Source organism: Mycetomoellerius zeteki, unplaced genomic scaffold (assembly GCF_001594055.1).
Source record: "Mycetomoellerius zeteki isolate Tzet28-1 unplaced genomic scaffold, Tzet1.0 scaffold73, whole genome shotgun sequence".
In the NCBI taxonomy this organism is placed as follows: Eukaryota; Metazoa; Arthropoda; class Insecta; order Hymenoptera; family Formicidae; genus Mycetomoellerius; species Mycetomoellerius zeteki.
The window spans coordinates 640,614-712,702 of NW_017257753.1; the positions used below are offsets into that span (position 1 = coordinate 640,614).

The 72,089-nt window shown below is 31.9% G+C and overlaps 1 protein-coding gene and 2 pseudogenes across 1 annotated transcript; all 3 read right to left on the reverse strand.

Annotated features, from left to right (window-relative positions):
• Window positions 1-1,674: 1,674 nt before the first annotated feature.
• On the reverse strand, window positions 1,675-12,573 carry LOC108729321 (linear gramicidin synthase subunit D). The gene is made up of 15 exons (XM_018458381.1): window positions 12,435-12,573; window positions 11,171-11,317; window positions 10,849-11,056; window positions 9,737-10,230; window positions 9,466-9,643; window positions 8,776-8,997; window positions 7,784-8,013; window positions 7,524-7,664; window positions 4,828-4,965; window positions 4,530-4,737; window positions 3,377-3,864; window positions 3,086-3,263; window positions 2,575-2,796; window positions 2,237-2,466; window positions 1,675-2,114 (listed from the first exon to the last, which is right to left on the reverse strand). The coding sequence occupies exons 1-15, from the start codon at window positions 12,468-12,470 to the stop codon at window positions 1,965-1,967; spliced, it is 3,270 nt and encodes a 1,089-aa protein (XP_018313883.1). The 5' UTR covers window positions 12,471-12,573; the 3' UTR covers window positions 1,675-1,964.
• A 3,330-nt stretch (window positions 12,574-15,903) lies between these two features.
• LOC108729322 (4-coumarate--CoA ligase-like 7) lies at window positions 15,904-17,932 on the reverse strand (annotated as a pseudogene).
• Window positions 17,933-25,468: 7,536 nt separating this feature from the next.
• Window positions 25,469-29,405, reverse strand: LOC108729323 (luciferin 4-monooxygenase-like; annotated as a pseudogene).
• Between the last annotated feature and the right edge of the window lie 42,684 nt (window positions 29,406-72,089).

The following is a 72,089-nucleotide window of genomic DNA, read 5'->3' on the forward strand; positions in this document are numbered from 1 at the left end:
TAACTATTGTAACTTAATTTTCAGTTAAATTATTCATTACTTTTAATTTCGTTCATAACCACGAGCTTCATTTACATGTAAAAGAAGCTCGTGGTCACATTTCTAATAGTGTAGGGTATCCCCCCTAGAAATATAAGTGATATTCTTGATATATTGAAATTGTCGAATATCATAATTTTGTGCGAATAAACAAAACAAGATGTGATAAAAAGCATAATCTTATGAAAATATATCATAGCGTTAATCCCATTGAATAATATGGATAATCCGTCTAGTTATGCTGTGGAAGAGAATGGAAGGAACGAATAAACGAAATGAGAAAAGGTCGAAAGAAAAATAAGAGAGGGAGATTTATAGGACAGACAAAAAGAAAGGAAAATTTGTTTAAACGACATGTATGGATTATAGCTCTTTATGAGGTATATAATGATCATTATCGATCTCGAAATATATGTAGGTATATGATCTCGAAAATTAAATATTATATTTAATAATACTATGTAATATTCGTTGCGTAGTGAAGATAAAAGACTTATGAGAAAGATATATATAGGTACTCGTATCAAGTATAAGATTCTTCTAATTTTATTAATTTTATTAAACGAATAGATAATATTTGACAAGAACATTATAAAATATTATTTAATTGCTTAACACTCTTCACGCGAGTAAGTTATTATTAGAAAAATTTGTAAAAGTAAATTATTATAAAAAATATGAAATTATACAGAATTAAATTATAATATAAGTATTAAATTATTGAAAATAGTAGGTATTTCTTCGTTTATAAAAAATTGTGACTGATCTATATAATTTTATTGAAAAAGTTTTTATTAATTTATTTAACATGTTCTGAAATTATATGTTTATTGTGCTTCTATAATCAGGAAATAGATTAAATAATGATATCGTAAGATGATTTGCGTAACATTTAAATATCCCAATTTTACGTTATCTAATAAATAAACAACGGAAATTTTTTATACGAATGATAAACATATTGACATGTTATCAGCAATAATATAACAGATAAGCATAAAATCTTGTTTTATTGCTAAGTATACAAAACGACTTGTTAGATCAGTAGATATATTGAATATATCAAGCACATTCTTGATGTCTTGAATTGTTTCTCTAAAAATACACAGAGAGAAAAATGTTTGGTATTTGTAACTATAATTATATATTACTATAATTATATACCATATTTTTTATGGTTGTCCCAAAATATAACTAAAAAATTATAGTCACTTGAATCATTTTTATGGTAATTTCAACTATTTTATGGTTATAACAACTATAATTATAGTCATTTTAGGTTGCCAATTATAACATTTGTTGCTGGAACTATATATATAATTACTGTTATTATTATTATAGCAGTAATAATCATAATTATAGTAATATATAATTATAGTTACAAATACCAAACATTTTTCTCTCTGTGTATGAAATGAAATCGCGACAGTTAAACAAAATCTAGGCCAATGCGTCAAATGTTAATAAATATATATTTTAATAAAATGATATGTTAAATATCTATAAACGGAGAAAATTTTAGGCAATAATATCTTATAATATCTTTTTTGTATTCTAAACCGTAGTTTTAGAATTAAAAAATTATGGTGAATTATATTATATCTATATATGTATTGTCTATACATGTATTAATGAATCTTAGAATATATGTTGGTAATAGTTATCTAAGGAGTTTCATTATAGTGTTTTGAAAAGATTTTATTAATTGTCAACTATAAGAATATTGAAGAAAAAGTAAGAGTTCCATTAAAATTTTAAAGTCGACTTTGAAAATTTCTTCACACTTGGGCTCAAGATCAAATATTGTCGTTTGATGCATTTGTTGCTCTATAACTTTTGTATGAATCACTTTTCCAATAAACCAATACTTTCTGAGATAATTAGCCGTTCCGGAACTTTTGATACGCATTGTATAATTCAATAATTTAATTCATGAACATACTTTGCAACTGTCTCTTCGGAATTTTTCCGGTAATTGTACGCGGAAATTCATTTACGAACTTAACACCAGCCCGAATTCTGCAGTGATCCGGCAGATTCGTTTCCACTAAACTGATTAGCTCTTGCTCTGTTACCTGTAAACCGAACATTTGATAAATAAACACAGTATTTATTGCTTAAATCTCGTATAATCTTAAAAGCAGTTATTGTTTTATTGGCTTTATATTTAATATTATCGAAAATGAGCGGTACTTACCGTTTTACCTGGCCTGATTGAGACAACAGCCATTGGATGCTGCTCATCGATTTCATGAGGCATTCCTATTACCACCACTTCGAATACCGCAGGATGAGTCTGTAAAACAGTTTCAATTTCCATGGGCACGACATTGATTGCTCTGAAAAGAATGAAATCCGATATTCTGCCGATGATGAAGATTTCTCCGTCATCGTCATAATATCCTAAATCGCCAGTGCGTAACCAACCTGAAATATTGTGCGTTTTGGCCATTTATTATTTTTTTATTACAGTTCTTAGTTATCTAAACTTTAGTATTGTTAATTGAAAATTTTGATTGAGTATCCAAGACATACCATCAGAATCGAAAGCTTTTTTGGTAGCTTCGGGATTCTTGTAGTAACCGTTCATTACAGAGGGAACTTTAATATGTAGTTCTCCAACTTTATTAGTCCCCAAGACCTCTTTGGTTTGTGTATCCGTCACCTTTATTTGAACATTAGGTAAAGGAAAACCAACAGATCCCGGTTTACTGTGCTTATTTTGGACGGAAAGTATACCTCCTGAATCGGTAGATCCTGGCACGAAACATTAATGCATTCATAATATTAACAAAATAATGGAGATAATTATATTCAACGTATTGTTTATTTATCAGTTTTAAATATAAATAATTAATTTCTAACATTTAGTGTTAATTAATGTCGCAATTAATTAAAAAAATGTATAAATGTTGTAGGTATCCGTAATAGACACTTCTAGAAAACCGATTACACAGACTTTAATGTGATTAATTAAAAAATAAACTGAGAGATTCGAGGAAAAAGGATAATTTCGTAATTTTTAAAATTAAATTTAGTAACTTACCATAACAGTTCTTAATTAAAGCATTTGGTAATTTTTTAATCAATGTTTCTTGATTTTGTCTTGAGAAAGTAGAACCAGAAGTAACAATAACCTTTAATGTTGTCAATCGATATTTCTCTAATATATCCGTCTTAACCATTTGGATTAGAATGAATGGATCAGTAGCTAACCACGTTACCTAAAATTTACAGTCAAATATTAAAATTATTTCTTCAATTCTATTTCCATCTCTAAAATTATATATTTAATTGGGCATCAAAAATTTGTTTAGGAATTATTCTTTTTACTTACTCGATATTTCTCGATGAACTTGTACGTATTACTCGTATTGTCGTCTACCATACAGTCTGGTACAACAATTCTGGTTGAATATGCTAAAATGATCTTAAATATAAGCATAATGCCGTATTGCCAACGTATTGTCGGTGTAAATATGCAAACGTGACCTTTCATTTCGATATTTCCAGGAAGCAAACAATTGTGCAAAGAAGAATGCGAAATTTCAGTACATTTTGGCATACCCGTAGTACCTGAAGAAGGAACAATAATACCAACTTCGTCCGGGTTACTGATCGGAGTACATTTGAATTCGAAAATCTCGCGACTATCATGACCCTTTAAAATATCGTCTATTGATTCATATCCATCTAGCTTGCCAAAAACCACTATTTTTACGTTCATTTTCAACTCCTTTGCTGCTTCTGTTAAATTCGCGGCCGATAACGGGATCGTAAAAATTATTGTTGGTGACATCATTGAGAGAAAGTTTCGTGCCGTCACTGAAATATGAATAAATGATTAAATGATTGAATAATATTAAAAGTTTTACTATATCTTTTTCTTATTTATTTTTTATAAATTTTGTGCTTTTAACCCATAATTGTCTAAAATATAAATTTCTAAATATAAATTTTAGTACTACCTATATATTTAAATCTTAGACCGGTATATTCTCTCTCTTATTTCAAGATTTTGTACTTGAAACGGTTTTGAACTGTGTGATTGGTTTATCTTACGACTATATTTATTGACTGTTTTAAGTATAAAAACAAATTACCAAATAATGTAAAAAAAAACGCTTAGGTAATACAAATTATCATCTGAACAAACAAATACAGTAGATATAATACATATTTTTATATAGTACAGTATGCGCTAAAAAAAAATGCGACTCTCACAACTAACACTTCAGTTGTCAGTTTAGTTAAATAAAATGAGTGGACGGGGGCAAATTTGATTATAACACAAATATTTTGTCCTTCTACTAACTATTTATTCGATATGAATTTCTTTAATTGCATCACTGCGTTGCTGTGTCACACTCAGCAAACATAATAGTGATTGAAAGAGAGTCGCATTTTTTTTGGCACATACTGTATATAGCATATGATTTTTTTAGCATATGGTAGTAATAGAAGTAGCATTAATATGTAAGATTACACACTTAAGGAGAGTTCATGATCCCATGTGCTGCATTTGCCTTTCAAATACATGATGCCCAACAATACTATAATCGCGTCTAGATTATTATCGCTGCAAACACCAATTATATCGCCTGATTTCACACCCTGTTTTTTCAACCAAAGTGCACATTTAATACTGCGTTCACTCATTTCGGCATAAGTGGTTTGTTTATCCGTAAGAGCGTCTATCTATAAATTGACATATTAACCATTTGTACCGAGAAATTAATGCAACTGAAAAATATGGAGTTATACAGTAAATACTGTTCGTTAGTCTACCTGGCCGATACAATCAGGTTTGCTTTTTAAGGTCCGTAGAATCGTTTCAGCTATATTGATTGATTCTTTATGTATTGGATATTCGGGACCCAGTAAGATGTTATCTTTGATTCTAACCTTGAATTTTGATTCTTCTACCTTTTTAATAATAAATATTAATATTTATAATAATGTATAATAATAACCACTTAAATAATTTGATGCACTAGTGGTTTTTATATAATTACAATATATAATATGCATGTATGAATAAAATGTAAGCATTAAAAATATTTACGAATATAAGTATATGTAATGAATATTGAGACAATAGAAATAATAATTTGAAAAAAAAATTTATTATACATATTAAATTAATTTTTTGAGAAGATCTTTTTAAATACAAGATGAAAATATAAATTATTATAGGTACCTCATTTTTATCACTTGCTATGTTCCGTTCACACATTTTTATAAATTATACAATGATCATATAATTATTGGTTGTACTTTCCACGACGGTTGAATTGTTACTGTTAGATCCCCGATTCTTGCCTTAATTTTTATCTTCTCATCAAATGGAACAATATAAACAGTGGGTTTTTTAGATTAGATTTCTATGAATTTTACAGATAAAAAAAGGAAAAGATACAATTGGATTTGTTATCTGAGTTTTATAGAGAGCAGAGTCGGAAAAAAGAGATAGGATAACTCTGGCAAATACGCCGCGCTGGGGTAATTTTCCCATAACTATTCTATTACATGCCTTTATGTTATATTAGTATTGTGTTATGATTTCAGCTTCTTACTCTTAATATTAATGAAATTATTGTGAGTTGAATCGATTTGTCACTGTAATAATTAGCGCAATCATAAATTATAATCTACATAAAACGATTACTGTAGGACGTGTAAAAGACTTAGTGGTTATTTCGTGATACATACGTGTAGAGGAATAGTAAAGCATGTTGTATAGCAAAATACAAGTGTTTTACTTTCGTATTCTTTGTTTAGTTTGTTGTCTTGTATGTATATTCTACCTGTTTGGGATATACGACATTTTTAGCGGGCGGGATTTATGCCCATAGCATACAAAATGCGCAAATTGAATTCAATGCACTAAATGCAATAAACGCATTACATGAAACATGTACCTCATGTCATAACGCTTGTAATATATGTAGGAAGATTGTAATTATTCTCTATTACTTCATATACATCAGTATCAGGCTGCTCCTCGCCCTGATGAAGTGAACTGCAAGGTTCACGAAACGTTGTCATTCCAAGAATGGATCTGAACACGGAGAAAACCCGCGAAACGCAAGATTGTCACATAGGTAACACCCGTGAAAGCCTCAAGAATAATACATATTTATCATTCTTATTCCTTAATAAAACTTTATAAACGCATTTTATAAGTTATTGTGTCATTTTACGTCTTATTTGTGTGCATTGTTTGTAAATTTTTCATGAGTCGTACATACCCCCCTCCCTCTCCCCCTATGAGTAGCTGTATATCCCATCCCTATGGGATATACGGCAAAAATGCAAGGGTTTCAAAAAGTTTATTTTTTAATACGAAAAATAAATACATATTTCGAATTTCTAATGTTTTTTTCGTAGTAGTAGACAATACAAAATTTTTACTGATATAGTTCATTTATTTTAAACATGGTAAATAATACTTAATAAATCAAGTTTTTGATAGGTGCGGCGTTTATACCGGAGTTACCCTATATTATATACACATTTCTTTTGTAGAAAGATTATCGTTGAGCTCGTGGAGAGGGGATATCTCTTTTGAAGAAAATAATACCTGGAAAGAGAGTGCATTCCAAGTGCTTTGGACTGCATTTTACAATAATTGAAATATAGAGAGGAGAATCACGTTATCCTATTTTATTATTTATTTTTACTAATCTTAAATAAACATTTTTAGAAATATTTTTCATTGAGATTTATCTACAGTAAAAATTCTCTATGTATTGGAAATTTTGGTAGATATTTTTTTTTGCCATAATTATTTAACAATATATATCTCTAATAAAAAAGCTTCAGAGAAATAAATCGAAATAAGGAAAAAATGCAAGCCAATGTAAGCCAACATTGGGCGGTAGTGTGTAAAATATGTGTGTACTATTAACAATAATTGACGGTTACAAACATTTCGATCATAATTTTCGTTATCTTCAATGTATCGATAAAATAATAACGTATTCAAATATTGGGCATTACATTAAATTTCTGTATAAATGAGACGCTTTTTAAAACCGAAGATATGTCAGTAGTGTATAAAATCAGAAGTAATCGTCCGTGGATAAAATTTTCTACCGTCTATTGTATCTAGTAGAATACATTTTTCGAACGTCTGTGAAGATTTTTCGATAGTCCTTAATTTTCTTTAATTTTTACTGTAGTAGGAAACTTTTAATTTTCTGTTTATATTTTCACACGTAATGATATTTTTATTTATTTTTCGATAATACGTTTAATTTGCATATATTGAGTTTTTTAATTTTTATTTTTAAAAAATTTTATATGTTATATTCAATATATAAGAAAAACTTCTACATTTTCGTTTATTTAACATATCTCGCTATGAAAATTTCTATCTAATCAATATTGTTACTATTAAACAGTCTGAACATTTTCTATAAATGATTTCGTAACAATCTATTGTATGTAATTTGTACATGTGTAGTAGTATTTTAATTCACAAACATATCTCGCAGTTGCTTCTTTGCGACTTTGCCTGTAGCTGTACGCGGGAGTTTGTCGAGAAACTTCACTCCACCGCGAAGCTTACAATGATCCGGTAGGTTCTTCGCTATCAAGTCGTGGAGTTCCTCTTCCGTTACCTATAATTGAAACATTTTTTTATGATTACAATGAAATTATATGAATATGAATTTTGAATAATACGATAGTCGTTCTTTTCATGTTGCCTGGGAGGATATGACCGTTTTACGATTTTTACCGTTTTATTCAGCATTCGAGAAACGATAGCCATTGGATGCTGACCCGCAATTTCGTGTGGCATTCCTATTACGGCTACTTGAGATACAGCGGGATGTGACTTTAAAACGTGCTCGATTTCTGCGGTAGAAATATTAATACCAAAGAAAAGGATAAATTCGGATATTCTATCGATGAAGAAAACATTTCCATCATCATCGTAATATCCTATGTCGCCACTTAGTAACCAACCTGAAATATTGTGTTTAAAGAGTTTAATAATTTATATTTTTATCTGTATTTAAAAAAGCATCTTTACAAAGAGAGAGTCATTTTAATTGTGCATTATTATTATTTCTTTTATTTGCAAATCTGTTTTCAACATTTTTATATTTATAAACATTTTCAAATTTTAATATTTGCATTTTATTCATACATTCTATATTTTATAATTATATAAAAAATTCTGGTGTATCTATCTAAGGAAAACAAAAGTAAAAAATAATCTTATTTTGATTCTTAATGTCAATAAACAGTTAAATTTTCTAACAAAGTCATCATTTTGACTTTTATGACATTAAAATAAAGTCATTTTCTCTTGACTCTTGATGTGTTCTTTGGTTATATGTAGTTATTATTATATTATTATTAATAATATTTACAATACTTCTTATTATTATTATTAGATATTAATATTTTATTTCTGTATTCATTTATATAGTTCTCCATCACAATATCATTGTAATTATATTAAAATCAAAATTGCTAAATGATTTCCTCAATTTTATGGCATTCCGATTAGTTACACATCGTCAGGATGTCATATGGCTCTGTGGAGGAGCGACGGATTTGTAACCGACAGGTCGCAAGTTCAATCTCCGCATCCCGTATATAAGGATTTCATAATCCGTACTGACTTAACGGGAGTCGCAGAAGAACTCTTTAGATCTAGATGACTCTTTGACTAAGTTCAGACATATAGGGACTGATGTGATCCCATCCATTCCTACGTACCGTCAGAATCGAAAGCTCGTTTAGTCTCTTCAGGTCTCTTATAATAACCATTCATTACGCAAGGCAGTTTCAAACGTAGTTCTCCATTTTGATTAGCTCCCAAAGCTTTCCCAGTTTCTACATCCGTCACTTTTATTCGAACGTTGGGTGCGACAAAACCAATAGATCCTGGTTTGCAACCTTTGATCATAACTGTTACATCAGCTGCTGAGTCTGTAGATCCTAAAAATGATGTTTATCAGGAGACGCGGTAGCGTCAAGTATATTTTTGTTGTACATTATTATGAATAAAGGAGATAATACCATGTCATGATAATGACTACGTAATGTGACAATATCATCGAGAATCATCATATGAAAATACTATTATAAATATTATCTTAAATAGGTGTAAAAAATTAATTAAAGATTTTTTGTTGATCTCTTCATTTTTATTTTATTTTTCTTATTTGAGTAAAGAGTGTTTTTTACCTATTAAAATTTAGTATTAATATTTTTGATAATTTTAAAACTTATTTTGAATTGTTGCTTTGAAATAATAGAAGGTAATATTAATACATTAGGTTGATATTAATACTTCCAACGATAATATTATTATAATAGTAATAATTCCAAGAGAAATGAAGAATGAGATATGAAATATAATAGTATTTAATGTCATATGACACTTTTAAATTAAATTGCTTATACCATAGCCAGTCGTAATGAAGGCATGAGGTAATTTCTTTGCCAATTCTAGACAATGCTCCTTTCCTAAATTAGCACCGGTACTCATCACCTCTTTCAAAGTCAGCAATTTATATTTCTTCAATAAATCACTCTTATAAAATTGAATTAGCATGCCTGGCTCGGTGGAAAACCATGTTACCTTAAAGTTAAAGTACAAGATTAATCTCCATTTAATTATTATCTGCAAAGTTAGAGTTTATAGCAGATTACGGAATCACGAGTTAGAGCTTACTCGATATTTTTCGATAAACCGGCATATTGCCTCATTGTCGTCGCTAAATATTATGCTACAGGGTGCAAGAATTTTTGTCGAATACGCTAAGATGGCATGAAATGCCAACTGGACCCCGTAGTGCCAGCGCAATGTGTGTGTCCACAGACAAGTATGACCTTCTAGTTCCGTGACTTTCTCGGGAAGTAGGCAATTATATAAAGATGAATGCGATATCTCGGTACCCTTCGGCATGCCTGTAGTACCTGATGAGAGAGAGATGAGAGCAACATCGTTGGGGCTGCTGATCTTGGCACATTTAAATTCGGTGATCTCGTTAATATCGTGACCATTTAAAATATCCTCTACGGATGTATATCCATTTAATTTAGGGGAAACTACTATTTTTGTATTCATCTGTAATTCTTTCGCTGCTTCTTCGAAAATCGGAACCAATGACGGCATCGCAAAAACTATTTTTGGTGATGTTAACGAGAGAAAATATCGTGCTGTCACTAAACAAATGTAAATGAATAGAATTAAATGGGCGAATAATGTGTGTAAGGTTTACTTATATTGTAATTGGCTCGTAGCCCTTCTTTTATTTATTGATTTATTCTGATTGAGCCATATTAATAATTTTATACTTTAGCTTTTTCTTAACATATTTTTAAATTATTATTATCACATAAATAAGTGAATTTAGGAAAATAGTTATATTCAGTATAATTAAGATTACATTTACTGAATAAAAATGTTTATTTTATTTACGATCTATAGGTAGTAAATATTTTGATATTTACTATGTCAATATTTGAAATTATTATAATTCATAGATAATTTATACTACAATTTTTTCAAGTTTGAGAACTATATATGTATACTTCAGTTATTATTACTAACATTATAACAGTAACAACCATAAAAATGAAGTTCTTAATTATAATTATTTTACATGCAATTATATAATCACAAATATAATGTCAAACTCTTTGCTCTCTCAGTGTTAGTCTTTTATATATTGCACTTCTATTTAAGTAAATACATAATCTTTACATTATATTATTTTTACATATGATTTTATAACATGATTATACCTTTAACGAAATAGAATACATACAGGAAATACATACTTGGAGACAAATCGTTGTCCCAAGGATTAGATATAGCACCTATATACATAGTGCCCAACATAATTATGATTGCATTCATGTCATTATCACAGCAAAGACCGATTATATCGCCGGGCTTAACGTCTTGCTTCTGTAGCCAAAGAGCGCATTTAATGCTGCGCTCACTTATATCAGCATAAGTGTCCTGTTCGCCAGTAACTGCATCCACCTATAGAGCAAAAGGTTTTGAATTGCATGTTTAAATCCTTGTTGCGCAAAGTTTTATATATTCTAGAAATTAGCAGTGATACAATTGTTTTAGATTTAGTGGAAATTAAAATACCTGGCCGATGCAGTTTGGTTTGCTCTTCAACGTCTTAAGTAGCACTTCGGATATATTAACAGGTTCTCTATTTATTGGTATTTCTTTTCCTATTAGAATATTGTCTTCTATTTTGAATTCACGAACAGCATCGTGATAATGGAGTTTCTGGAGTTTTTGACAAAAATTATATTACGATAATATATTAATATCCGTGCAACACTTAAACAGAATTTTAAAAAGGAATGCAAAAATTAAAACTAAAAATAACGAATTTTTATTTTAGAAAATCTTCCATTCTCTTAATAGTTTTGATATAGATGTTTGTTGTTAAGTTTATATAATCTTTAAATTAAAATCTTAAAAAATACTACTAATTGCTTATTTGGATGTTTATTCAAGATATATAAATAAAAAGAATGTCTTAATTTTTTTTGTATATAATTGTATTTAAAATAAGAACATTGGTGACATGTTAAAAGCTTAATAAAAATATAAATAAGCACATTAATTTTTTATTTAATAAACAACGAGAAATCGTTGAATTATTAGGATTAAAATGGAGACTTAATGCAAACGATAAATAATTTTAATGATAATACAATTATTATTTAAAATTATAAATAATATAAATATAATTAAATAAATTGGATTATTATCTATGATATTATAAAAGTTGAGTTTTTGGTTATAATATCCATATATGTATAAATATAAAAATGTATATTTTATACATAGATGTAGTACACTGTTAAATCTGTAGTGTCAAATTTAACCTAACGTGAGTTGCCGCTGCTCCTACTCAATCATATCGTTATTTTATACTAAAACAATGGTTATATTTGACACTATACAGTGTCAATTTGATACTATATAGTGTCAAATTGACACAATATAGTGTCAAATTTAATTTATCGTTTTGGTAAAAAATAATGATATATTTAGTAGGAGCAGTGGCGACTCACGTTAGGTTAAATTTGACATTATAGATTTAACAGTGTAGGTATTCTTTATATTTAGACGAGTGTATCTAGGTAGATATCATGATATTTCCATTATGCGATAAAGTACATTGATATGAATTATTTTAAGAATTATTGAATTGTAAGAATTTCGAAAGAATGTTTAATAGTTCGAAATAATGTGAGTTATGTGAAAACAAGAGATTTGTAAATATTCTAGCAATCAAAAATATTAGCAATTTTTAATTATAAAGTCTTAATAAATGCAACAAAAATGTATTTTTTATGAACAAATTAAATATTTTCTTTAAATATCTTCTTACCTTGCTGTTATCAGTTGCTATTATTCGTTCACACATCTTTATAAATTCTTTAATAATTTTTGTTTGTTCTTTTTTGCGTTTACTTTTAGTAGTCGGATAGTTGGATTACGTTCGTAATCCATTATATGAATCAAATCGGAGATATCAGGCTTTTTATTATGTTATATTATCTCTCCCACTCATCTACGAGAAGCATGTGACATCCGAGAGAGATGGAATTAGAAATGCGACGGCACTTTTTCATTATTCTCTAAATCTGAATCAGTGGATAATCACTGATATCAGTGCCAAGTATACTACTGGTAATCAGTGAATTAAATGTGAGATCCCTAACCTATAGCTAATCTTTATTATGTGATTTGTTTATTATCTAACTAACCTTGTTTTAGTGCTTAAATTCAATGAATATGGTATTGGAAAATTAAAATTAACGTACAAATATCAGTATTTTAGTTATATAATGCTCTCTCAAACATTTTTTCTTTTTTAGTTGAACTTCACTGATTATCAGTGTCAAGTATGCCACTGGGTAATTAGTGACTATTCACTGATTCAGATTTAGAGAATATACTGAGGATTCATAGCACTCTTGAAAATGAATTATTATATAATAAATATTTTTTAAGTAAAAACAGATTTTATTATATATCTCTGAACAACTCGTACATGTGTGTGCAATTTCCGGAACTGAGCGCCGCACGTTCGAATACAATTGAGGGAATCGGCGGAATAAAGGTACAATTCTACTTAGGCTCTTTTTCCGGAGATTATAGTGCAAATAAACAAGGAATTGATTGCTTGAACACTACGCGTTTTAAATCCAAACACGTAGTATTTTGTCCATTGAAAAGTTTAAAACTAAAACATTCTTTAATGTTTAAAAAATGGAGACAAAAATCAAACATTTTAATATCTTAAAATTAAACACAACTTTTTTCAGTGTATATGTATAGTATTATATATATATAATTCACATTGAGAATTATTTAAGCATTAAAGATCTAGCTTCGACCAATATCTATAGACATTTTAATTTCTAATATTGATTGTGTTCTCACATGATACGGTCTAAAATAAGATTCTTATTGTTTAACGCAATTGTTTTAAAGAAAGATTAAGTAATAAGTGGCAATTAACAAAGTGTTTTTTTTTAATGAAAGGAAGAAAATTTTAAAGGTGATAATAATATTTGAAAACGTATCTACTTAACAATTAATTCTAATTATTTATTATTTGTTTTTATTTTTTTATTATTTGGAAAAAGGATATCTTCTGCCCATTTTCAAATAAAATGGGCGATTATAGAATGATTTATTGTATACTATTTATCTATTGCAAACTTTAACAGTTTATATGTCAAAATACATTTTCAAAATTTTGAAATAATTTAATCAATCATGATACTCAGTATACGTAAAATCATCATGAATATTTGTTTATAATGAACTCACTAATTAATGACAATATAGTGAAAAATCAATACATTTCATAACATAATATGCAAATTTTAATCTGCTTCACTTATAGTCTATGTATATATAATTCATTTTATACACATATTAAGTACAATATTAAGTGAAAATCAATCAATGAAATGTTAAACAAGTGAGTGGAAAACGTCATATTTAGTCAAGGCGGATCTTCGTGCTTAAGAATATTTTTTGTGAATTTGTACAATTTCCAGTTCAAGCAAACTGTGCGCCGATTATATATTTACAATTAGGTGATAAAAAAACACGATCCTATAATAAACTGAAGCTGGTGTAGTAATACATAAATTAAATTGATAAGCAATTTAATTATTGACGCTAATAAGCATCCGTTAAAACACTATAAATAATTTATTATAAATAAATATTATATCCACCAGGATTCGATAATATGCTTTGCGCTGATCTACGTCTGCCCCACTTAACCAAATCTTAATGAATAAATTATATAATAATGCGTTATATTTATGCGCTTTCAAAATTAAGATTATCAATACTACTTTTATTAAACGGGTCAAAAATAATCTAATCAAATTTAATCTGATATTGCTGGAAATAATCTTTTAGCAAGTGTGGGAGAAAGAAATCTGTAGCAACGTTTTAATCGACTATCATTACTTTAAAGATAATTTATATTATACGATATCTACTTGATATCTTGTTTTGTGAAAAATGTATATTTTTTCAATTTAATTGGCGTAACTTTTTGCTAATAATTTTAATTGTTTTCTATCAATTTTTCCAGTACACGGAGAAAACTGCGCAGCGACGATCGCTGAATCGCGTAGCGCCGATTACTGTGTCGAGAAAAAATTTTCACCGCACAGTAATAGTTAATGTGCGCGCGCTAGTCATTGCTGTTTGGATTTTTTATTTAGTAACCATAGCTGTGTTGGACAAATGTTTTCACAATACTCAGAGCTGTGCGCACAGCACTGGCAGTTGTTTGGAACGCTACTCATCGCTGCGCGTACAGTTGTCTTACGCACAGCAACCATTGTTCAACACAGTGATCACAAATAGTGCATTTTTTATATTTTAATCATTATTGTAAGCCCGTCTTAAGACGCTAATACGGTTCTCTGATTAATTCGTGACATATTAAGACTGTACTTAAGACAATCTTAAATAAGAATCGACTAATGAATATCGATATTCTAATTTTTATGACATTATTTTATAACGAAGAATGATGGATTATAAACGTAGGTTACAATTAGGAGGCACGGCAGTGTCGTTGCGCTTGGCTCAATGCCGAGACACTACCGTGTCTCATTGGGTTACAATGTCAATTACTTACTTATCTTCTTCTTTGGCTCTTTGATTTTTGATTTAAATAATCAAAGTGCTGTTAACGACTTTCAAGAAAGACTTTCAGTGACCCGAAGTCCAGTCGTATGGTCAACATTGAAATTCTGCCGTACAGCAATGATTGCACTAGATAGATTACACTAAATAGAATGCGAAAGCAGAGACAGCTGCGCGTGCAGCGATAAGTAGCGTGCCAAATAGTTACCAGTGCTGTGCGCGCAGCTCTGTGAGAACGTTTACTGTCCAGCACAGCTACACTGAAAAAAATGCATATAATTTTACATGGAAATTACATGTTCATGACTGGAAAATTGCCTAAATATGATTGGAAATTTACAATTTTCAGTAAATTTCCAAGCATATTTATGTAATTTAAATAATTTTCCAGTCATATACATGTGATTTCCATGTAAAATTACATGCATTTTTTTCAGTGTATAGTTACTGTCCAAATAGCGATGATTATAGCGCGCGTACATTAACTATTATTGTGCAATGAAAATTTTTTCTCGGCACAGTAATTGGCGCTGCGCAATTCAGCGATTCAGACGTGAAAGTTTGTCCACAAATTTGATTCCTCCTAAGCTTACAATGTCTGGTAAATTGTTAGCCAGTCATGAACATGTAATTTCCATGTAAAATTACATGCATTTTTTTCAGTGTAGATCATGCAATTCTTTCTCTGTTACCTGAAAAATAAATTAACATTTTCTTGATCTTTTTACATTTTCTCGAAATTAGAATGTTGGGTACGTACGCGCACGATATGACAAATTAACAGATTTAATAAAATAAAAGATTAAGGATTTTATTCATAAATGGCAATGTTATATTTTTATTATATTATACATATATAATTATTTTTAAAAAACTTTTCGGAAAGGTTTTTATATATTTTCTAAAAGATCTTAATTTTTTAAAATAAATCATGCAATTATAATTTACCTCTTTTCCGATTACTTTTTGAATAAATGCTATTGAATGTTCTATATCGGTTTCATGTGGTATTGGAATCCACTGCGGTATTGAGAACTGAAGGATGAATTTCAAGAATACCTTCTATTTCCGTGGGTGACAGCTTAATGCTTCTGTAGTTAATAAAATCCGAAAGTCTACTAACGAAATAAATTTCTCCTTCCTCGTCATAATACATTATATCTTTTGTATGCAGCCAATTACCTGCGTAAATAAGATATGTTTTATTCAGATTTACTTTAGATTTATATGTATAAAATTACTTTCTTTAATATTTTTTCACTTATTCATCTCATATAACATAGAAGAATATATTCTTTTAGAGAGAAAGAAGAGAGAATGAAAGACTTATATGTATGTATAAGAATAATTGATGTATAAAAAATATTTTCAATTTTTACCTAAATTATTACAGTAAAAACGCGATCGTGTAAAATAGAGAAACATCTTTATAGACTAAATATTTAAAAATATTATAACAGATGTCATTTTATTATTGTAACACTAACTATTTGAATCGATGATATTTTTAGTTTCTTCTGGATTTTTGTGATAACCATTCATTATAAATTCCGATTTTTACAAAATTCACCAGTCTTGTTAGGTCCTCAAGCTTTGTCAGTTTTGTTCATCCACTACTTTTATTTTTAATCCCTTGGTCACAAAGCCGGGTCATATGAACCGGGCTTACTATTTTTTGCTTGGCTCACACACAATCCTCCGACATCAGTCAAGCCTGAAAAAATACTTTTAAATAATTAACAATTTTTCAGTAGGAAAGTTTGACGTAATAATATTTTATTTTTGTAAGAATACTTTTGTAAAAACAAATCTAAAATATTCTTAATTTCATAGCATTTTTTAATTTATGGTATTCATGATACTTTTTTGATATTTTTTTAAATATGACAGCATTTTGATTATCGAATAATCTTTCTGGCTTAATAATTTGATTATTACCGTAACAGTTTAATATTTGGGTATGTGGCATTATTTTTGCGACAGCTTTTTGTATTTTCTTTGGAAATGGCCCACCGATAATGACGAGCTTTTTCAGAGACGGCATAGGATATTTTTGTAAAATATTATATTTGAATAAATTGTATGGAAACAAAATATCAGCTTTCCAAGCCATGTTACCTGAAAAATAGTTGAAAAATTATAGTTACTAAAACTTTTGTTCAATAACAGTAACAAATTAATTTTTAATATGAATAAACGCAAAAGGAAATAAATTAGTTTTTTAGGGGCACACGAAAAAATAAATTAAAAACAATATTAGAAAAAAGGCAAAAAATTGGAAGGAATTTCCAATAAAATTTATATATTAAATACACTTTAAAGAATAAAATTTATGTATTAGACTTTGTAAACAAAAAAATATTCCGTGATGATTATACTGTGTACATGTTAACAAAAGATTGAAAAAAATGCATAGAAATGCTGTTTAATGAGTGCCTGTCTCAAAATTGAAAAATATAAACAATATAGAATTTTTAAATTGGAGCGAATTTCAGTTTTGCGAAATTATATTAATTGCGTATTCATAAGAATTGAATTATTCCATGTTTTGAATTGCTACATTTATTTTTCAAACTTACCCCATAATCCTGAATAATTTTGCATATTTTGGTTTCGTCCTTGAAGGCTACTTCTGCTGAAGTAATGATCCATTTCGTGTTTGACATAACCATTTCGAACATAGTTAATCCGCAGTGCCATCGTATCGTATAGGCATTGATAATATCACCTCATTGATTATGAACCTCTTCAGTGGGAGTAATACTGTTGTAAAGGGACTCGTAAGAGAGTTCAGCTCTTTTTGGCATACCCGTTGTACCGGAAGAACCACAGATCATTGCTGTGTTATGTCGGTTATCGACTATGGTACAACGGAATTCATCGATTTCTGATGATTAACTTGATCTTGAAAAATTCGTCAAAAATACGAATCCTAGTAAACTGCCAATAACTATGACTTCAACTTTTAGATTGTCTTCCTTTGCAACTTCCATCGGATTCTTAATGGAATCTGCGTCCGCGAAGACTAATTTCGGGGATGTTTGTTAATGACAGTACCGCGCGGATGCTAGAAAGAAATATTTATATATATATATTTTTAATTATCTGATGGTTAATTTTCCAAAAATCAATTCAACAATTGCATTTTCTATTAAGAACAGAAAATATTTTGCATTTTTATAGCTGTGTAAAAGATTTAGCTTGCCGATAATATTATTTTTCTAAAGCACATTAAGACTTTCACACTCATCACGGACATCACAATCACATTAACACTTTCTACACTCAGAAAAGTTTTATTGATATGTGACTAACCTCAATCTTTTTATTGTTCTAACCCAAAATTTGGACAAAAAGGTTGAGATTGCGGTCACATGTCAACAAAATTTTTTTCTGAGTGTAGTTTTTGATACTAAGCCCGAATCTGCCATTGAATTATTTCTATCAGGATTAGTTTTTGAGATACAAAAAAAAATTTTTCCAATATACATATATAGTGAAATTTTATTAAAATTAGGAAATAATTCAGAAGTGTCGAGTAATTAATTTTTGTTTTTGGACTTTGGATTTTATAACTTTGGATTAGTTCCACGTATTAAGACTATGGGCACAAGACTTATGTAGATCAATTTTTAGACACATATAATACGTAAATTTTACATTGATTAGATCTATTTTACATTTGACGTTACATTATTTATAAAAGTTCTCTTTTCTTAAATGCTTATCGAGTATTATATAAACAGTATCTCCATTGTTAATATGAGAAATTAGAAAAGAATCTTTCTTTTTTTTGTTATCTCGTTATCATTTCTAAATTCACTTAATTTTGCCGAACCATAATTGAAACTTACAGAGCTATGAGCGCAATGAAGTTTAATCAATCATATAAGATTTTCATGTGACGGTACCTGTCCCACAAAATCCGGTTTACTCCTCAATCTATTGAGGACCAGTTCTCCGATGTTCGTGCATTTCGAATGAGTTTGCTCGGCGCCAATCAATATGTTATCCTCGATTCTGAACGATGGTATGTACTGGAGAAAAGCGAAAATATATCGTGACAATGATTTTACTGAGACAATTCTATTTTGGTTATTTATTTTTCAATAACGCATTGTTATCTGTTCATTGGCTTTTTCGTTGCTCATCGTCATGTCTGTAAAAATCTTTTAACAGCTGTAATCACATTGACAGTCACGTAGTATCGATGACAGAATACTTTTGTATCAGACTTTTCAATCTATCCCACTATATCAATATATCCCACCACCATTTTTAACATTCAATTGAATCTACAATCAAATTCTTGGTCAATCGTGATACGAAATCAGAGATAGTATGTTTATATCTATTTTAACACGACTAAAAATCACGGTAACTGTAAGAAATTTACATTTTTCGACAATAATTTTAACCCTCCGTGTAATTTTCAAGTCACATACTATATATCGATATTTTATTAATTCATTTAATTTTTTACCACAAGGTGGTGCATACATCTTGTTTTATATATATATATATATATATACCAAAAGATGTGTATTATAAATTATTATAGAAAATATATCATCTTAAAAATGAGTGAAAATAAAAAATTTATTGTTTGGATGCTTAAAAAAAAGTTTTCGAGAAATTTAGCTTCTAAAATCAGGAATATACACGAAGTTCATTTGTTTATGCTAGAATAGCTACGTTTACACCGTGCGCTTAGTCCGCGATCTATACACAGAGAGAAAAATGTTTGGTATTTGTAACTATAATTATATATTACTATAATTATGATTATAGTTACAAATACCAAACATTTTTCTCTCTGTGTACGATAGGTGTCTTTAGGCCTGTTCTTTTTAGCTGAACTTTTGCACCAGTTCATCTTTCTTCCTTTTCTCTCCAGGAGGAAACAAGAGGAAGAAAGATGAACTGGTGCAAAAGTTCAGCCAAAAAGAACCGGCCTTTCGATTAACCTACAGGATAAACAAGGACATCTATTGTATTGGCCGCGGCCTAAATGCACGGTGTAAACGTAGCCAATGTATTCATTGTATAAAATTGCTAATTAAGGTTTATTTTCAACAAATAAGGCTTTTTTTAATAAAAAAATTTCCTTATGTATATGAATACTTTTTATACTCACTGTCTATTATGTTATCACATACATTTTTTGTGTTAAACAAAACTTCATAATCATTTCGAGAACTTTTAAAGAAAAATAGTTTTTAAATATACGCAATAAATATAGTAAATAAAATATTTTCGAAACTGTAAAATTTTAGAAAACATCGTATGAGAATATATTACATATAGAGGTACAAATAAATTCGCAAAAGGCAGCTGAGATACTCATTTATGTGCTGTCTGATTTTACGTGATATCGTTTTATATCGTTTTATTTGTTTGTCGTTACGTGAAATCGTTTTATTTGTTTTATTTAAACTAAATTAAACTAAATTGGTACTTAAACTAAATTAAATTATTAGCACATACTAATGTCAATTATCTTTTATAAATATCTAACTTTGAAATGCATCTGTTTGCAAGAGATATGAACGCGCCGAATTATTCGAAAATTTTTGTTCAGAGGCATAATAAATTTATGAGGTCGCGAGAATTCCCGTTCGGCGGTTTGCATTTGCACCGAATGATAAAAATACGCTTATCGAAACGGAGTTGCATTTGGGCGCTGCTTGTATGCATCGCGCCGATTCGACGCCACGGTAATTTATCGCAGCCGTGTTCAACGGTTGTGAAATTTTTCTGCATTCGCGAGCTACCACTGTCCATCCTAACAACGTTGATAAATGTCGTTTTGAATGTTTCGTAGAACCGCACGTGTCTATCTCGAATGACATTTTATCTGACGTATAAATGTAAAAATATAAAATGGTTCAGATGCTTTTTTGTAATACTTGATAATTATAATACGCGCTTATCTATCCGTGAAACAAACTAAGCTATGAGAAAGATTTTTAATCAATTGTTCGAGTTGTAAATAATATAATAATAGATTAACTTACTATTATAATTCATGGCTCCATGAAGATTAATGAATTACATTACTTATTTTTCAATTTTATAAGAAATAATATTGCAACATTGCAGAAACTTGTATATAATGGGATCATATATACAACGTCAAAATTACAGACGCAAATTTTTGACGGCAAAATTTTTGACGCTCATATAGTCAAATAAGATTTATGATTGTGCTTTTACTTTTATACTTATATTTGTATGAATATTTTTTTCTTAACGCATTATATACAATAAAATTTGTATAGCATTATCATTGTCATTATTTTATAAACGATATTATTTTTCTAAAAAATTTAAGAACTCCAAATTAATCTTATTGATGATCCATAAAATTGCATATTTTAATTATAAATTAGCAAATTAGATTAAAATCAGAAACCTAATTTTTATCAAATGTTTTTGACATGATATTATTTTTATTTATGGAACACGTGGACAAATTATCTGTTTGCATAGATTTCCTCATCATTATCTTTATCTCGCATCTTATCTTAGTTTGTATTGTTTTTGTCATTGTCGACATAGATTTGTGCGATGTGTATTGTTGAAATAATTCGGTGAAATTCCACAGAGATTATAAAAAGTCGATTTCGCAAGAGTCCTATTCGACTGGATCTCTTCTTGATAGCACTGCCGTAAAATGTCATGTTTCTCGTACTCGTGACCACATCCTCCCTCAACTTCATTCTTATGTAGTTGACATAGTTTCTTCTTCTTATTTCGCACAATTGCAACGTTCCTTTCTTCCTCCGAGCGATATATCCGGCGACAAGGAAACGGATAATTTTTAGACCATATGTCACATACATAGTATCGCTCAAAAGTATTTGCCCATCCTGATTTTTGTGTATGTATCTTTTTTATATTCCGTTCTAATTCTGCTATTCTCTTTATATGTATAGAATACAAATTTATATATATAGAATACAAAACTTTGAACCATAAAACATTATTAAATCTAATATTTAGAAGATTAGGAAATAAAGAAGATTGAAGTTCACTCTTTTTCATTTAATTAAGAAAGATTCATTTAATTAAGTAAGTAAATACTCTTGAGCGGTAGTGTATATTTACCGCTGCATGCATCAAATATTTCAATCACTCGATTAAAACGATGGTATTATTTTACTATCAATATTTGTCCTAAATTAAATAGCGATATTAAATGGAGATAAAAACATATGTTGCAATCTCATAATTTTACGATAGCAGCGTCGTTACTCAATGTATCTGTTTTATGGTTCCAGTATAATTAAAATTAATTTTAATTGAAATAAAAAAGTTATGTTTAATTCAATAGCATATAAAGTTTGGGATATTTTAATTATTTATTATTGTATAAGAATGAAGATAAAAATGTTAATAAGTATCTGGTGACACTCATCTTTATTAATTAATAATAAACAGATATTTTGTATAAACAAATATTGTGCATATGAAAGGGTATTTTGTATAAATGAATATCTATCGTACATTTACAAGTATTGATATTATAATAGCAGTATTATATTAATAAAATTGAACATTTTGCATATTGTTAAATATGATCTCATAAAAAAATTAATAATAGTAGTATCTCTGCACGATTATTGAATTTGAACCTTCCGCTAGTTGTTTCAATCTCTTATTACCTAATTTTTTCGTATTCGGATGTCTCGACGAATTTAATGTTCTCGCGAAGTCTGCAGAAATCCTCCCGATTTCCTTGCATCGGCTCCATCAATTCTTTGGCCGTCATTTGCAAACGATAAATTTATCTTAAAGAAGATCGACCGTAATGCGATTTCTTTTGCGCGAGGTGTCACGTTCTTCCCGTAATCGCGGTATCTGTAATTATTTTGCTCTTAATCATGGACGACCACCGTGCGACGTGAAGCTTATTTTACGATTGTTTTAGTTCCGCGCGGATCACAATAACTTAGTTAAATCCGACCTATTTAATCTGGCTGCGGTGCGCTGAATCACTTTGATTTTAAAGCTTGGCGATTACGCGAGAGAACGAAATTATCTCGGCGCGCGACTTTTTTAGCCTCGCGCGTTTACTTACTTGCGAACACTTGGTTGAGTTTCCTTCAAGTAAAGAAAGCGTGGTTGGACTAAACACGTCGTAAAGCAAATATTAAAACTTCGCTGCAGTTTTGCGCACTTTACGTTTAAAGATGATTACTGGAAGTATAACCACAGCAATCGCCATTCTGCGTTCTTTGCTTGCATTTCTCTCTTGGGTATTTTTCGAGAAGTTAATGTACACTGATATATATGTACCATTATTGAAGTAAAATATCGATATTCAGTATCGATATTGATAAGACATTTTTTAAACATAATTTTTTATTATAATTAGAATCTCTTTCTAAACTACGAATTATAAAATTATTTCAATTTAATTATTCTTTTTACAGATTTTTATTTTGAAATGCAATAGTTTATGATGTTGCTTAATCAGTATTCAAATTAAATTAAATTATTTCAAATAATTTAATTCTATCTATGATCTTAAAATATATATTAGTCCAGTAATCTTTTCAGTCTCAACGATTTAATCTTATATGAATCTTATATGATCTTATATTTTTGTGGGTACAAAATTTTTATCATTTTTATCTTACACGTAATTTCGTTCTGTCAATGAATTATTTTAATTATATTATTTATTAATGAAAGTTTGATATTACGATAATTAAATTTATATATATATATTTTAAAACGAGTATATATTATTTAATATGTTCGACCGATAATAATTTGATAAAATGCATTAATAAAGATCTTTAATCCACGTTTTTCAGCTATTTATGCTTATAAAAGCGCACGATAGTATAGTAGATAATATAGTAAATATAATTTATTAACTTTTAATCGTGTCTGATATAAATTTTTGTATTGCTTGTATAATTATAATACAATGTAATTCTTTAAGTATTTATTATGCAGAAAATTATATCAGTATATTTACACTACCACTTCTCATCGCGAATAAGAAAATTTACTTTGATTTTATATTTCTTTCTTCCCCTTACACTAGAAGCAATCGGAGTCAACGTATTTTGTAGTATTGTGCACGGAGCTCCACTTAATTCGCTCGAATTTCTCTTTTTAATGCATATACCGAGCTACACTATGGTACTCAGACGTACGTAATAGGGACGACAAAACATGAATATCCTGCGACAGGAAAATCCGCTCTCAACAATGACAAGCGAAATAGATGAGCAGCACGTTTGGAAAAATCTCTTGAGTTTCGTTCTAACGTTTCCACGAAGATTTCCGTTACTTCGAACTATAAGAACGTAACGATATTTTATCTGGCGATGTTTCCTACACGTTTTATGATGATCATTTGTGTTTTGCGATAATGAGTATCAAAAGCTATTTTTTTAATTCCACTGTATTTGATACTGCATTTGTCAATAGCGTTTTATTTATCCATATACATGGTGTGGCAATAAAATTTAATTAATGTTATGTGACAAAGCAAACACTACTTAATTAATATACAAATGATCTTTATTGTCCTTCAACGTAATCCCACCTAGAGACAATATATTTCTGACAACGTTCATACGATTTGCGAAAAAAACTATGAAAAGTCATCTTTGATGGAGATTACTTTGAAAGACAAGGTCATTTGTATTAATTAAGTAGTGTTTATTTTCACATAACATTCACCAAATTTTATTGCCATGCCATGTACATATCTATGTATGCACCAACAGTAATCGATTTATGTATATCTCTATAGGAAATTGTTTATTTCTATTGAAATCGTTTAGCTGATATCGCTTTATTAATTGGTTTATTATAAATCTGTATGTAGCGATACATATCGTAATGTATCATGACACTATCATAATATCATATTTCATCGATAATCACCTAACAAATACGAATAAACCACGAGTATACGATAAAACGATACTCCGCTCTATAAATTTGATAAAGGGTAATTCTCTATATAACACTGGGTATGTATCAAAATTAATTTATTAAAAAAGTATAACATGTATAAAGAGATTTTTTTACATAATATTGTAATACATTATATAATATTATGTTACATATTATAAGAAATTATTACAGAAACACTAGACATTTTTAAAGCATTGTAGTTGACTAAAAAAACAATAATTACTATAATACTATATACCATATACATATATATTCTAAATTTAACAACATGACAATAATTACAATATCATTTTAATTTGCCGAGTAATTCTTAGCGATTCGCTTGAGTTCCTTCTTAGCGATCTTCCCTGTGGCCGTACGATGAAGCCTCTGCATGAATTTAACTCCCGCATGCAACCTGCAGTACCACGGCATGTTCTGCTCAACCAAGTTGGTTATGTCGAGTTCCGTCGCCTGAAATTTACGTGAGGAATTGTAATGTAACGTATGTAGGGCAAGACGGTGAAACTTAGGGTCTGCAGTAAATTACGCTGCGCGTACAAAAGCAAATCAATTAATTTTTTTTAGTAGAATGTAAATAAACACGAAAATATAGCATAATTTTATACTAATTTCTTTGAAAAAAAAACAGACCAATATGTAAACTACTTTGGATATTTTATATAAAATATTCAGTAACTTTACAGAGAATTTTAAACGGAAGATATATTCTTTAAAAAATATGATGTTAAATTTATATTCTGCTCACAAAATATTGTATTTAATTGTTATTTTGCTAATAGTTTAATGTACAAAAATTTAGGCGGGTAGAAATAGTTTTTAATATTAGTTTGATTTGGAAAAAAGGTATTGATGTTTCTAGCGGTCCAAAAATTTTACATGATAAACAAATTAAGAATAAATAAGATAGAAACAATTGACAAATGTTTAAATAGGCATTGCGAATGTTTGTAGAGTGATTACCTCTTTCCCGGGTACTTTCGCGATAAAAGCCATGGCGTGTTCCTCCTCAACATCATGTGGCCGCCATTACGGCGACTTCGAGGACTGTAGGATGTTGCTGAATCAAAACTTCGATTTCCGCAGGCGGTATCTGATAGCTCTGTAGTTGATGAATTCCGAAATTCTGTCGACGAGGAAGATTCCGCCATCGTCATCATAATAACCAAGATCGCCAGTATGCAACCATCCTAAAATGCGCCATATTGATCATATTGAAGTTTCGTAATTCTTTATAACATGAGAATAACTGTTAATTCTAATATTAAAATCAATTATTAAAACAATATTTATAAAATTGTATTAATAATTGAAATAATGATATTATTAATAATTATAACATTCATTACAATCTTAAAAAATATGCTACAAAGTATCTGTCAATTGTTATAAATCTTTTTATTATATTTTATTAATTGAAATCTCTATGTCTACTCTAAACAATAGCAAATGTCGAACTTACATACTTACCGTCCGAATCGATAACGTTCTTTGTGGCCTCAGGGTTGTTGTAGTATCCATTCATCATGTACGACGATTTGGCCCATATTTCTCCGGTTTTATTGACCCCCAAGACCTTTCCCGTGTCAGGTTCGACTACTTTCAACCGTTCTGTTTCTCACACAAATCCGCAACTGCCTGGTTTACTGTGTTTCGTTTGACAGGCACATAATCCACCGTAATCTGTCATTCCTATACTGGCAGTTTAAAAATTGGTTTTCTTCACGTTGCATGTCAATGTATCTATTTTAAATTGAAACATTAGCTGGCATTATATAACTATAAGTATTAATAATATGGTTAATCTTATACAACACTAATATAAATAATTTGTATAACTAATCATTAATCGATGGGATAACAAGACTGCGATTATGATTTTATCATTTCAATAAATTGGACCTACCGTAGCTCAATATAACATTGGTATGCGGCAAAAGTTTCACCAGACTCTGCTGCAACTCTCCCCGGAAATGCGCGCCGCCAAACAAAAGGATTTTCAATGTTGGTAGTCGGTACTTGCTTAATATGCCGAACTTTACCAGTCGAATAGGGAAGCAGGAATCGCATCTAAACCAGGATACCTGAATGCAAAACGACGCCGTTAAACTCGAACACTCCCGCGGTATTACCTGCGCGAAGCAATAAATCACGCGGTACAACTATCACGCCCGTTTGTAGATGCGCCTCAATTCAAGCCCGTGTTATCCTTTAGCAAATTCGCTGCGCGACATAAATTAACATAAATTAACGCAAACGCGCAAGTGTAATATTGTATAAAATACTCCCAGAATTTCGAAATGAAAATAATAACGTGGATATGCTACGTGATGAAAAATGCATGGTAAATCAGGTGATATCGCCAAATATTAAATTTTATCTCCATCGTATAAACTCGTAATTAATTTCTATATCGAGCTGCACAAGTCATTAAAAATGAATGTTTTATAAAGAGTTTTAAATAACTGGTGCATGCTATTGAACTATCGTTCTCTAAAAATACGCGTAAAATTATTGGTGTCACGAATGCATATCTGACGATTATTTATTAATTTATTATTATTATTATTATCGATGCGTGTTAGAGAGACGATATTCCTATTGTTATTAATATGTAATTAAGCGATATATGTATATCCACTAATCTCTCGTCACTTGCCTCGTACTTTTCGATGAAACGACACATCTCGATTTCATCGCAATCCGGGACTACGACTCTTTTTAAGCAATCAAGAGCCTTGATAATGATGAATAGATCACAGTACCACCGCATGGAAGGCATCCACATAGACACGTGTCCTCGGAGGTCGTGAATCTTGATGTGAGTCATGTAATTGATCATGGATGCATGGCTGATCTCGGTACCTTTCGGAAGGCTGCTGGTGCCGGACGAGCAAACGATTGTGGCGACGTAATCAGGGCTGGACAATTTTACACACTCGAATTCGTTGATCCTCGTAACATACTGAGAACGCTCGTCAATGACGCGTCTCTAAATCCTGTCTTCGTCGAACACCACTTGGTGTTTAAATTGTTTTCCTTGATAACTTGCTCTAGACATTTTGCCGATCCGGCGTTCACGACCACTATTTTTGAAAAAATAGTGTTCATGAACGCCGTCAACAAGAGCAAATAACGCGCGATCGCCGAAACGAAGGAAACATTCGCAAATATTTTTTGTATATGAGAAACTTGACGACGCTGTCTATTTTGATTGTTATATATATTTACGCGAATTAATTGCAACGTTTCGGATTCACAGCAAAGATAAAAGCCGTGTCCGACTATTGTATTTTGCGACGAATACTTTTTCCATGATGCTTTTTTTGATTGATTAAAAAAGAAGCAAGAAAAATAGAAAATGAAAACAGAATGCTTTGCAACGCACAGCTCGATGAGCGGAAATCCGATTTCGTTCGGTTTAATGCTCGACGCGAAAAAAAACGGGAACAAGCTGAAAAAGTGGAAGGAAAGTAACGTAGGTACTTGGGAAAAGTTCGTTGTCCTACGGATTGCTAATGGCGCCGACGTAGAGTGCCGCTAACAACGGTATGTATGACTCCAAGTGATTGTGAGTGCAAATGCCGATTATGTCATCCAGCTGAACAGCTTGCTCTCCTAGCCACAGCGCGCACTTCACACTTTTCTCCGTCATTTCTGCAAAAGTGGTCTCTGTGCCAGTAACCGCCTCCACCTACGGGATTACGATCGAACGAGTGAGCGTTAAATGGCGAATCATGGTGACATTTATGTTAAAATCGATTCGATGATGTCTCTATCGACATCTTCGAAATCGACTGTGTCTACTTACTTGAGCGACTAACTTCGATCTACTTCGCATCTTCTCCAATACCAACGCACCGACGTTTGTGTATTCCCTGTAAATCGGTACCTCCTCGCCGATCAAAATGTTGTTCTCTATCCTGAACACCATGCTCTTCTGAAAATTGTGTGACGAGTGCATAAGTCGACTACTAGAAATTGAGAATTTAAATACCGCAGATAATAAATTGCAAATTATATAAATGAATGTAGATAGTAAACTTGATTTGTTTCTGTTATTTTTATTGCAATAATTATAGGCTTCGATATATATGGCTTTAATTAATGTCTAAAAAAATTTCTAAATGCATCTTGAATTTAAATTTAATACGAATAAATTACTTAAAAGCAAGCAAGATTTATTACAATTATATGTGTACCTTGTCAAATACATCCTCATTTCCATTAGTTCCAAAGTATACCATCGTTGAAGTTTATTTAATAGACGTGAAAAATTAATAAGCGTAAAGCTTGAGAATCCGATTAAATCGTCTATTTTCACTTCGATCGTTTTGTTATTCAGCAAAAACTATTGAGATGATTGTAATGATTTATTTAATTATAAGTTACGTATCAATGAGACACATGGAAACGTATAACGGAAAAATCCAATTCCGACATATAGAAAGAAAGAGATAAATGGCTCCGCGAGAGATGAATTTTACACCTGTCATGAGTTTTATACCTGTCTATGTACTGTTAATATTATTAAGCGATATAAAAAAGTTCAGGCCTTAAATAATATAAATTATAAGCATATAAAAATATCAATAACGATTTTACGATCGACTGGACCATTACAACAGTTTTGATTATTTTATATTTTAACTATTCATTTCATCTCAATTTTCCGATGGTTTTTATTATTAAAATTTAAATGCAATTTCTCATATACGGTAATCTTACGAGATATCATTATTTCATTTTATATACTGGATTTATTTTATATACTGAAGATAACCCAAAATAAGAAATGTTTATTTTTATTCTTATTATGTTATTCGACAAAAAATTTATATATACAAACATATTGATGAATTACAATGTCAGTACTTGGTATTTTTATAGGTTTATAATTGATATTATTAAAGTGAAAAATTACAGAGAACTTCTTCGTTTGTATTGTGAAACAACGCGGTCGTGATGTCCACTAGGAAAAGACAAATATTTGTATGCAAACTCAAATACGCAAGCGTCATCCTCAAATGTTTACTCTCTTTATACTGAATTTGAATCTCTTAACAAGTTAGTGATTTAATGTAACTGGTTTTATTTTTTTCTAAAATTCCTAGAAAAAAAATTCTGTATTTGAAAAATATCAAAATTCTAAACACAGATAAATAATATAAAATAAAAATTTATTAAAATGGCTGCTATTAACTTGCGAAGCTATGAATTGATATCTCGCTGTCGCACATTAACTTTATAATGCAAATATTTTTTATAGAACATTTCAAGAATATATTTGTCGTTCAAATATAATTTTTCAAATATAATTTTTCACTTGATCGTAAAATTACTACAACAATTAAAATTTATGTTTAATTAATTAAAATGTTGATAAGAATTAGATCAATATATTACAAGGCAAACATTAGATCATATATAAGCTTTAAATAATTATGTATCGTTTACTTCTGTTTTCTTCCATTTATTAGTTTAGCATAGTTTATTATTGCATTGAACGACAATGGAGGACTAATTGGATAGCACTAGTTGTCAGTTCCTCTAAGTTCTAACCAATTTATGAATGCGGCAGCGTGACACGAGAGTGCACTATTCGGTCACCGACTCAAGGTGATGAGAATGTTCCTGTTTCTCGAACTTTCCTTTGGTATCGACGATCTCTCGTTCTCACTTGATCTTATCGTTATCCTTCTACCGGTTCTCGTCCATTTATCCATAGCATTACTGTTAATCTTTAACTTTTCCTACAATTTCGAGGTTGTTGAAAATATATATTTAAAGATATTATATATACTCCGTTCAGAATATAATAAAATTACAATTTATGCCAATCATGCGATAGAAATACCCATGAATTTAATTATCTTAATATGAATATCTGTTTATTGAACGAAGAGCTCTTATCAATTGATTGTATTAGATAAATTTTTATCTAGCAGACAACTAAATAAAATAGTTGAAGGCTACAATTTCTTTCTTTGCGAAACCAAAATTTTGCATCAATGGTTGGTTTCAGTATAAGGATACTACAAAACTGAATATTATTGTATATTAAAAATCAGGGAAAATCATGGAATTTTGTCTGGAAATCAGGGAGAAGTTATGGAATTTTAGGATGGGGAATTTGTTTGACAACCTTGAAGCAGAAAAGACTAAAAAAAGTTTAACAAGCTTGAAAACTTCCACAGTCATAAGGATTTAATTTTAATTCGAAACATATCATGGCTATTCGATTAAACAACCTGAGATTCCACTTCACTGATCTTTGTCTTTCTTTTGTTGCTTCAATTGTTCGATTACATATTGCGGATAGTTTATAGACTTACATAACACGACAGGTGTAGTATACAATAATACGATAATATACATTAATAATGATATTTTACAAATAATTTTTCTATATCGATGTAAAATTAATCAAAATTTTATAATATTTTTAATATAAAATATATATTAAGTTGATTTTAATCTTTTAAATGATTTAAACAGAAAATTATTAAAATTCATTATTGTAATCTTGTGCAATATAATTTTTATTGCCTATGATGAGTGGAATTTTTAATAAAATATTATATTGCGAGTTTATGAACAACCATTTAATTATTCAAATCCATTCTCTGTACTGTTTCATTTAGATATCGGAAAGTGTTTCAGAGATAAACTATTTATACGTATTTTAACGCAAAACGGTATTTACAAGTATAAGCTGTGTATTATATTTAAATTATGCACAAGCTAGTGCCACCTCTCCTTACAATTCTAAACAGCTTTAAAAGCACGCTGTATTAAATAATTCAACCGTTTGAAAGGAACAAAAACGCTTACAACATTTAATTAAAATTAACATTCGTGTGCAATAAAATTTAATAATATAAATATAATCTATCTAATATTAATTTTTTTATGATTAAATATTATAAAACGCTTATCAACTTGTCGATTTATATTATTTATGACGCAGTACAAAAGATTGTCAATGCAATAATCAATAAATGTATTTATATTCAAATGTAAATATATTTGACTTACATAATATACGTAGTACATTTTCCGACACACGCAAACTTATAGAAGTCAATGTATGGAACAATCTATCTGTTTCTGATATATCTATTCTGATGTACCTATATCGTATTTGCGTAAAATAGATTGCTCGATTCGTCGTAAATGTGCCTATGTCATGATAACTATACGTTTATGGAACAATATAATCGCATTTAATAATTTTCTTAAGCATTTTCAAGCTATTCTCCGCGGGAAGGTAAAAGCTTCAACTCTTCAATATTGAAGGAGTGCTGCTCATACAGAGAATAGCACGAATTTACTGCGTTCACTGAAAACTTTGATAACATCGATTTCACTTTCAATACTCATTCGAGCTTTTATATGCCGTATAATTCAAATCGATAGTAAGAATTTAAAGAGCAGCAAAGAAATTTTTGACGGAACTATGATCGTTTAATGAAAATCACCGTCTCATTGCGGTTATTTCTGGCTTCTGCACACCACTCATACACTCTACAAAATATCTATGTGGATTTAACGCTATGCAGTGTTTATATAATTCTCATTGTGTTATTAATATTAACACCAACATAACTGTGGGTATAATCGTTGGCGGTTATGTCAACACCATCGTGGTATGGATTCAAAACTCATGTGTTAATATAATATTAACACCAACACAGTAAGAATTTTATATGTATGTATCACATCAAAGTGTTAACTTAGTAAATGTATACGTTTATTGTAGTCTACTGTAGTCAATGCATACATTTACTATACGTAAATATATACATTGACATAGCAAGTGTATATATTTATTAAAATTAACACTGTAACATATAGATATCGTATGGTGTTAAATTTGCTACACCGATATTTTTTAGAATGTACATTTAAGATTTGGAAAGCGTGTTCTCATTAAATTTTGCTTGTAAACGCAAACTTTTAAAATTTCTGAAAGCTTAATCAAAACTTGATGACATAGCGCTGCTCAAGTCCGCATATTTAAACTTTCTTCATGTTTGCTGTCATTATTATATAATCATAGTGCGCCTTGAACTACTTCCATTCTGCAGCAGAGGGAATTTCCCTATTGCTACGAGAGATATGAAAATTCGGCACTCGTCGTTTCTCAGAGAAATAAAAAATTCCGGGCAGAATTACCCATGCATGTATATTCTACATTACTTACCCTTACACAAATTTAAAATACTCTCTTGATGTACTTCATAAACTAATAAATTATCAATATATAATGTTAGGTGTGTGTGTTAAAATTTTATACTAAAGAATCTGTTAAGTGCTCTTTCCTTTATGTTTTTATCATTTCACTGCCTGTAATCGTACTGCAGCTATACTGAAACAAGAAACTAACGATGCTGGTTACGTTAGCGATATCTAAAATTTGATCGCGATAAATTTAAACGATATACAAAACGCACTCAAGACATGTAAAATAGTATTATATAGGATGATACATATAAAAGGAGACTCTCTTTTATATTCACTATCTTTAAATTTTGACCCCTGAAAATAAGTCGCTTGCTTTGAATCATTTTCAAGCGGCGCAAGCAGCAAACTATCGACGCAAGTTCAAATTGAATTTGCGTATTGAATAGTATGTGGTGCGACATGAAAGCAGCGAGGAGGGAAGGATCGCGCAAGGCATCTGTCCGACTATCGGTGTTTCCTGAAGAAGTCCTCGGGGGAAATCTAGGATTTCCCTTCGATCAGATGCGTTTCCGCCCAATAGTTGACCCGCCTTAGGACTACTGCTTGCTGACGGTTGTGGAATTGCTTCCGCGCCCCTTTCCTCTCTTCTTGTTATCGATACGCAGCCCCTTTCGGTACGCTTACGTAGTCCGTAATTATGGTCCTTGCGTATCCCGCGGCCATCCAAGTTGATTCGTGTCCCTCCCTCGAAACCCTGCGATTGGGCGGAATTCAATTCGAGGCTGTTAATCGTCGCGACACGCTTCGTTCGACACAAGCATGTTCGGATGTTTACACGACAACGCGACGCGCGCAACGACAGCTAATTAGACGAGGATGTACTTAGGCTCTGCACTGTTAATTTGATAATTCATGCAGCTGAAAATAGACGCTCTATCGTACTAACATCTATCTAATCAATGTCTACAGGTTCTCCTTTGCGAATGGACAGCGATTGTTTGGTCGATTATCGGAAAGCAAATTGCAGAATGTATTTTATAGAAGAAGAAAGATAAGAAGATGACTGCTGATAACGTGAGTGAACATGATTATAATGTAGTAATCGTACTTTTAAAATATTTACAAAGTGATTTAAAGAAAGATTTTAAAAATTTGAAATTTCCTAAATGTTTCTTTTTTCAAATTACTCTGTATACCGCATTACTGGAAAGAAAAATCAGAAGATTATTTTTTATTGATAATTATACAATTTTATCTATACGATTTTAAATTATCAATAACTTAAAAATAATGCGTTATTACTGATTTTTATATAGTTATCTAAGCGAACCATACAGTATTTTTAATACTCGAAGTGCGAACATGCGTCAGTTTGATTTGAAAGAAACGGAACGACCGGAAATAAAATTTTCCGCGCCACTTTGCCTAGTTTATGGTCTCGTTCGTCTCTTGATCAAATGTTTCCTAAACTTCGAATTCTATTCATGCGGTGCAATTTGCTAAGTAACTGGATTGAGGGTGACGCACAATTCGCATCGGAAAACTTGGGATTTTTGGATATACAGGGTGTCTCACGGGAAGATATTGAAACTCATGTTATCATTTTCGAAGGTATTCAATTATTAAAAAAACAAAAATCGCGCTGAAAAGAGGAAAAGTTTGCAATTTTTAATGAGTATAAATAAAATTTAACAAAATGTTTGTGTATCAATTAATTTTATTGATGAAAAATATGCTCATAATCCCAAAGAATAATTTTTTCGGAGTGCGTACTATCTAAATTTGTACAAAACATAATTTTTGTTACGAAAACTCGTAAAAACTTTTTCTAACATATCGTTTTTAATATTGCTAATAATTTTTTAAATAGCTGCTACTAAATCTAAAACTGTTTTTCGATCTTATCTGCGGTCTTAAATATTAATCTTAGCGTTTACTTGATTTTAGCATATTTTTCGTTAATAAAATTAATTGATACACAAACATTTTGTTAAAATTTATTTATACTCATTAAAAATTGCAGACTTTCCTCTTTTCAGCGCAATTTTTGTTTTTCAATAACTGAATACCTTCGAAAATGACAGCTGATTAGTTTTAACACCTTCCCGTGGGACACCCTGTACTTCTAGAGTTTGTTTACAAAATGGCGATGCTATTTCTCAACTTCATCATCTCTGATCGCAGTCCCTCTTTGTGTCTTCGTAATCCTTCTTTATTGTCATTAATTCAGATTGATCTCGTCTATAAATCTAAAAATTCAATCTGTGGCTGATGACAATCGAAATAACATAGCTAAAATAGTAAGACGAAATCGGTACGACGAAATTTTTTTAAAATCAATAAACGCAGAAAAAGATTCTTTCATCTTTTTTAATATCTCATCAAAATATCATAAACTCATTAATACGATACAATCGTTTATATTGTACGTCGTTTATATTGTACGCGATAATACTAATAAGTGTATCAAATTCATAGAAACTCTTTTATGCTCTTTACTATTTCACGCTACTCCTTTATGCTTCATTTTCCTGAATGTAGCATCCTTTATTATGAAATTTAAGATATTGAAAATGCTGATAGAATTAAACATATATATTTTGTAAAACACATTAATTTTGCTGGAGATAAATATGTACTGATTTATCAGAATAGATATTTCTATTTTCCTTCTAATTTGGAGCAGTAATGAAATCTTACGATACAGTAAGATTTGCGCTGGTAAATAAACTAACACCAATGGATTCACGAGAGATTTGAGATAAGATGTGTTTCGCCACATTTCACAGTAAATCCAACGTCTTGACGCGGTGATTCATGATTCTGTTTAATCCAAGTCGCGAATGATCTCTTTTAAGCAAATATTGAGAATTGCATCTCTATCTTATTTCTTACATTGTATTTCTCACATATATATACGCGCCGTTCAGAAATGATTGCGTATATTCGAACGAAAAAGGAAACGCTTAATTATACGAGTATCAATTAAAGATCTAAGCCGTCCAGTACCGTCAACCGAACGAAGAGAAGGTAATTTCTCTATGAGCGAGCAATCAACTTCTCGAGCAGCTATAATTCGATCGTTTCCTTGATTACACAAGCGCCTCGTCTCATCAAGCCTACTGTTTCGTTTATCGCGGCCGCGTTAGAGCATCCGCTTTGTTGGCGGACAAGCAATACTCTCGTAACATAAATCGAATTTTAAATTGCGGGCAATCGATACAGTGGAAATACTGTCGACTATGGGATGGGTCAGGATATCCTGACGAAGTATCCTGAATATCGTCACGCACTTTTGATTATGAAGATGAAATAAGAATTCATTTGGAAAATAGACATTAATTCTCTGTTGCGTATTATTTACTTGCGCACATCTTTAAATTGAAGAAATCAAATTAATGTAACTTTGAAATGACAATTATAACTAATGGAATTATTTAATAATATTAATATTATTTTAATTAACGTTAATATTTGAATACTAATATTATTTTATTATAATTAATATTATATTTTAATATTAAAATTATTTTAGTAAAATTAGAAAAATTATGAGAAGAAATTTGTTATTGAAACAGAATCAACTTCAAAGTGATCGAAGATTTGAAAGCATATTATATCTGTGGCTCTATGCATATCTTATTTCTATATTTTACGCATTAGGAATTTTGTTTCTAATTACTGTAAAGGGATTTTTTTGTTATAAGAGTATTATAAGAAGGATAATGATATAGGTATTTATTCGAAGATTGTTCTTGTATACGGAACATTACATGACGAAGTATCATATTTTCTTCGAAATAATGTTGTAAGGAATAATAAAACAGTTATCTGATTTTTACGGAGTAAATGAAAATTAAATAATAAGGAACACGTATCTCTCAATTTATCTTAATCTTAGTTCGTTTAATTAATTTTATTACGCGCGCGCGTTCAACTCGATTTGAATAATTCGTAACATGCTAAGTGACTTTTATCGATTCCATTATTATCGTCGGACGGATAAAGACGTTACGAGTTAGTAAGGCCGTCTTAATGACGGTCGGTGGTGGGCCAACTTTTCTAGTTCATCTGGGGAATCCGGCTCGTTTCGATGTATATCAACCGGGGAGTTACGTTATGAGCGAGCCGGAGGACTAGCAAGTCGTTAAGTCTCTCGTCCCGTTCTCGAAATCATGTAATTTCATTTAAACTGCCGGGTGGAGTCAGTTAAGCCAACTAAATTTAAAAGTTCTTTTTCCGTCGCGCTGGACTTTCGTATATTATATAGCGAGAACGGATGCGCTCGCGTGCCCCGGGGCGCCGAATTTCTTAATGAAGTTTGCGGGACTTTTAAAGACCTCGGAGGCATTTCCAACTCGGAGATACGACGCGGCCGGCCGCTTAACTTTCCTCATTCGCAACGACACGTTATAAATTATGGGAAAAGCAGTTTCGCAGGCCTGCTGAATCTTTCGAACAGACCGTGCTCGAAATAAACAAATGTCAGTTCTATTAAATTTATAGCGCTTATTTTATTTACGTTTCGACAACATCGTTGCCGAGGCGTAAATAAAATAAGCGCAATAAATTTAATGATTCGAATTGAATCGCTGAATTGTATTGTAACATGTACTAACAATAAGATTTCAGAAGAAGCTCGCGAACTTACTAATGTATGCATTGAGAAGAGTTTTTGGTATAAGAGTTTTAACTATAATTATATGATATTCTAATTATAGTAATGATTTCTATGTATAGTTATAGTCACAAATACTAAAAACTTTTCTCAGCGTGCAATATGTACATATTGCTTATAAAATATTACTACTTTGCAAACTGTGTCTTTTTTAAGAATAAAAAAGAGTTAATTTTATTTATTCATTATTATTTATTTTTTTTATTGAAAAAGAAAAATATCGATAGCAAATTTATGAAAATTCTTACGAAACTTGAAATGGTGAGGGAGACTAGTAGTACAGTATTATCTTGTGTGTGTGTGTGTGTGTGTGTGGAAACCTTATAATATTAAGGTTTGGAACAATATGTTCCAAACCTTAGATAATAAGGTTTGGAACATATTGTAAACCCAAGAGAATTTCATTCCGTACTTCAATATACCTACAATATAATAAAACGAGGAATCGAAATCGAAACATCAAATATAATATTTACTGTGAGGGTTTGCTTCATTAATCGCATTTTATGATAATATTAATTACTGCATTGCCATTTTTCGACGTTCTTATCTCTTCCTTTATCCCGGTGAATCGAGCCTCGTTGAGGAAGGTGGAATTTCCGAAAGAACGGAGGAAACGATACCTCTCTTGTTTCGCCAGAGGAAACTTTTTTACTTTGTCTCTCCAGTTCGATATAAAGCGGAATATTATAACGTCGCACTGTATTTCGAGTAATATTCCGCGAATGTCACCGCGCACGACTCGCTCCTTCATTCTCGTCCCTCCACTTGTACCGACGTGTTTTTCCTCGCTTTTCCTCCGCTTTTTCATCCTCTCGTCACGACTGTATTTAAACACGAGGATATTCCTTGCAATTCGGCTCTCCCTCCCCCTCTGTTTAAAACCAGTCCACCGATCCGAACTCCCTTGATCGTGAAACGATGATAAAGTTCGAGGCGGTAAACTTCATTTCTCGCCAATATCCCCGCAACGATCGCAGTGGCGTCTGATTACATATCGAATGAAATTTTACTCATCTTCCATCATCTTTGTTTCTCGTATTTTACACGCCGATTTTCCGCGTATTTGATCTTCGATTCCGACTCTGCAAGAATCCTCATTCTCTTTTCTAGTTCATGAAATGTCCGATGTCCCTGAGTAATAACATTTATCTTTTCTCCTATGAACTTTTCTCGTTGAACATAAAATTTTCAGGAAAAAATCTAGCTAGATAAAACTCTAAATGTAGGTAATGAAGGATCGTAAGATGTTTTTTTAATTTTTTAATTTGTTTTATCCTTTTATACATTTTATGTATTTTACATGTAGCACGAAAGAACAAGGTCTGCTCGCGGCGATGTTGCATACTTCCTCATCGAATGAAAAAGTTTGTGTCGCGTTTTGTATTTAACTTCGCAATGACCCGTGAAAAAGTGTATTGTCTCTACGTAACTGATAAACTAAACCAATTTACATAGAAACCTTTTTACATGATACCTACCGTAAAATACCAAGTTTTCTTTATTATACAATATATAGTTCGGGACATTAAATAAATAACAGTAACGAGAAAGTGGAGTTTAGCAAGTTTGCTTTTATACATAACTCGTCCTTTTGTTTCGGTTTTCTCTTCTCTTAGTTGTCTAACAAAAGGAAAAAGCGGAGGTATAGAAAGTCATTAATCCGACAGAGCGTGATCATCGACTATGCGAATAAATTACTCCCTCCTCGCAGTCACGTTTCGCAATAAACGACAATGCAAACAAACAGCGTTTTACATGGCACATGCTGCAGGTATCAAATTCCCGCTCGACAAGCAATTTACAGAGCATACGAGCCTCTCGTTCGACAGACGAGATCGCTGCATGTTATTATTCTGCTCTCGTAGTCCGTCCGTTCACAGTAATAGTGGCGCCAAAAGTCCGACTATCTAACGCAATCCCATATGATAACACGATCGATGAAACGGCCCTTATTGCCGTTGTATACGCAACATAAAAAAGAAGAAAAAATATGACTCAAAAACTGAAAAGGTAAAAAACCGGGAGGAAAAGAAGAGAATATTCAATCTTCCGCCTGCCTCGTTCCACTTGATCATTCCAATCGAACGATTCCGTCGTCGGGCATGCTGCATCGAGAATCCGATCGGTCCGACCCTTCGCGAAGAGGTGGAGTCACTTTCGCAACTGGAATAATATCGGGGCGAGCGTCAATTTCCTCCATCGAAATGTAGACGGGGTTCTCTCGCCGTGCATAGCGTGCAACGAGAGCGCTTAGAGCCGCGCTGTCGGCTTTGAACTTTCCGCGCATAGGGGGCTTTATCGTCCGGCCGGAAGTAATTCCCATGCTAATCCCTCTTTGTCCGCGGGATGGACCGAACGGTAGCTGCGGCGTCTCGATGCTTCCCCTCTTCCCTTGGAGCTAGATTACATGAAACGAAACGACGGCCCCTCTATCAGCGTCGCGCGAAATTCCGCAGATAAACCCGCTCGAGACACGGATCGAAAATGCTGCGAGTGGATCGGCGAGAATGGTTGCAGCTTCGATAGTCGACGAATTTCTCTTGGTAAGCTCGAATGGCGGTTTTCGTCGTGGGGCGAAACTCGAGGTTGGATAATCTGCCTTCTTAGGGCATGCGCAGAAGGAAACTGAAAAGGGCTTTGGCAAACATACGAATTTCATGACGCGAGAAACAGAGTACGAAATTCATACTTTCGAACAAAATTACATAACACTTTCTTGGAATTGATATTAATGTTTATCATGATGTAAATTTATTCATGTTCGGGAAGTTATCTATATAGAAGATTATGAGACATAATTTATTCACACATCTCAAAGAAAACGTAATTTAGCATTTCAACGAAATTGGATTTTTGATATTTTTTGAATATCTTTTGCACAATACACTTGATACGATAGGAAGTAAACTGTAGCTTATCCGAGGAATTATTGTGAGATAAGTGATGTAAGATAAATGATCAGTTAGTGGACAGTTAGTGGACATGTTTATTACATATCTAATTATTGGACGAAATTACACAAATTTTATTAAGCTTTTAGTGTATCTTCTAAATAAATTTGTTGTTTATAAAAATTTAATAAAACGAATTTATTTAGAGTTATACATTATCAAAACTTAATAATCTAAAATTTTTGTCATTTCGTCCAATAATAATTGAGACATGTTCATTAACTGGTACGTTTATCTTATACACACTTCCTGATAACGCGTTATCTCGATCACGCCACATGTATAACGGAGAGTTCCTTTGACAACTGAACGAGAAAGCTGACATTGGTTTATGTTTCGTCTAGTCGTATATTTGCATGAGCTTCTTTGTGCTGACCAAAGGAGTCACATGATGCATGTAACTAGCATCTTATCAGGACAAAGGGATTTAGAGAACAGGGAAAGAAAAAAGAGAGAGAGAGAGAAAAAAAGAGCCATTGTCGTAATGGGTTGTGAGTCGTTGTCGAGGCAAGTCGTTTATTTAAAATATCTAGCGAGTCACGTACGTGATCCCGCGCTAAGTGGAATACATCCTTTGCGATGACATATTTGTATTCGGATGGCTTCACGTCGTTTTCCCTCGATTCGTTCGCTATCAAGTCACTTTGGGCACGTAAAATTACAGGGCACAATCCCAATTTCCGGTGTGCCATTTTTCCGGGACAACGCGGCGTTTCAGGTTCCGTTTTTCTCTGTATTCTTCCAATTTCTCCAAAGAGGCGAGACGCTAGTTCGGGGGTATACATCTGAATAAACCTGATTGAAAAGTCTTTACTCTCGTTTCTTTTATCTCTCTAATGGTCTAAGAGCAAACGCTGCCGTTGAGAGAAATTATATTTCGCGAAAATACTGAGAGAAGTTTCTTGCTCAACGTTGCGTGTCGCGTTTCAATTATGCTGCATTCGATCCGTCTTTGTTGATTAATTAAACGGCTAATTAAACGATGTTCTACGCAAACGACATTATGCCTCGTGAAATACTTGCATTTCCACAAACTCAAGATGCGGTATATTTAAAGCAATAAAGCAGTAAATAATAATTTAAAGCAGCACAGTAAAACAAGAAATAATAATAATAATTAAAGATAGATAAATATAAATCGTGATGTACTGTGGACCATAATTTTTTTATGTTTCGGTTTATAATATTAATAAAACAGTGATACGCAATTTTCGAAATTAATCTGTTGGTATTATATTAGTCGTATTAAATCTAATATTCGTACAAGAATGACGTGTAGCTTTATCTTAATTAAGAATGCGACGGTATTCTCATTAAATTTTTTAAATACTCTCCATGATGTGCGAAATTAATCGTTCATTAATAACATATTTTTCGAAATTGATACGAAATACATTAAATGAAATATAATAAAGCACATACATTTATTTTACAATATGTTAAATATTTTGTAACGGTTTGGTGCTTATTACGTAACATGCTAATTGTAAGTGCTGTGTATACACAAAGTCTCTGCGTTACCATTTGTGCGACAACGCTCAAGCAGACAGGCAGCAAAGCGAGCCGCTTCCCGTATTGTATTACTATATCTTTCAAGATAATTGCAAAGAGAAAACAAGATTCGTTCCTCTAATCTCTTAAAGAATGTCAGTTTGCGCGGTTAATTACCTTTCGCGATTAATTATGCGCGTATTGAAGTAATATATGTTTTCCAAAACAAATATTTTGCACGAATCACACTGGTCGATAATAATTTTGTTAATTGGATATAATTTCGATTTTTATGCTGATTCTGAAAATGAAATTAGAATTTATTCTAGAACTTCATTTTTTTATACTGACAGGTTTTCTTTAAAAAATTTTTGTTAACAGCTCGCGCGCGTTGTATGAAATCTTTTTTTAAATTAAAATTTATTTATTTTTGTTTGAAGCCTTTTTTAACGGGGATAGAAAATTATGTCAAATTCAGTAGCTATTCCCTATATGAATCGTTCATTTATGTTTAAGCAGAAGATATAAGTAGAAAAATATTTAAATTTATTTTACTAAAAAAACCCTGCTCGCCTCATAAATGTGTCAAACAAATTTAAAATCAGCGTGCAAAAATACTACAGCAAATAATACTATCAAATCAAATTAATATAAGAAATGTGAAATTTTGTTGATCAGTGTTATTCACTGGAGGGATCGTAACGAAATTAAAGAGGTTAGAATTAGAAGTTATATTTTTTTCGTTTGCTCGAATTCCACGATATATTCGTCGCACTTTTTGTCAATTCAGATTTGCCTATCTCTTTGTATGAAGTGATGCACGAATCATTGGATCATAACGCACAAGTGAAAAATTGTGTATTAACAATTATTTGAAACGCGGAGAGTATAATATCCGACATATTTCTTACATAATATGTTGCATAATACGTTGAATATTTCATGTAGCGGCAATATTTTAACTCTCGATACTCATTATTCGTGATGCATGTCGCGCTTGAACAGGTATTGGTGCGAGCAGTGTCGTTGCATTAGCCTTCGAAAACGTTACTATAATTTTAAACGCGAGATGCCAAACGAGATAATTTCTCGCGATCAACTAACGATTAGTCCATGCAATTAAATAACTCTCGCGGTTAATGACTCGTAAACGTATCGAGCAACGATAATTTATCCGAACAAATATTTTACGTTATTTTTCCGTTGTTACATGATAAACCACACATTAATTAACATTGGTCGTGCATTAATTAACATTGTTTCCGCGAGTGAGTGTTATATTAATACTGGAAAAGCAACAATGAAACATGCAAAGAACGATTTTGCACTGAAGAATCTAAAAAGTTAGTTAGAAACAAATCTAAAAATAGTTTTGTTGGACCATTAAAATTATTACGTGGATTGTTTAAACTGATTGTTAGAATGTCAAAACTTTTTGCAGCGTTGCTTATCATACTTGAAATTATTTTGATGGCTTAACAAAATTATTTTCAGATCTACATATTTAGCTAAATTTTTAGATCTTCAGCGCAAAATTGTTCTTTCCGTGAAGATTACAAAAAGAGAGGGAGAAGATTTGTGAAGCATTGATGGAACAACCATGAGGTGAATGATATATAAATTTGTTCTATTATTCTAAAAGGAATGGATAAAACAGATAATTATCAATAATCAATAGATGTCAGATTCTTATGCAATTGCATTTTTTTTTTTTTTTAGAAAGCTGATTGGGAAGCAAGACCGAAATTTGTCTTATTGAAAAAGCATTTTAAAAACGCATATTTATTTGTGCATATTGTACATATTTGCATAGTTATGCATATTTGCATATTTTGTGTATATTTTCATGTTTTGTATGCATAAAAAATCCGATGTCTAATAATCGACCCTGAAATATACACGAGCATCTATTGATTTATTGTGCATGCAAAAGTTTTTGTATGCATGAGTAAGAACAACAAATACTAGTATGAACAAATACTAACAAGAACATAATGATATAATGAGAACATTATTTGGATAACTTGTTCGCAAATTATAATTTATTAGATATTTTATTATATATTGCTTGAATCAAGTTTTAAGGAAAAGTAAGAAATAAATAAAATAGATATATTTGTTTATTTTTATTTATTTATTTATTAAGTATAACATAAATTTAACATGTATATCATATTATATCTCATATTTTACATCGTGTATGTCTCTATTTAAAATTTAACTATCTTTATTTACATTTATATTGAATTGCTAAAAATTTAGAAAATTCTAAACAGCGTTTCAAGAATTTTCTTGAAAAATATTATGGTTGAAATCGAAGATAATTGAAATAAGAATATTGTAATTTTCGTATGATGAAAATACATCATTGTTGTCTCACACCTTTCTCTGGAAGCGTGACATCATTTCAAAAATAATTATAATTATAGCGTGTAAAATTAATTGAAATATTAACGGAGTTGCAGCTCATTGCCATATATTAATTAATATTGTACCATTTACATTCGAAGCGGTAAAGGTCGCGCGTGGATGAAGTCGAGTATGATAAATTATATAAGCGGTATATCGTCATATTGTCTCCGTTGCATGGTATATTCAGATAGAATTGTAAACGCACGTTATCAACGTCGTCCCGATGTATGATAATAGATTACATAAAACATGTTGCGTGAAAAGGCAATGAGAAAAAAATGAATAATAATTGCGTGAGGGTGGGGCAGGGAGACCGAAAAATGGACTTGAAAAAAACTCGTCAAGTTTCGTCACGAACGCTTTTATGGCACTAGTAGAGCATTCTTGCCAACTCACCGGTCTCGATATAAATTTAAATTATGCTTCACGAAGTCATCTTTCCGTCTCTTCTCATTTCTGTGCAACGATCGACGGTACCGAATCAAAAGAGAGAGAGAGGGGGGGAGGGGGGAGAGAGAGAGAGAGAGAGAAAGAGAGAACTGCTGCACAAGCAGCAAGCGCGAATAATCGAATCCATAAAGTCAGCAACGTGGTCTGCTTTATGCTCGCCGTCGGACCCGTCCATCGACCTTCTCCCCCTCGTTACCCTCACACCCTTCATCGATTCCCTTCGCGGACTATACCCCTCTCCGTAGTCCGCCTTCCTCGCGAACGTCCGCGAACGATGTCTATCGCTCGTGATTTTTCATTAGCGTCGTCAGATTTGTCACTGTTCATTTCTCGCCGATAGCGCTAGATCCATCGGACTGATTGCTGATTTACGACCAGTGCTTGTCATTCCCTCAAATTTTTTTTCGTTTCCCGCTTGACAAATGTGCGCAGCCGCATTTTGCGTCGCATGCGGGTCGCATCAACCATCGCGATTGCATTGAGGGAGTTTGCAATATGTTTCGATAACTATCGGCGAGTCCGGGAAACAAAAGTATGATTTAGAGCGTGATAAATTAGATACCTATACACACAAGATTCTTTTAAGTTCACCGCTGTTCTTTTTATCCGAGAAAATGAATTTTCTAGCATTGATCTTTCTTTAATAATAGAAGTACCGAGCGGTCATTGACCTTTTTTATTTTTTAATAGAGATGTAACCGGATATCCGCGGCTAGTATCTGGTTTTCAGTAATATATAATATGCAATCGAAATTTTATATTGAAATGACATACATCGTGGTGTAAATTATACCTGAAAATTTTTATTATAATGAATATCTGACTAATATCCGATATCCGGTCAGGTACCGAATATTTACCAGAGATATCTGGTACTATATTTCTAAAAAATATATTAGTGATAATAAAAGTTTTCAGGGTATTTACACCATGATGCACATCGTTTTAATATAAAATTTTAGCCGCGTATATATTGCCGGAAATTAGATACTAGCCGGATGTCCGGTTGAATCCTTATTTTTTAGATTAATATTATATTTGTTGTATAAAAAATAAAATTCTAAAGTTTTTTACTTTTCGATAATCGTGTTCTCTGATGAAATATTTGTTTTTTCATTACTTTAATTTCATAATAATTTTTTCGCTTAGTTCTTTTAAGGAGTAAAAAACAACTTCTAGTATTGAGAATATAAGTCATCTTATAAATATTTATTGAGTTAAAGGCTATTTAAGTATAAGATTAAAAATTTTTAATTTGTTAAAACATAAAATTTGAAATTAGATTGCATTTTAATAGACTTCTATACGTGATTTATTTCATCTCACCGTGGTAAGATCGATTTTCACATGTATCCAATTCTCCTTCGTCTTCTCTTCATAGACACCCTTTTTAATTAACGTTCACGCCGATGGCGTCTCTCACGTAACGATGGCAGGTATAACGAATTCCTTGGCGTTCTTAATTAATGCCAATTAAGTATAATGGGTTAGAGAAAGAATAATCTAAGTTAATTACGTAAGCGATTCGACTTTTTTTTAATGATGTTTTAAGATTAATCTATCTATATTCAGATTTCATTAATTATGTCGTCGTTAATTACGAATTACATAATATGAACGTCACACAAGAAATACATATGAAAGTTATTTTACTCTCTCTCTCTCATGTATAAATATTTTCTTATTTATACATTGATTTCTCCGCAAACATATATATGCATTCATGTCAATACAAAAAAAGTCTTAAAACCTTTAAAATTATTTAATTTTGAGAAAATATTAAATCTGGAATCGATCTTTTATTTTTCATTATGGAAGACGTAAAATGTACGCTACCGTTCATAAGTTTGAAAACGCTAGCGATTTTCTCGCTTCTCACGAAAAGTTAGGTATCTCTCGAAAAAAAAAAATCGTAGAGAAGTTTTTTTAAAAATGCATTTTAAAGAGGAGAGATAAAGCTATAAATTTGTTTTTTTAGTTGCACTTATAGGATATTTTATTCCTAAAATACGTAAAATTAAAAATTGTTATTTTTTGAATGTTTTGTTTTACTTTGAAGCACTGTAATTTGATGAAATACCATGAAACAAAAATTAACAGAAAATATTTTAAAGTATGTTTTAAAATGGTTTTATAAATATAAATAGGTATGATATTTCGCAATAATATTCATTTTCCTGTGTAAAAACGCAAAATGTTTTTTAACTTTGAAATTAAAGAGTGACAGAAAAATGAAAGGAAAGAAAAAATTTGTTGTGTTTTCTAGTCTCATAATTTTTTAGAAAATATTAAAAGTCTTTTTTTAATTTAACCTTTCTTGAGATGCGAAAAAAATCTCAAGTGTTCCCGAATTTATAAACGATAGTACGTTAATATCTATGTATTAAGATTATAGTCGCAGCGGTACTTTGTATGAGAAGTAGAAATAACAGTAATTCAAAAATTCTGAACAAACCGACATTGAATAATGTTGTCATGACTCGGTCGTGAATAAAGTTTAATCCCAGTCGCTTTAAATAAACTATATAAATTTCATTTGTGGCCCAGCCGGGCGAGTTAACGACTTACTAAATCTCTTTTAATGAGCCGTCGGCCACAAGCGACTTATAAATGACTAGCTGAGGGGATCGGCAGTCCCGCAGGATTCCCGTAGGATACGTGGAGAAATTAAGCAACGCTTGGAACCGCCATAGCGCCAATATAGTATTTAGCGTCATTATTGAAACTTAACAGGCGAGAAATTCTCGCCGGACGAATTTTCCATTCTTATTGGTCTAATCACGCGGATAAAACTGTCATCTACTTTCTCACACCGGAACCGGAACGCGCTCCAGATGTTTCACATTATTAATTTAATAGATCTGCATAATTTACGATCATGTCTATTTTCCTCGCCATGAGTGTTTCGCATTATTGGTCAAGCTTGACGGAATAATCATCCCACTAATTAATCATTTTGGTTTAATGAGACTGCTTATATTATTGAGGTATAGAAGATAACGCCATAAATTACAGGCAAATTTGATATGGTTTCTGTTAATTTTCCCGACGCATTATGCGTCAGTCATTCAATAATTATAGCAGGTATCAGATCAATCGACTTTAAATAACAAAAGTTGTTCTAATAAAAATTACTTGTCCAGGCTTAAATAAAAATGAAATCATTGCTTGGTAACTGCAGCTTCTCTGTTTTACCACAAAATTTGGGATTACGCGAAACGACTGCTTATTATACAATAGATTCAAAATCAGCATGAAAATTGTGTATCGAAAAGATCTAAAATTTCTGTCTTCTATTATTACATTGAAAAAAATGTACTAAGTTTTAATAAATGTTTGTTTGAATAATACTAACGAATTATTTACTAAATGTAAACATATATTTATTTGATACAAGAACCGTTAATTTGATTTAAATATTATCTTTTTATGTAAATATTTATTTACGTAAGTAAATATTCAGTTAGCACTATTTAAACAAATATTTATTAAAATTTAGTAATTTTTTCAGTATATATCACTGCCTTATTTCAAAAGCAACAACTTACAAAATGTGATTTTCGAGGTATTGAATGAATGAGTTAGGTAAACGTTATTTTATCAATCTTTAAAAGAATGAACTTCATTAAAAAAATCACATACAATTCAAGAAGGGTGATTTAAAAAAAATTGTCACAATTCAAAAAGGGTGATTTTTTAAGGATAAAACAAAAATAACTTTGATCATGTTAAGAATTTTTTTGTTTTTTGATATTATTTGATCAGTCAAAAATTTTTTATCAAATTGAAAAATAGTTTTTTCCCTTTTTCTGAGAAACCTGATTTTTTGAGTTGTATCATTTTTAAAGAGAGCGATATTTATCTGTTATATCGCCTGGTGCTTTGAGCGCGTTAAATTGCTTTCGTCAAGCCGCTTCCGCGGAATTAGTTCGACGCGCAAAGCAGACACATGCAACTACGCTCTGCTACGTCTATAAGAACAAATTTGAGCAAGCGACGACGTAACAAGGCAACTCCCACGACGGCGAGGACGGAATGATCCAGCAGCAGCTTATTATTAATTCCCTGATGGCGTCGCGCGGCGCGTGTTGTTCTCCGTCTCTCTCCATTCCGCTTGCTCTGAAGTAAGATGTTTTTGAAAATGCACGGGGACGAGCACTGCATCACCGTTAAGCTCATTCCCGTCGCGCTTTCAGGCTCCCTCGGCGGAACGGCAAGCGCCTCTCTCATCAGCATCTACCAATCTGGCATTTCCATTTCTCGTCGTCCTTACCTCCTTACCGTCGATGTCTCGATCTTACCTCTTAGCACCGTCACGTCGCCCTTTCTCGTAAAACTGGCATCTCTCACTGTCTTACGATTTACTACCACATATTACCGACACTGCATCCTCGACCTCTATTTGACGTACGGCATTCAGTCGCAAATTTTCGCAAATTTTCGTATAGTGAAGAAGCATCGTGACATTAAAGGTAGGTTTGCCGTAAATTATAAGGATTTGCATTTAAAGAAGAAACATCTCCTTACTTACTTGCGTCTTTCCTGATGTCTTCTCCTATTTCCGACTCGACAAATTGCCGCCTTCTGATTTTGTCGCGAGAGACAATGATGAGCAAAAAGAACACTTATTTTCTTAAATACTCATAGACCTACATTATTTTTAAGAAGGAAAATTAAAAAACGAGAGAGAAATTTTAGTAGATTGTTTTCGAATCATCTTAACGCTAGAATATGAAACAAAACTCTTGTTTGTAATGTTTTATTATTTTTATCGAATGTTTATTTATAAGGTGTTTAAAGTAACTATATGATAAATAATGTTTATTTTTACTTTTTATAATTGGTACAACTTATAATAAATTATTGCAATTATAAGTGAAAATTAGACCTCTAAAAATAAATCAAATAACAGAAAGAATTCTATTTTCAGTCGAAACGGATCTCGGTGCTTAATATTCATCTGTACCTACGAACACATTTTTCAGTTCTATAAACTGCACGCCGATTCGATTTGTCGGATTTGAAATATACAATTGTGAACTAGAAATATATATATAACATCAAATTACATTGATCGTCAATTTAATAATGATGTTAATGAGCATCTAAAAACACAAAGACCTAATTATGAAAAATATCTCAGTGTTTAAATCTGGAACTCCCGACTTTCTAGAACGGATGTCTCACTAATTAAACCACCGAAGGATGTGGAAATAATAGCACCAAGATCTGCTTCGACCAAAAATAAGATTCTTTCTCTTATTCAATTTAAGTCATTGCATCCTAGTGCAACCTTTATTTGAGAGTGAGCAATTAATTTACGTAATAACGTTAGAAACTTCACTTGAATACGAAAAATTTGACACTGAATTAATTTCGAGATATTAACTTTTTCCATTTGATAATAGCAATTAGTTACGTTCGATTGTTCCACGACGTGTGATGTAGCAAATCGATAAAAATAGTTCAGCTCTTTTAGTCTTTCGGTCTTTGTAAAACTAGTAGGTAGTTTGTAGAACTAGTGAATTCTATATTGACGGATATGCGCGCGTAGAAAGACTGACGTAATCGAACCGCGGCGCAGCTGCGAATAAAAAAATAATCGGAAGCTCTGACAGTGATGTGTTCACCTGTTCAAATTTCACGATATCGGGAAAGAAAGAAATTTCGATGCCATATTTACAATCACGTACCGATCGGGCAGTGATTATTCGCATGCCCCTGGCTGAAATTTATTATTCACACCTATAGTCTGAAGAAAGATGTGTGCGTCAATATGAAAAAGTAGTTTCGTTATTTCTCTTTTACTCTGCTCTTTAACTTCCGTTATGCAGCACAAATTAGAAATTTAAAGCTGGCACTCGAGAATTTTCGACAATGATATCGGAAGCGAACGATATCGATCCAAGCATAAACAATAAGAGTCGAGAACGAGCCAAATTGCAAGTTAATAAAATCACCAAACAAAAAAGTGGCATAGGACTCAAGGGACACGAAAGTCGTGCTTTCTTGACTAGCGCTCTCGCCGAAAGATTCGAAAACTTTGCACATCGGGGCAACAACTTCTTGGACCGTTTTAAAATGTAATTTGCACGACCAATTTAAGTCAAGTCACCGGCTCTGTTCTTCTAAGCGTAACTCTTCGAAATAATTAGCAACGTCTTGCGTCCGGTGAAGTAAAGCGTTCCGGCGTGATTATTCGGAAAGCGATTTACGTTGGTCGCCTCGTTAAAATTCGCTCTCACCTTTCCGCTGCGTTTCGCAGGGAGCTAACTTTTGTCGAGCGTGTAATTAAATTTCCGGATTCGCTCCGTTGGGGTCGGCCATCGGTTTTGTTTGCGGCCTTTATAATAGAGTTCCGCTCGCGTAGAGAGAAAGAGAGAAATTATGCGCTCGACCCTCGCACAACGGCAAATAAATAACGACGAAGCGTAAACCTAAACACGAGAGAGGAACTCTAACAAATGCTATAATTGTTAATGTCGCAAATGGTGGTCGTTTGTCGAGATATCCGGTGGCTATTTAAGCAAACAATCTGTTTATATGTTACATTTTATTGCATGTATATATATTTTCGCGCGGTAGTGGTCCGTGATAATTGTCCAGGCGCAAGTTCACACATGCCAACACGTTTGCAGCTTCCATACAATTCGATTTTATTCGCGCTGTTGCCGTTAAACCGCGTCCCTCCTAGATTAGAACATCGAAACGTGTATATGCTTTTCAATTCCATTGACAAAGAGTGTTGTACTTCAAATAAGAATTATTGATAAAAATATGACTATTATATCCGAAAAGAATAATTAATTGTATAATTATTTCAGTATCTTTAACTATTTAAATTAAAAGGAATAAGTTCTCATCTACTCTCTAAATCTGAATCAGTGGATAGTCACTAATTACCCAGTGGCATATTTGACACCGATAATCAGTGAAGTTCAACTAAAAAAGAAAGAATGTTTGAGCATTATATAACTAAAATACTGATATTTGTACGTTAATTTCAATTTTCCAATACCATATTCATTGAATTTAAGCACTAAAACAAGGTTAGTTAGATCACATAATAAAGATTAGTTAGGTTAGGGATCTCACATTTAATTCACTGATTACCAGTGGCATACTTGGCACTGATATCAGTGATTATCCACTGATTCAGATTTAGAGAGTATATTATGCGAAAAATTAGAAAGATATAATTCTTTCTTTACTGCGATGTCCTGTCTTGCCTTCAATTAAGAATATGTATTACATATATTTTTTAACAAAATGAAAAAATTATGAAAAAGTTTTATTATATATAAAAATTATAAATTTTTCTATATTATATTTGAAAGTAATACAAAAAATTTGTTGATTTAGAACATGGATGAAAAATTATGTCAATTCAGAAGTAGACATATTTTTAAAAAATAATTCAGAGAACATTTTTATTTAAATTATAAAATCGTATTGTTAAATATAAATATTGACCTTATTGAATTGTTTGATGTGTACATAAAATTTTTATGTATAGGAAACGGAAGTATAAATTTTCAATTCCAGTCACTTGCAGAAAATATTTACCTGATATATTCTTAAACAAATATGTATTTATGGAATTTATTCATTTCTGAAAGTGCAATCTCTCTTTTTTTCTAATTTGTACCATAATATGAGGATACTTTTTTACTCCTCGACATATTCGAAGTCGTATAGATAGTAAATATGAAATAAATAAACAATTATTAATAATATATGTAAATGCTCGATTACGGTACATTACTCTCAAGTGACAAAATAAAGATAATATAATAGTATTATTTCTTAACGAGAGCATCGCCGGGATATCTTTAGATTCTTGAGGAGATATCTCAAAATATGCATTTGAACAGCAATGCAACGGCTGCAAAGTGTCTGACCCTCGAAAAATCCTCGTAACTTGAGTAAAGCTCGCCCTCTGCTTGCAAATCGACCATCACGCATTCGACTATTCTCGAGGCAGATATTAAATGAGTAGCGTATCGAACGAATTGAAAACGTGCCTGGAAAAAGACGTGCAGAAAAGAAATCGGGGGTAGGCAGGGGAGAGGGAGCCGCGAGCTTATTTCGCATTCGACGTTCCGGGTCGCGAATATTTCAGCGCGCTTAACATTTGCGCGCACGAACGCGCGCGCACGTGGACCGGAAATATTTCACACTACGCTGAGAATTGCACCGGATAAGAGCTCGCGGTTCTAACGAACGTTTGACGAGAGCTCAAGGGGATGAATTGCGGAGCTGTTTATGCTCCGAAATTAAAATAGTCGCGAGAGACGGAGCGCTCCATATACTTCTTCGCGCGAGCTCTTCGCGTACGTGCAAAGTGTGCATAAAATACATTTACATATCCGCGAATTGCAGGAATATGCATAATTGGATTTTCTGATTGAATCCACATGCAGTGGCTCATATTAAGATAGCTAGATACAGTGGTATCTCGTAAGTTAAAAATACTCTTTTCAGCTTCGATTAATTATTATATAAACTAATGGCTACAAAACTGAAAATCAGAGAATTGTCAGGAAGATTGAAAACGGTTAGAGGAATCAGGGAAAAGTTAGGGAATTTCGTAAAACTTTCTGGAAAATTTAAATTCTTGTATTTAAAGAAGTCTAGTATGTCTACGTACATCACACCTACGCAGTTTTGGAAACCTACGTACATCACATCTATGCAGTTTTGGAATACTACCGACTTAACAATTAAAATTGCAAAGCAGTGTTAGCAATATTAATAGTAATTTACATTGCTATGTTAAATTGATCTCTCAACAAAAAATACATATTTAACAGTTTCCAAATCAGAAAATGTAAAAAATTGTTGAAAATCAGGAGAAATTATGAAATTTTGTCTAGAAATCAGGGAAAAGTTATGGAATTTTAGGATGGGGAATTTGTGACAACTCTGATGATGTAAAATTTGTATAAAAAACGTTATTCGAAATTTTATAAACAATTTATTAAATACTTTATTGCATTATTTCATTCAATATATTTTTTCCACTGTCAACACGTAAAAGTTTACGAAGTGTGTACGTGTTAATTTGACTTTACGTTTTCGAAACTTTTTAAAATTTCTGGCTACTATGTAGCGTTAAAGATTACTCGAGAAACTTTACAATATCCGAACAATCTTACAGGATGCAATAGAAGCAGCATTTCTCTGCGGCATTGTCCTTGCTAATTGTAAATACCCTTGCGGGATTTAAGTGACTACACCTTCGCTATACTGAAGACCCAACTGACTTACACCCTGTGGATTTTGGAACGATGTGCGCGCGGCGGAAATGAATTACTCCACTTTCCCACCTTCTCAATCATTAATGAGCTTCGTGTGAGAGAAACGCTTTAAGCGATCATAACGAGCCAGGCTCCCACTTCGCTCGGTTTTCATTTATCCCATTTACTGCGGAGTCTTACTGCGGATCCTTTACGTCATGGAAATATCAAACTGCGTGTAAACAATTTGAAATATTTGCGAATTGTTTTTCCTGTCGGTTATATTTATTCTGTTAGTACACTCGTTGAGTTTCAATCCGCGATTAAAAGATACTTCGAACGAAGTGGTGGAAGTACACAGAACTGAAAAATTGTTATGAGTTAGATTTGATTCATTTTACGTGTCCCAAACGGTTTATTCAAATTTTTGTATTAATTTAACATAAATTAAATATGATAAAAAGTAATGCAAGCATTATGTAAAAATTTACACAAAGACATGTAACATTTTGACAGAATTTGAAAATAAATTGTGTAAGTATGTTTTTTTGATAAAATTAATATTTATAATATGTTAAAGACAAAACAAAATAAAATATTGAAATAACATAATCACATTATGTTAAATTAACATTCAGGTATTGAAAATTTGACACAAAAATTTTAACAAAAATCGGTTTTAACACAAATACAAAATGTTTCTTTACTGCATTGTTATTTTTACTAAATTTGATTAAAGTAATTACTTTGATACAATTTTATTTTCTATCAAAAACGCTATTATATATTTGTCCGATCATACAGAGTTAATATTATTTTTTATTGGCCAGAAATCTTAGATATTATAGGAAGAGAGTAAAATATATATTTGAAATAAAATGTATAATATGAGCATTTTATTTGCGTTACGGGCCAATTATTTTAATATGCATAATTTGATTTTAATAATGTTAATAAATTATTTTACAATCATCTCATTACGATATTTCGTTCATTTTCAATATATTAAATTTATTTGAATAAAAGCCGACGATTATTTCGCTATGCGAAATATCATTACATAAATTCTACGTTACAAGTGCAGAATATTTCAACAAGATCAATTACAAGGGAGTTGCATCTAAAGACTCATACAGACGATACAGATTATAATATGTAACAGGCACAGCTTCTACAGTAAAGTAGATTTTAGCGAAAGGGAACTAAAGCCTCATTGGGCACTTAAGCACTCGTTAAGAAGCAGAGATGACATCTTCGTTAAAGCATGGGAGCATGATGAGATACGAATGAAGAGTCTCTTCTGTCACTTTTTGTGCTTAAATACCTTTTTGAAAATGTTTTAAGATTAGTATGAAAATAAGTTTTTGGGTTATGTTTATTTCGCTAATTGGAAATAAATTAAACGCAGCTTAATTACGAATTTGAGATATTTAGAGAATCGAATTTCGATTCGACTTGCTTCCGAATAATATTAATTAGTTTTTCCCAAAAGTTTTTCTTATATTAAATATTTCTTTTTATATATTTTATATTCATTTTTGTAAATTTTATTTTAACATTCAAATGTTGCATTGTAAATATGTGCTGCACATTTTCAGAGATGGAAAGAGGATAAATTTAAAATCATTTGTTTTTTAAGTTAAAACTAATGTTATTAGATTTACAATTAGTAAGAAATTGAGCAGTTGTCTATCACCTTATCGGCTTATTTTATGATATCATCGCACGTGTCGAATATGAACTCAAACAATTTGATAAAAAGTAATATTTAATCTTCTTAGCAACGTGACTATTAACCAAATGAGTTCTATGAATAAAATGAAAAAAACAAGATGTTGTATCAATAGCAATGTCGAGGGGATCTATATAATCGATCATTTTCAAGTGGCCATTGTATAATGGCATCGTAAACCGAGATTGGATCGATAATTTGCGCAATCGATGATAAGATCGACCGACATTCAGCTGTGAGTATTTGATTGCGGCTAGGCAAAGAGAATGACTGCCGTAATAATGAACAGCAAAGTTTCTAAAGTAGCAGTGGAATCAATGAATCGACCGGTCACGGGTGCGACGATGAACTCGATGGAGCACGCTGCAGCGAAGAGACTATATTCGTCTGCAACTTTTCTGATCAAAAAGAGAAGTTTTCTCGAGCTGTACCATATTTCCGATTGACGCGCTTACAGTCCTCTAATGAAATCACGCGGCGACAAAAAGACACGCTCGGCATTTGGCAAGATTTCACAATATCGGAAGTAAATGATATTGACTGATTGAGAGATAATAATGTCACAAATGATACATAAATTCTGGAGTATGTTTCGATGTATAGGTACGTGAACCTCGATAAAAGTTGTTTCTGTTATTTTATCCAATCAATTTATCTGTTATAGTTTTGTTTCGACTTTTTAAGTTAATGAGATACGCTGGGAGTTGTAATTGGAAAGTTATCGATGCCTTGACGTTAAGAACATTATTTGACGATATCTTTTTATTGCAGCTCTTAGAATTCAGCGGAAGTTCTATAGCTTATCAAATAATTAGTACAAAAATATATTGAAAATTATACATTCATGAGCGCAAACTTTTCATGTTTTAAAAGAGTAAATCGTAAATCTGCGCCAGCCAAAGAGCGCTCGTGTAAGATAATTTCAACTTTCATCATCTTTTTTTTTGTTTTTCTTTTACGAAGATCCGGAAGAGATTCTTGCTGTTATTATACATTGCAAGTCATTGTGAATACAGAACGATGTCGAAACTAGTCGTGCGCACGCTGTTTCGAATAGGGCGGCATCCCCTGGGCAATATAGTTGTCTCACGTGTCGCAACTCTGAGAACATCTCGGCTTGCTCCTATAACGGGTGAATTTCACGATATTTGGATTTGTCTTTTGTTTTGCCCTGTGACATTTGCTCGACTGAGGTGAGCATGAGATTCGGTCACGTGCTAACTTTTCACAATACAGATCCAGTTTTTGAAAGAAAGTCTTTCACCTTATTGTTTGGCGAGGTAGACGTGTGTAGGGTCGTGCGAATCGACAAGGAGAAAGGAAGAGAAAGGAAGGAAGGAAGGAAGGAAGATAGGAATGGTTAGGTTTCTCACCCAGAGTTGTGTAGAAGACGCCAGCGTGGTGAGATGTAATTAAACATGTAGCACGGAGCTTAATTCGATCGGCGGAACTTCGACGTGCTCCTGCACGCACAAACGTTCATACCTTATGTAAGATGCTTGTTGCGCAAAATACCGAAACACTCGCGATGGATCTGATAGCATCGTTATGATATTAGTGTTCCTGGCGTCGCTGATGGTAACGATTCCATTGTTATGTCGTTACCGGGTACCAGAAATGTTCCGCAATTTGCAGTCACCGACATCAGCAGATTTATACATGATTCCTCCCGCAGGAACGACTGATCCGCAGTCATTTGGGCATAGCGAACTCACGATCCGAGCTCAATACATTCATACATTATACACCTATGTATACTTTTTTGAATGATAGAACATTAACAAAAAGAAAAAAAAACATTTCAATCAGGCGTCATGGACGAGTTGTATTTAAATGATATTCAAGTTTTTCTTTACTTCTACTAAAATCTTTGTAGTTTTATGAAACTTATGAATTTAAGAGTAACAATAAAAACCAGACGCTTTTATACGCGTTTATTTATATTATATTTTGACATAAATGGAGCAAGATAAGGAAAGCTAGAATTTCATTTACATTTTTTTATTTAGAAAAATATTCATAACTTTTGTAATTTTATATGATTATTTTTGTGTTATTATTGTATTATGTATGAATGTCATTATTATACAACTATCTTATAACGTTTTCCACTGAAAAACTAGTGCAAAACTGAATGCGCAGTTGAATACAAATCAATTTACATATCGTTAATATTAATAAATAATTTAATCTTTTAATTATATATTTTGTTATTGCGGTAACCTTAAAAGAATTAAATTATTTATTGACATTGAAAATATGTAAACCGATTTGTATTCAATTGCATTACTTTTCTTAGTGGACAACGCTGTTAATGTAATTTTGTAATATTCTGTTCAATAATTTTATCACCCGTATTCTGAATATTACAATGCATTTCCCATTTAATATAGAAAGTAAAAGTTATTCATTTGGAATAATTTTGTTTTGTACGGGACAAATAATTTGTATTAATTATTTATATAATTTTAATGCACGGGTCTCTTTATAAAATTCTGCTATTATACACTTCTCACTTTTCTTGAAAAATTTTCTTTTACACGCGAGATCGTGTAAATTTGCCTCGAATTATGGTGCTGCAAGGAAATGCGCAAAGGCGTTAATACGAGGCTTGATTTTATAGCGAAACGATCAAAGAGCCATTAAGAAAAGCGATGGAAGAAGGCGCTGACGAAAGAGCGGGAAGAAATGGGGCATGCCAAGGAACGGAACATAATTAAATATGCAACCCGATCCCCTTAATTCGATCGATGCAACCTCGCAGCCGCGAGTTTCAATTCGCTTGATTGACTATAATTTTGTGGTTAACGAAATATATATCCATTCAATGAGAGAGAGATAAAGAACTATTTCGAGAAAATTCAAATTTAATTAATCTTAAGAAAATTATCTCATCTTAAAATTATTTTTTGTCTTAAGAAATTGATTTAATTTCTAATGGAGGCATTATTCGTTCTTTATTCTATCATTGCAATTTTTAATTAAGAACACAGAATGGTAAATAATATTCTTTATTAATGCAAAATTTGTTTGTATGCGGAAACTTACTTTTACTTTTTAATACATTAATAGAGTTTTGTTAATATTATTTATCTTTTATTTAGATTTTGATTGAGATTTGAGATTAGAGTAGACCTACTTTAATTGTTTTGAAAAATGTTTTGAGAAATTCTAAATTCAATTATATCGAACATTTCAATCGGCACTCACACATGGATGAATTATACGTAAACGATACTCAAACTATTCTTTGCTTTGCAGTCTTATCTCGTAAGACGATATGGTACCACAGGGATTACACGTAGCTGTATAATGGCGAGTAGCATTTCTTGGGAATCGTAATAGTTATCGAACAGAATAAATCTTGAACATATTGACAATAAATCTTGGTTAGTTGATCTAAATTTATTGGATAAGACGTAATATTTTTTTATAAAAGAATCAGTTGCTGCAGATACGAAACTTTTTTTACAAAAATTTTATCGTTATATCTCTTTTAGTGTCAAAAAAAGTCTGTGTTTCAATTTAATTTTTAATCTTACGGTCTATTAGCAGATGAATCTGAAAAAATAATATTTTTGTATTGTTTTCTCGTAAACTTATTTAATCTTTAAACACCTTTTCAGTGGCATACTCGACTTTGTCTTCTAATGCTTTTCCAATACTTTTTTTTAATAATAAAAGATATATACATTTACTTGATATCATTATGTTCTTTCTGGCGTTTCAATTAAAAAAAAACTTCCAATATGTTCATTTTTATGAAAGTTATAAATAATCGAATTAGATTGAGTGCCATACACCAATGTGTTGTTCCAGTAGTGAGGCGTTTAAGGATTAACTAATTAATTATTATTTTAAACTATTATTGTGAGGTGTATCTAGTTCATATACTCTACATATTTAATGATAAGTATGTGATATACGCAAGCTATATTTTTGCACCATATCGCGATACTCTTATGACCGATGGATTTTTCAAAGTACATCGCCAGTATGAACGATAGTTGCTGGATTAAGGGTTGAATTTTCACGGCATGCGGGTTAGGGGACGCTTTCGTCATTTATCAAAAGGCGCTTTCGCGAATGACATGGGAAAGTTTTGTCGCGGCCTTCTCTTCGTTTCCTACGACTCGAATGCGGACGGAAAAATGAATTACGAATCCAAGGCGGAGCCTCGAAACTTCTTTTTTTCTTGCGTTTTCCTCTTCTCTTTCTTTCTTAACGTTCTCTTCAATTGTTCGTCCGTTGTCTCAAAGTTTTTGCGCCTGTCGCTTTAAAAGCGTCGGATAAGAAGGAAAGCTTTGAAATTATGGTAATCCTGTAGGTTGTCAAAAGAAACACGAATGAGAGAACGCAGAAGGATAAAAAATTCAAACGGATATACAACTTTGCGCGTATGCTAAATGCAAATTATTATTCAATTATGTTTTATTATTATTGATCTTTATTTATCATTTTTTAATGTCTTACTACCAATGATTAAATTTGTTCACGATTCCAACAGAAAAAAGAGCACATAGAAGAAAGAGTGATGTATATAATTAATATAGATAAATTAATTTTTACAGGACAGAAAAGCCACTGTACTGGCGCTGAAATGATGTTATATTTTGAGGCAAGAAATACAATGAAATAACGAATTATGACAAATCTTATTCAAGGAAAAACTATAAGATTTTACAAATGGATTCCTTTCTAAAGGTTAATAATGTGACAATATTACGATATTGACAAATAAATTCATTTAGTTTTGTTAGCTTAAAATTGCATATACAATATTTTCGTTAAAAATGAACAAAATTTAAATTTAAAAAAGGGTTTTATAAAGCTTGAAATCTCTACTTTTTTAAAAGATTACTACAATTTTTGAGTTTATGTAAATTTGGTAATTTTTGCATATAAAAAACTACAAGCTGAAAAAGATTTTTGTTCTCACTTTGTGGTCTGTCACGTGCCAAAAAAAATTTTCAACTGTCAATCGTGAAAACTTGAAATGTTTGCTACAAAATCGTTTTTCAAAAATGTTCTTGTGACATTTTGTTTTTGAATTATTCGTCGATTAAATAAAAAAGCATTCTAACTTTGATTGTTTATAACTCTGTCAAAAATCATCACACACATACAGCAATTAAAAATACAAATTCTTACAGCTGAAACTTTGCTTTATCAAATAATATAATTACCAATTTTTAAAAAAATAGAATATATAAAATTATTTCACTCCACCCTGACGAATTTATTATTTACAATTCAATAGCTAATCCTTTGTTTTTTTCCCCTTCTACAAATCTACACGTTTTACGTGCCAGTAGGTGCGCGAATTTTTCTTTCTGGTGATTTAAAAACGTCATACATTAAATGGTTAAATCGGAATAGCCGATACTAGAACTGCTGTGCAAGCGTTCTCCACGTAAAATAAAGCGGACAGCGCTACGAGCCGAGCGTTATTAATTCGAGAGCAAACTAGTGCCAGCCGCATTTGCATGTATACGAGAGCGGACACGATCGCGAACGCGCCACTATGCTTAGTATTTTTTTTCTTACGTATCCGCGAGCAATTTCCATGAAAGCGCAGAGAATAAGCTTTCTGGCTAGGGACGCGATTTTTCCGACTGCGTTCGTCTGGTCGTTTCATTGAAGCTGCGAATTATGCTGCCGGGACGAAGCATGGGAAAATAAGGCACAAGAGCGGTAAGCTCAACTATAAGAATGCAAGTATGTAACGGAAGGCTGGAGAAAAAAAACTGTTGCTTGTGTGCGTCGAATAGAATAAAGGTATATACGGGTAAACGTGAAATAAAAATTAGCTTCTTTACTGAGTACACTTCCTTGTAATTCCGCATGAAGCGAATATCTAGAGTGAATATTAGAAAATTAAAACAAGTCTAGATACAAGATAACTGGTATGTATGTATTTAAAAAATTTCATTTTGTTTTACATTATTTTAAGGAGGATATATATAGCTAACAAAATATTTATATTTTTAAAAGAACGAAAAGAAGCGATTAATGTATGAAAGATTAATTAATTTTATTAATAAAATCAATAAAACTAACAAAATTATATAATAAAATTAATAAGAAATAAACTATTAAATAATTATTCAGTTTCTTAAATATTAATTTTTGCGAAAAAATATAGTCTTTTAGTTTGCTTTGCAATGACATGTTAATTAATTACAATTTATCGTGTAAATCTTCATAAGAGAATCCGCAATCTGTTAATAAAAAAATCACTTAAACGATGAAGATTAAGGTCATATCTTACATCTCACTTTTAACGATAAATACGCGTATTTAGCATTGTAATTTACGTTACATATATCATAGAATCCCAAAAAAATGTACAGATTTATTAATGAAAATGAATACGAACTTATTTTTTGCCTTCATTTTCTTTCATCAATGATATAGTCACTCGCATTTCATAGTCAAAGTTTTATACATTAAATATAATGTTGGATTAATTTAAAAGATATATATCGGTTTACACTACCTCTGTATGATATTTCCAAGTGGCGCCATGAAATTTATTATTCTTATCATGAACGATCTCACAAAGTGAAATTATATGAGCTGCAGGAACACTTCGCTATTTTACGAGCATTTGAGACATCACGGCATAATCACGAATTCATTAAAACAGTAAAAACAATTTCTGCGAGAAACTTAAGACTGAGATTCGTTAAATGCAGATACGAAAACAGTGTCCGATAAACTTTGGGTTCGGGCTAATCGTCAACGATTTTGTAATTAGTTGCGCTTAATCGATACGCCGTGTTGCACAGTCCCCGATAATGTGTTCGCTGTAGCAATTAAGCTAAGTCGATACAGCAGTACAGGTTTCCGTAGGGCATCATTAAACAAACAAATTACACTATCAAATTAATTAAATCTTATATAGTTGATATATTGTAATTTTAGGTTGTAATTAATGGACAATGTGTTGCTAAATATTTATTGTGCGAGTTGTAAACGTATATTTGAGATTTATTATCGTGACTCGTGACTAATGTAATTTTTAGTTATTAAATTTTATTAATTTTATTAAAATTAACATTTATTATAGAAATAATAAATACTGGGGAAACCTAAAAAATTTTTTAAATAGTAGAAAGCTAAAAAATTTTTTTAATATTTTACATTTTTAAAGTGTTACATGTTTAAGGTGTTGTCAGTTTTGATCATCAGAGATTTATTAAACTTCTCAAAATAAAATATTTGTTAAGTGAATAATAAGTAGACTTAAACATCTTCAACCGTTTTGTCGTTAATTATCGTAAATATGTACACTATAACAGATAACATAACGGAACAAATTTATCATCGACTTTGGCGACTCGGCAAGAGGCTTGAACTTGCCTATAGAAACTTTGTAGTTACTCCTACGCGACAACGATGTGTTCACCATATTACTAGAGAGAAACAGAAGTTGGTTTGTTCTTGTCTCTGATATAATTAATAAATAGAAATTCTCCCGGCCTCTGAAACCGATACATATTGCTTAAACAAACACCGACGAGGTCAAGAGGAACAGACAATCGCGCTTCACACGTAAAGAAGTCTCGCCACGAGTCGGTAAACATTAGCCGCAGCTGAGATAAAAAACAGGAACTTGAAGAAGGTTCGATGAAAGTACCAAGTAAAGAAGGGAATTAAGCGCACACATTTCGTTTGCTCGCCCCCGTTAAACATTTCGCGAAATTTTTGCCCATCAATGATCATGATGGGTCATATTATGCCAGGGAAAGAGCGTCAGTTTAACCGCTCGCTTTGCATAGAAGCACCGACTCTCATTATCGTTCCGTTTAATGGATGAAAAATGAGTCGGCTGCAACGTTTCAATATCAGCTTTAGAAAAGATTTCTCAGCAGCTGCGAATCGATCTCTCCCGCTTTGCTTAACGCGATATATTCCATCGCACAAGTGGATCCGGCTGATAAATCCCGTCGTTCTCTCTCAGGCTTTGTCGTTTCGTGTTCATAACCAGTCAAGCGTTGTCTCCCCTAAATAGACCGTCTCGTATCTCGAGAACGAATCATCCGTTTGGTCCCTTCTCGCTACGAGGATTCTTACGCTCGATTCACCCGCCATTTGAAGCAGTTCTCGCGAGATTTCATCGCTGCTCTCTCTCTCTCTCTCTCTCTCTCTCTCAAATGCGATGTTCTTATGTATCCAAACTGGTCGACGACCTGGCTGTTCCTCGCGCGAGCGCGAGTGAACGTTTTCATGTACCGCCGTTTTATCCACTCGGTTATAAACACACTAACGGCTGAATCAAAAACATCTTGACTTTATTTTTCAACTCTAGAACGAGAAAAGTCTGGAAAGAGTTAAAAATCATCCGAAAGTTAAGATTCTTGTCTTGAGTCTTTACACTTACCTTAAGAAAAGTTAGAAGTAGAACGTATCTAATCCGACAGCTTATTCTTACTAACTTTTCAGTAAAAATACAACTTAAGGGATATAAGCTTACAGTTTTTCTTACATGACACCTTAAATTTTAATTTTGTTAAATAGAATATTTGAAATATTAACAGTATGAAATAACTTTTGTGTGGAAGAATAACGTAAAGTCTTTTATTTTTATTGTTGGGTTTATTAAAAATACACATCATTAGAGAAATTGCATTTATTGAAAATATATTTACATGTTTATACAACTTTATCTTTTGAAGTAATATATTTTCCAGAAATCCTTTACAGATTTCTTCTACTTACAAATTGCATAAAGAAATAAAAGCGTGACAGCATGTATAAAGCGTTGGAGTATAAGATAAAAAGTAACTTGAAAATAAAGCGAAGTAAGCGTATGTTTTGAGTCTCAATTTAAAATATCGTCGTTGCAGTGGTTTGTGCCATTATATTGGTGCGCAAATCCTATGGCCCTTGACGAAATATAAGTGTCGTATATCAAGAGTCTGAACTTCCATCTGAGTGATGGAAACGCGAGCATTTTGCGGACGAGGCGGAGCGGTGTTTCACTTCTTTGCTCTCTTTATTTCCTCGAGAGTCGCCCCTATTCTTTCCGCGCAGACCGTGTTTCACTTTGCAAAAGTACGTTTCTAGCGGAGCTTACGTAATGACGGTCTTTGCACCGGCGTTCAGCGGGTCGAGTGGCGAGGCAAAAATAAAGTCGCTGCACTGTCGAAGAGAAACGGACGAAACGACACATCGCGCCATGCCATCAAAATGCGTTTCGAGCTTGTAATTCCATTTCCTGTCTAATGTCGTCGTGTCGCGTTTCTGTCCTCGGTAAAACGTCAGAAAGGAGGGACGCGGATAGAGATTGTAATCTGATTCATCACGCGGCTTGTAATTGGAATCCCTTAATATCGCGACAGATGCTTCTGATTAACCTTCAGGGTATCAGCGTTCCGCCTGACACTCAGCTTGAGTATAATCAATTACAATTGATATCGTACTTCAATTTCTATTACGCATAAATTCCGGTAGTAATCTCGTATACATAGTTCCGTAGACAGGCGTAAGCTTACGTATATTATTGTTTAGTTCTCCTTAGTGAATTTTAGAGACAATAAATTTTGATAAAAAAATGAATTTTATGTCCCATCCCAGGTGGAAATTACGATCTGGCTATTTCGTAAGGCTAGCCTGGGGCTATACTGATGGGCAGTAACGGCAATAATGACCAGCCCCAATATTGGAAAACTTTCTTGGTCCTGGTTCGCGATGCGCTGTAGGCCCAATATTGGAAAATTGTCTAGGTTCTGGTTCGCGAGGTGGGTACCGCTGAAATTTGCTGAATTTTCAGCGGCACCACTTCGCGAACCAGGACCTACACAATTTTCCAATATTGGGGCTGATCATTATTGCCGTTACCGCCCAGTATAGCCCCAGGCTAGCCTTCCAATATAGCGTCTACATTAACTCGTGAAAAATTAGATGGAGCCCATATCATCAGGTCGTAATTTCCACCCGGGTAGTCCTTGTTTAGTCTTTTCTAGTAAACGGAGAATTCAATTTTGGTTAAACGAAATTTATTAATTTTATGCCTTATGAATGTTATCTTTACAGGAAAAGAGAAGAAAGAAATAGAGAATTATAATATAAAATTATTATTATAATACGTGATTATTTTATTTCTCACAAATGTTATTATATATTCGGTTGCAACCTTATCGTTTATACTTTCGCTCGTATCGTATGAATGTCTCGGCATCTCGTGGCACCGGATGTTACGTAATGACATCGTTAATATTCCCGCGACGCGAATTACGAAGATTCCATGGAAAAAAGGAAGACAACCGGGCAAAAATGGCATCCGTATTATAAGGTGCGCCGTAAAATCGCTCGTTACTCGTGTCCCAATAAAGCGTTCGGATGTTTCGTTGCATTAAGAAACGCGCTCTTAGCGCCCATCAATGCGACGATTACTCTGCGCTTATTAATTCGCTAGTGCTTAGGTTGAAATATTATGAGCGCTCTGTCACGAACGTATATAAACTTTTATTCGCGAGTTTAAATGCGTTTGCATAAGCTTTAGGGGGAAAAGTTATCGCTCGTCATGTTTTATCGCATTCCATAATGTGAATTACATATTAGTTAAACTTAATTATTAATTCACGTACTAACGAATTTACACTAGCGAGCGTTAATTCTGGCAACCTTGTAATAGTTTTATAATGGATTAAAATACTTAATTTCCCATTACTTTAATAAAAAAATAAAGCAATTGAATAAGTTAATATACATAATAATTTTCCTTTATTTAACTCGAATTGTTCGTGTCCTGATTTAATTATCATCACTTTTATAAAGTTATTGAGCGATTCTTACATTATTTTAATATTTTTAAAAAGTATTTGTAAAGTTGAGTATTAAAAAAAAATTGCATATAATTTATTGGTGCACTTAGTATATTTAAAAAAAACCTACTCAGAGAGAGAGAGAGAGAACATGAATAGCCCAGTATTAAAGATTAATTGATAGTTTAACTTCGTATGTATTTTTTATTTTTTACGCATTACTATTTTTTAATTATTATTTTTTAATTTCTACAGCTCACAAGACAATTTGTGGCGTGCTGCAATTTAGCAATAAATAAAGAAAAATATCTTTGCTTTAATGCATATAGTAGGCAATATATATAATTATCATATTTTCTAAGATACTTTCATTTTTCCCTTTAAAGCGTCATTACTTTATTTACCCTTTAATTTAACTTTTTATCTTTTTTTAAAAAGTATGATTTTAAAGAATCTTCATGATTTTAAAGAATCCAATCACTATCGCGCTGACAATTGCATTCATAGATTCGTCGATGTCGCAACGGGATTAAGATTTGTTCGCGGATGAATTGTAGCGAGAAGATATATATACAGCCTTCGGCAATGGGATGTCTCCGTGGACGTTGTAATTTCTATAATGAGGGCTCATATAAGTCGCGGACCTGGTACTTGTGCGTTAGCGAAATTATAGCTCGGCTGCGCATGGTGCAATTTATTGGTGACATTGTTAACTATCGAAGTTATAGGGTGTACGGTTATAATTCCGCCGGTTAGTGGTCGATCTGAAGGGAGAGGAGCGGTTCGGTGAAGCGATAATAAATGCTTTCAGCCGCGACGCGGAGAAAACCTTCATAATCCTGGGTAATATTGCCTGGTAATCCAGGTGGCAAATTATCGATGCACACGTGCTCGCGCGATTGCCATTAGAAATTATTAAACGTACAATGCGTGGGCCCACGTCCGACCAATTGATCGGCCACCCGATGACTGTACGTGTGGTTGTAGTACGATTAATTACAGCAGTCTGTATCTTGCATTTGCAGCGAATATACGTAAATTTATTCTCTTGCATGTACACAACGAATATTCAAATAGCGAAATTAAACATGTATATTAATTATTAGTTCCATTTATCATTGCATTAAAGCTCTGAGGTTTTTCTTTTGACACCTTAAATCCAAGAGACACGAGCAGAAGTAAAATATTTAGATATTATATTACTCGAACAGGGAATAATTTAATTTACACACCTTATCTTGCGACGTGCATTTCATCGCTTTCGTTTTATTCACTAAATTATTCAAATTTGAATGAAAGAAACTATATTAGTGATACACGAAGATATTCTTAATGGCACTCTAAAGAAACGTCAAAAAAATTTTTTTAATCAAAAATTATTATTGTACACTGTACTCCACTAAAATCTATTTTTTAAACTTACGTTTTCTGGCTATGTTTGTTCAATATCATGCTAACAATAAACCATTTACTTTAGAACATAAAACAAAATACAATAAAAGAAATAAACTTTGTTAAATAGAAGAAGTCTTTTTTTTCAATGTAAGAGAAGGATGTAAAATTAGCACATTCTATTAATATAAAAAATAATAATAACAGTAACACACACACTTTTCATAGTCCTACAATTTCTTATAAAAATAGAAGTAAGTTCTTCATTTTTTATAAAATGAAAAACTAAAAAACTAAAATTAACACCATATTTTCAATTTTGGTTTTTTAATATAGAAAATGCGGAATTCTTTTTCATTTTTACGAGCAACTGTAGAACTATGAAAAGTGTTACTGGAGAATCATCATTATTTTTTTTATATAAATAGAATGTCATGTTAACTTCGTAGAGCCAGAGAAGAAAGTATAAGTAAGATTACGATCTTTTTTTACTTGATTCTGTAACAGAGAGAGACTAAAGAAATAATATATAATATAAGTACGCCGGATATAACTTCCGATTAAGTTGATAGAATTTTGCGAAAATTACATTCGCCTTTGTGTTCTGGATTTGAGGCAATAATCTGCGCCAAGATGTATCGATCGAATCGAGATTACTTGGCGAAAACTTACGTATTGGCGCAAACTTGTACCGCATTGTTTTGGTTGCTGTACACAACCTGGTTAACGAGGTCAGGAGTCATTAACCGAAAAACTATATAGGATGCGCGATTATAATTTATTGCACGGATTAAAGAGCTTCGTTCGTCAAAACTTGGAAGCTCGTTGCGACGCATGGAAGAGAGCCCGGCCGGTCGCGTATGTGCATTTCGATGCAACCGGGAATTTATTGCGAAGATAAACGCGAGAACCGTGATATTATTGTACACGCGATCTACTTTAACTTGAAAATATTAGAAATTTGAAAAAAAAATTTACGAAAAATATATATTTCCGCTTTTATGTTTTTATGTTTTAAAACTATTATTATTTTAAATTTTAATAAAGTTCTGGAATTGATCGAATACTGAATGCTTTGAAAAGCTACCAATAATTCAGTTAATCGAATAATAATTTAGTCGGAATAATAGCGACAGCATTGACACAAAATAAAATGTTTTAAAAGTACAATTGGTGGTATGGGTTATAGGTTTTTATATAAAGAATACCTCGGACAATTTCGGTAAATTTCATACCGCAGTTATAAAAACACATTGCATGACGCACAGCAATTCATTAGTAAGCATACGCAAAATCATTTAAATCATTGTTTATATACGAGTTAACGACCTAGATGATTGTGAAATGCAAATACGATAACCGTGATGAAATTACGAGATCATTGCAGGTATATCAAAGCATTATTCATGATACATCATAAAAAATTCGCAAACTTGGTGATAAAATTTTCCGAGTGCTGTTTGAATATTCCATTGCGAATCAGATAAATTCTTTTACATTTAGATTATCAACATTAACACGATCATGGCATGCTCATAACTTCGATTAACTAGGCAAGGCTTTATGATTTACACGTTGTGTTAATTAATTATTGGAAATTCACTGAAATAGGTCACTACTCTCCATTTAGTCCAAATGGGTCCTATTCACTTGGCTGATTTTGGAGTATTTCAATTAGTCCTAATTATTCCAAACAAGGGGATATATTGAAACGTGATGTGTAGTAAATTGTGTTTAAGTAACATTGTTTACACATAATAATTTATACATAGATGTTCCATATCATTTTGTTGATATTGACGAACTATCATTATATTATCATCTCTAAATTGTCAAGTATAATAAACAATAATTTCTTTTTATCGTTTACATACTTGGATTAGCGATAATTTTGGGATCTTGTATTCATGGAGAATAAAATAAATCTTATTTTTTTGCTACAACAATATAACCAAAAATCAATGATCTTTAAAAAATAAGTTTAGACGTCTTAAATTATTAAAATTTTTAATAAATATAAAATGCAAATTTGATCTAGTAACTGATTGTTAGGAATATATATATATATACAGGATGTCTAAAAAAAACGGATCGAATATATATGTATAAAGATTGAGAGGATTAAAATCGTACCTATTTATAGTCTCAATTCAAGACCGTCTTAAGATGCTAATACGCGGCTTTAGGATTGATTCATTTTAATTAAGATCACTTAAAACAATCTTAACACGTTAAGCGCCATGTCAGTCACTGGTGACTGACAATACACTTTTCGTTCAGGTTGCGTCAATCACCAGTGACTGACGATAGAAAATTTTAACATGTTAAACGCCATGATCGAATATAAAAAATTGCTCCATGACTGAGTACAAATAATTAAATGCATAAGTTAAAAGAAATAGACTCGGCGCTTAACGTGTTAAATATAAAATTAATTATATGAATACCGGCCTAAAAATGTGTTATTTTTTTGGAATATGTTCTTTCTTTTTTTTCTGTAAGCAATTTTCTGTAAAAATGATATTTAAAAATGACAATTTTTTAATTAGGGGTATCATTGTAGTAAGTGAGCAATGTGATAGAATGCAATGAGAGATGCGTAACAAACGCGAGATAGTAAAATTCTCAAATTTCATTTTTGTTAAATTTAATATGAGCATAAATTGAGTAAGATAGACCTAATGCGAACCAAATGTTAATATTGATATACACAAAAAATTGTAATTTTCTAAAACGTTTCGAAAATATTTCCGACATTTCAATTTTTAAATATACTTGTTTGTGTTTATTTAATTTCCTATTTGCAATTTTTATTGCCATGTTTTCAGGCTATTTATCATTTTAATCTCAATTTTTAAATCGCATACAAGCTTTTTAGTCTCTGATTTCGGTTTACCGATTATTTGAAAAATTAAAATATATTGTAAAATATTAAAATATTATAAAATACTATATTTTTAAAAATGGAAGAATCAACAATAATTATTTCTATTAAAAACTTTATATCATATTAAATGTTTTCTTTAATCGTGTCCTATAATCACGTTTATACTTATTTTTACACTCTTGTAAACTGTTAGTTGTTAATACAAAAGAAAAACATATCTATTGCACGCGCGACAGAAGATCACGGTTGTATTTATATTTTGAAAATTCACTTCATTATTTTGATAAAAGGAGTGTCTATGCACCAACGTTAGCATTTTGACTCACATTGTCCTATCTATAAGTAGATATTCGAAAAGGCAATGTGCCAAGGCCGATGTCGATGGCGCTCGAGAAGCTATCGAACGAGTGAATAGCTAACGGCAACGAGACGAATAGATTAGTGCTGAATTCCGGGTCGATGCAATTTGTCAAGCGGTGGGAAGTTTTATCGCGTGTATACATGTTCATGCAATGCACACCGAGCACTTGCGCCGGTAGCGTGCGGCGCGGAGCCGCACGTGCGCGCGAGTGCGTCAGTTTCGATCCCAGAGTGGCTCTCTTTCGCCGGAGACTGGCAGAGAACTGCTCGAGTGTATCCTCTCGCCCCGGGGCTGTTATTGAATTCGAAATTTATGGCTTTAATAGAGACTAACTTTGCACGATCATAATTCAAACGG

What these genes read in the sequence shown, in the direction of transcription:
- LOC108729321 (XM_018458381.1), bottom strand. Translation starts at nt 12,470, where the DNA reads ATGTGTGAACGAATAATAGCAACTGATAACAGCAAG. An exon ending in GGACAACGATTTGTCTCCAA is followed by an intron (nt 10,231 to 10,848) that starts GTATGTATTTCC and finishes ACATTTGTTTAG; the next exon opens with TGACAGCACGATATTTTCTC. An exon ending in CTTCATTACGACTGGCTATG is followed by an intron (nt 8,998 to 9,465) that starts GTATAAGCAATT and finishes CATCATTTTTAG; the next exon opens with GATCTACAGACTCAGCAGCT.